The sequence below is a fragment of the Callorhinus ursinus genome, unplaced genomic scaffold, assembly GCF_003265705.2.
Source record: "Callorhinus ursinus isolate GAN/ISIS: 27379988/994484 unplaced genomic scaffold, GSC_fseal_2.0 scaffold2, whole genome shotgun sequence".
Taxonomy (NCBI): domain Eukaryota; kingdom Metazoa; phylum Chordata; class Mammalia; order Carnivora; family Otariidae; genus Callorhinus; species Callorhinus ursinus.
This window is the reverse complement of record NW_027397064.1, coordinates 55,304,741-55,376,829: the sequence shown is the minus strand read 5'-3', so window position 1 is coordinate 55,376,829 and position 72,089 is coordinate 55,304,741.

Below are 72,089 nucleotides of genomic sequence, written 5' to 3'. Positions count from 1 at the left end.
GGCTTTCTAGTACATTAACACCAGTAGTTAAATAGGAAAGAATTTAGTACCCAATGGTAAACACCCCTCCCACTTTCCCTGACCACCCCAAGAGTGTCCCTGACCTCCTCTGGAGACACATGGATCTCCCTGTGGCGTGGCATCTAAGGGGTTACCCATCCCTGTTCTGATGGTGGGGTGAGGGCCCTTGCCATGCTATTTAAATACTGTGAATACACCCTTACTCTCTGCCCTTCCTTGACATTGTCCTTTTCCAACTACTGTCTCTCCTTTCTCTTCCCTTTCTAATATAACTTTATTAAAGATGTATCAATCAAAAAAATAGAGTAAAAAAGAAAAATAAACCAAAAAATCCCAAACAAAACAAAAAATTATCAGAGCAGACAACAGAAAGTACTCTGGCTAACACAGGAAAAGAGGGTTTTAACACAGGGAATTATCAGAAGGGGTAGAGAGAGGACTCAGGGAGATAAGATGGCACCCAACATTCTGGTGGTGATCCAGAGGCAGGGAGTTCTGCCTGATCGAAGAACATAAGGTTGGAAAAGGGAGCGTTATTGATACTGATCTGCCACCTTGGCAAGAACTCCAGGAGATGGTGCAACCTCACTTCTAGGATGGCTCCTGAGCATGGAAGTAGCAATGGCCTACACTAAGTAAGATGCAGTATCAGAATTGCCATGCAAAGGATGGAGAAAGGGGTTTAAGGGCTCAGAGGAGTCAGGATGCTGGAATGGATATACTGTGAAAGGTTAGAAAACTCACCCTGTGATTATGTAAAGGCTCAAAGGACGCAGTATTTAGCAAGACCATGCAGAATTCACTGGTGGGAGGGGTGTAAGCATCACCAAGAAGTCTGGTGATGGCTCTCCTCTGGAGGCCAGTGTTGATGGTAGGAGACGCTGCTACAGAACCAGACACCTTGGTAGCAAAATCTTAGACCATAAAACAATAGAGTCCAGGTGGCAGTGATTAACCTCTAGGAGCCAGGTGGACACAATTATTATAATGAATAGCAAGTACGGAAGGGAGAGGGGTTGCTAATCCATAGAGTTCTGGATAGTTAATAGAATACAGCATTTCTAGGGACAAAATAGATGAGCAGTGACAAGAGTACTAAATCTGTACTATCAAAATAAATCAAGGATGGATGGTGTATTAGTTTCTTAGGGCTGCTGTAATAAAACCACAAACTGGGTGCATTAAAACAACGGAAATTTATTTTCTCAAAAGTTCTGGAGGCTAAAAGTCTGAAATCAAGGTGTTCTCAAGGTTGATTCTTTCTGGAAGCTTTGAGGGACAATCTCTTTCATTCTTTTCTCTTAGCAACTGGTGCTTTCCAGGAATCTTTGGTGTTCCTTGGCTTATTGATGTATCACTTCAGTATCTACCTCTGTTGTCACATGGCATCCTCTCTGTATGTCTCCACTTTCACATGGTGTTCTCTCTGTGTGTCTGAGTCCAAATTTCCCTCCTCAGGACACCAGTCATTGGATTAAGGCCTCACACTGGTACAGTATGATTTCATCTTCACTTGATTACATCTATAAAGACCCTATTTGTAAATTAGGTCACTTTCTGAGGTTCCAGGTGGGCATAAATTTTGGGGGTATAGTATTCAATCCAGTAAGGACGGTCAGAAGGCTGAGGGAAGTTTTCATAACAGAAGTCACAATCCTTTTCCCATTTTTTAGACCTCAGCTAGTTTTGCGGTCTGGAGCATATTGGCTGAAGGGATGATCCTGCAACACCTCAGAAGGTGTATGCTATAATGATCCTCCTAGTCCTTCCTTAAAGGGGTCTACTATCATTTATCTGGGTAACCAAGCACGGAGCACCTAAACATTTCAAGAATTATTGGACACAGAATCTTAGTTGACATATATACCTGGAGCCCCTGAGCATTGTCATGGGCCTCCTGTTAGAGTGTGGGCATACTGGAGCCAGGTAAAAAATGAATGGAGTTCTCACCACAGTGGGTAGGTTGGGTCTGGTTGCAAATTGGGTCTGCAGATCCATCTGGTGGTCATTTTCCTGGTCCCTGAATGTATAATTGGGAAAGACATACTTGGTTGTGACCCTGTATGGAATCTTTGGCTAACTGAGTCTCCACATGGTGCCATTTGGAGACCAATAAGCCATTTGCTGGAAAGTTGACTGCGTTGGATCCCTTCCATACTTAAAGGGATAGTGATTCATTCAGACAGGAATAGACACATATTCTGGGTGTGGATTTGCTTTCCTGCCTCCAGGACCTCTTCTATCACCACTATTTGGGAGGCTTATTAAGAGTTTGATTCACTGGTATGAGGTCATACATACTAAGACATCAAGGGACCCACTTTTCAGCAAAGGCGTGGAAGAAGATCCATGACCATAAGATTCACTCATCTTATTACGTATTGCACTACTCTGGTGGCCTGATAGAACGTTGGAACAGACTGCTAAAGGCACAGCAAAAGTGCCAGCTTGGAGGTAATACTTTAGAGGGTGGTGTCATCCTCCAGGACACAGTGTATCAAAAAACACTATATGTGTTCTTTGGAATCAAAGAACTTTATATGTGGCTCCATCCTTAATAGGAAGAATACATTGGCCTGAGAACTGTAGTATGGCAGCAGACCTCACCTTCATTTTCAATGAACTACTTAGGGAATTTGTGCTTCTCATCTCCACAAGTCTGGACTCTGCAGGGTTAGAGATTGTGGTCCCCAAAGGGGGAACAATTCTACTAGGAAGGGCCTACAAGGAAGAGTCTCATTGAACTACAAACTATGGCTACTACCTGAGCCCTTTGGCCTTCTGTTGTCCAAGAAAAGGGGGGTCATTGGCCCTAACCATCAGGTGGTGGCAGGCTGCAGTTACACAATGGGGGTGAGAGTAATATGTTGGCCTCAGGTGATCCATTTGAGTGCCTCCTGGTGTTAACTAGATCAGAATTGATAGTAAGTGGACAAGTGCAGCAACCTTGGCCTGAGAAGGGCATAGTGATCATTGCTGAGATATTTCAGGGATGAGTTCTAGGTCACATCACTAGGGAAGCCACAGAGACTAGCAAAGGTGGTAGCTGAGAGTGGGGAAGCAAATTTAGAATGGGTAATGAAGGAGAGAAATGATGATCAGCAGTGGCCCCAAGACCAGCTGCAAGAATGAGGTGTAGCTCATTCTACTACTTCCTCTCAGATTTTGCTCAGAAGAGAGGTCCACTGGAATATATTTTTTAAAAGATTTATTTATTTTAGGGGGGAGGGGCAAAGGGAGAGGGAGAGAGAATCTCAAGCAGACTCCCTGCATGGAGCCCCACGTGGGGCTTGATCTCACGACCCTGAGATCATGACCTGAGCCAAAATCAGGAGCTGGCCCCTTAAATGACTGAGCCACCCAGGCGCCCCTCCACTGGAATCTTAAAAGTCATTGTTTTTCTTTTAATTTTATCAGGATGATAAATGAATTCTTTATTTGTTGTCTAGCAATAACTAGAAATATTAAATTTTATATTCTAATTTTCCTCCCTGCCACTAACCCCCCTCACATCACATTCCTCTTGAAGTTGGGAATATCTGCAATAAGCAGCAAGGAGTAGTGATGGTGTAAGTCTTGTGTTTTCTTCTCCAGAGGGATTTGTTGTTGAATATCAGCTCATATAGACATTTCTGTTGCCAAATGGGACAAGGGAGAGATGGCAGGGCATCAAAGATTGGCCTCCCCCAGCCTGGAGCTCTAAAAGTCAGTTGACTCAGGAGGGCTAGTGATAGCTGGGTCCAGGCCTTTTGAAAGACAACAACTCAAGGAGAGGCAACATAGAAATGACAGCTTGTGCAGTGGGAGGGAGATCTGTTTATACTGATTTTGGAATGTTGGGGGACTTCTCTGTAAACAAAGGAGCTGTCAGTTGCCATTTTCCTCCCCTGCTCCCCAGCATCAACACAGAGCCACCTGCGGGAGGCTGTCCCACACAGATACTTGCTACCTAACCTGCTAGCAGTGTGTCCCACCCACAAGTTCTCCTGAGGACTTGCCTACTCCAAGCCTGCTGACCTCCACCCCCGGCTCAGCGCAAATTTTGTTAATACTGTGCGTGCCGCACCCATCCACTGCCTCTGCAAGCATTGCCTCAGCGGCCACTGCTCTTCAGAAGATCTGGTCTAGGACTAATGGCTCAGCACAAATTTTGCTACCACCACCGCCTGGCCCCTGAGCTCTTCTGCAGTCACCCCTCCTCAGAGCCAGCCTGCCTGGGTCTCAATAACATCACAGAGAGCAAGCACAGCCCACAACAGGCAAAGAGTCAGTGCAGACATCTATACTGAAAGGAAAAGTGACTCAAACACAATAGCAGGGTACAAGCAACACCCATAGGAGATTCCCTTGAAGTCCCAGGTTCTGGGGAACAGGGGACACTGCACTGCAGGGCACTACAGCACGTCTTCTTCATAAAGCCATTACTTTTAAGAGCAGTAGATGTAGCTGACTTTCCTAACATACAGAAACAAACACAGAGAGGTGTGCAAAATGAGGAGACCCAGAAATATGTCTCAAATGAAAGAACAAGACAAAATTACAGCAGGAGATGGAGATTTAAGCAAAAGAGAAATAAGCAATATACCTGATACAGAATTTAAAGTAATTACCATAAAGATACTCACTGGACTTCCACCAAAGGGTGGAAGACATCAATGAGACCCTCAACAAAGAGATAAAAAATAACATATCAGAGATGAGAACCCAATAAATGAAATTAAAAATACAATAGATGGAATAAACAGTAGGATACAGGAAGCAGAGGCACGTATCAGTGACCTCCCCCCCAGGTCACTGGGGGAGTCATGGAAAGCAATCAAGCTGAACAGGTGAGAGACAAACAAATACTACATAATCAGAAGAGACTTAGAGAACTCAGTGACTCCATCAAGCATAGTAACATTTGCATTGTAGGGATCCCGGAAGGAGAAGAAAGAGAAAGGGGGGCAGAAAATGTGTTTGAAGAAGTAATAACTGAAATCTTCCCAAATCTGGGGAGGGAAACAGAGATCCAGATTCAGGAGGCACAGAGATTCTCCAACAAATTCAACCCAAGGAGGTCCACACCAAGACACATAGTAATTAAAATGGCAAAAAATAGATATAAAGAAAGAATTTTAAATTTTAAAGGTTGCAAAAGAAAAGAAGACAGTTACATACAAAGGAAACCACATTAGGCTATCAGCTGATTTTTTAGTGGAAACTTTGCAGGCCAGATGGGAGTGGCATGATGTATTCAAAGTGCTGAAAGGGAAAAAAATCTATAGCCAAGAATACTCTATCCAGCAAGGCAATCACTCAGAATAGAGGGAGAGCTAAAGAGCTTCCCAGACAAACAAAAGTTGAAAGTCACAGCCCTACCGGAAATGTTAAGGGGGACTCTGTGAGTGGAAAACAAAAACCATAAGTAAGAGTAAGAAAAATAGGAAGCACAAAAGCAAAACAACAATAACAACAAAAACAAAAACTATATCTGTAAGATATAGTCAAGAAAAGAGCAAAATGAAAGCATGTAAAATATGATACCAAATATCTGAAATGTGGAAGGGAGAGGAGTAAAGAATGAGTTCAAAATTAAGTGACCATCAGTTTAATACAGATTGCTTTATGCAGAAGATGTTCTATATAAACATAATGGTAACCACAAATCAAAACATGGTAATAGATATGCAAAAAATAAAGAGTAAGTAATCTAAGTATATTACTAAAGAAAACCAGCAAACAATGAAAAAGAGAAAGAAAGGATCAGAAAAAAACTACAAAAGCAAGTACAAAACAAGTAACAAAATGGCTATAAATACATATCTATACTTACTTTGAACATTTATGGACTAAATGCTCCAATCAAAAGCCATAGGGTGTCAAAGTGGATAAGAAAACAACACTCATTTATATGCTGCCTATAAGAGACTCATTTCAGACCAAAAGACACTTGCAGATTAAAAGTGAGGGGATGGAGAAACATTTACCATGCAAACGGATGTCAAAAGAAAGCCAGAGTAGCAATACTTTTATGGGACAAAATAGACTTTAAAACAAAGTCTGTAGAGACAAAGAAGGACATATATAAAATGGGGACAATTCCACAAGAAGATGTAGCAATTATAAATATATATGCACCCAGCATGGGAGCACCCAAATACAAAAAACAGTTAATAACAAACATAAAGAACTAATCGATAGCCATACAATAATAGTAGGGGACTTTAACACCTCACTTACATAGATGGACAGATCATCCAAACAGAAAATAAACAAGAAAACAGTGACCTTGAGGGAGACATTAGACCAGATGGATTTAACAGATATATTCAGAACATTCCATCATAATACAACAGGATACATATTCTTTTCAAGTGCACATAGGACATTGTCTAGAATAGAATACATATTAGGCCACAAAACAAGCCTCAATAAATTAAAAAAGACTGAAGTCATACCATGCATCTTTTCTGACCACAACATTATGAAATAGAAATCAACCATAAGAAGAAACCTGGAAAGTCCACAAATACATGGAGGTTAAATCACATGCTACTAAACAATGCATGGGTCAACCAAGCAATCAAAGAAGAAATAAAAAAGCACATGGAACAAACAAAAATGAAAACACAATGGTCCAAAATCTTTGGGATGAGGCAAAAGCAGTTCTAAAGGGAAATTTATAGCAATACTGCAAGAAGCAAGAAAAATCTTGGGGTGCCTGGGTGGTGCAGTCAGTTAAGTGTCCAACTCTTGGTTTCAGCTCAGGTCATGATCTCAGGGTCGTAAGATCAAGCCCTGTGTGGGGCTCTGCACTCAGTGAGGAGTCTGCTAAATTTCTCTCTCCCTTTCCCTGTGCCCCTCCCCCAGCTCGCTCTCTCTCTAAAATAAATAAGTCTTAAAAAAAGAAGAAGAAAAATCTCAAACAACCTAACCTTAGGAGCTAAGAAAAGAAGAACAAACAAAACCCAAACCCAGCAGAAGGAAGGAAATAAAGATTAGAACAGAAATAAATGATATAGAAACTAAAAAAAAAAAAAAAAAATCACCAAAAAAAAAAAAAACCCAATAGAAGAGATCAATGAAACCAGGAGCTGGTTCTTTGAAAAGATCAACACAATTGATAAACCTCTAGCCTCTAGCCAGACTCATTCAAAAAGAGAGAGAGAGAGAGAAAGGATTCAAATAAGCATGGGAAAGAATGAAACTGCACCACTTTCTTACACCATACACAAAAATAAATTAAAAATGGATTAAAGACCTAAATGTGAGACCTGAAACTGTAAAAGTCCTAGAAGAGAGCACAGGCAGTAGTTTCTTTGACATCAGCCACAGCAACATCGTTCTAGATATGTCTCCTGAGGCAGGGGAAACAAAAGCAAAAGCAAACTATTGGGACCACATCAAAATAAAAAGCTTCTGCCCAGCAAAGGGAACTATCAACAAAACTAAAAGACAAGCCACAGACTGGGAGAAGATATTTGTAAATCGCATATCTGATAAAGGCTTAGTATCCAAAATATATAAAGAACTTATACAACTCAACAACCCCAAAACAAATAATCCAATTAAAAATGGACAGAAGAAATGAACAGACATTTTTCCAAAGAAGACATCCAGATGGCTAACAGACACATGAAAAGATGCTTGACATCACTTGGCTTCAGGGAAATGCAAATCAAAACCATGATGAGATATCATCTCACATCTGTCAGAATGACTAAAATCCAAAACACAAGAAACAAGTGTTGGTGAGGATGTGGAGAAAAAGGAACCCTTCTGCACTGTTAATGGGAATGCAAACTGGTGCAGCCACTGTGGAAAAGAGTATGGAGTTTCCTCAGAAAGTTAAAAATAGAACTACCCTACAATCCAGTAATTGCACTACTAGGTATTTATCCAAAAATTATAAAAATACTAATTCAAAGGGATACGTGTACCCTTACATTTATAGTAGCATTATTTATAGCCAAATTATGGAAGCAGCTCAAGTGGCTATCGATAGATAAATGGATAAAGAAGTGGTATGTATATACAACAGAATATTATTGAGCCATAAAAAAGAATGAACTCTTGCCATTTGCAGTGACATGGATGGAGCTAGAGAGTATTATGCTAAGTGAAATGACTCAGAGAAAGACAAATACCACATGATTCCACTCATATGTGGAATTTAAGAGACAACAACAACAACAAAAATGAGCAAAGGAAAAAAAGAGAGTGAGAGAGAGACAAACCAAAAAAACAGACTCTTAACTATAGAGAACACACTGATGGTGACCAGGGGTGAGGTGGATGGGGGGATGGGTGAAACAGGTGATGGGCATTAAGGAGGGCACTTGTGATGAGCACTGGGTGTTGTATGGAAGTGTTGAATCTCTATATTGTACACCTGAAAATAAGATAACACTGTATGTTAACTATACTGGAATTTAAAATTAAATTAAATTAAAAAGAAAAGCTGGTCTCCCCCTCCCAGTTTTTGGAGGGTATTCTGCCTTGTTTGGTACTGTGAGCCCAGTGTGTATTGAGTCTTGTACTTAGGAGCCTATGCTGATGTGACTGTCCCTGAGGCTGCCTGGCAAAGCCAAAAGATGGCATTCAAAATATACATAAGGACTTTTTACCAGAGTTAGGAAGGAAAACCGCCTGCATCTCTGGGATTATGTGCACCACAAAAGCTGGGCTGGAAGCCAGAAGATTCCAGTGGACCAGCCAACTGGCCACAGTCAGAGCAAATATCAGATATTATCCTGCAGGGACCAGCCCTGGGGATGGAGCTCAGTGGCTGTCCAGTGACACCATTGGGTAAGAGATCTTTCAGTTCTCTCCACCACCTATCAACTCTCCTCACTGCCGTCGTCTGGTGACCAGAGGAAAGGTGGGGAGGAGAGACTGACTGGAGATGAGGTTTCCTGAAACTGGGCTGATAACATCATTTTTAGCCGAAAAATCATTTTATTGCACCACCTGTATCTGAAATTAGTGGGGTTAAGTTTTCCACAATTAGCAGATATAGAGACTTGGAATCCAGATTATACAGTTATGAAACAAAGAATGTTTCATCCTTTTCCCTAGTTATACTAACTTCTACTATCTATTTGTAATGTTTGCTTATGAAATACAACCTGCACAATTCAGGTAGGTCACTTGTAGTCCCACTAACTGAAGATAATGGCATTAACAATAACATGAAAATGCAGTCTATTTCCCCAAAACAATCTTGAGAAAGAAAGACAAAGTCGAAGTCCTCATACTTCCTGGTTTCCAAACATATTACAAAACTGAAGGAATCAAAACAGTATGGTACTGACATAGAGCCAGACATATAGATTAATGGAACAGAACAGAGAGCTCAGAAATAAACCCTGATGTATATGGTCAAATGACCTTCAAATGATTATGTGCCAGAGCTACAAACGGGGAATGGATAGTCTTCATCAGGTGGTGCTGGGAAACTGGATATCCACATGCAAAAGAATGAAGGTGGACCCTTACCTTACCCCATATATAAAAATTAATTCCAAATGGGTTAAAAACCTAAAGACAAGACCCTGAACATATTATAAAACTGCTAGGAGAAAATATAGGGGAATAGCTTCATGACATTGGTCTTACCAGTGATTTCTTGGATATGACACCAAGAGTACAGGCAAGAAAATAAAAAATAGGCAAATGGAACTACATCAAACTTAAAAAACTTTTTTGAAGCAAAGGAAACAATCAACAGATTGAAAAAGCAACCATTGGAATGGGAGAAAATATTTGCCAACCATATATCTGATAAGGGGTTAATATCCAGATATATATAAAGAACTTCTACAACTCACCAACAAAACCCAAATAATCCAATTAAAAATGAACAAAGGACTTAAATAGACATTTCTCCAAAAAGAACATCCAAATGGTCAACAAGCTCAGGAAAAGATTCCTAGCATCACTAATCATCGAGAAAGTGCACATCAAAACAACAATGAAATATCACCTCAGTATAAAAAACCCAGAAAAATAACAAGTATCTTCAAGAAGTGTGGTATATACACAAAATGGAATATTATTCAGCCTTTCAAAAGAAGGAAATTCTGTCATATGCTACAACATTCACTGATACCTAGTTTTTAAAATAAGAAATGAGCCAGAGCGCCTGGGTGGCTCAGATGGTTAAGTGTCTGCCTTTGGCTCAGGTCATGATCCCAGGGTCCTGGGATGGAGTCCTGCATCGGGCTCCCTGCTCCTTGGGAGCCTGCTTCTCCCTCTGCCGCTCTCTCTCTCTCTGTCTCTCTCTCTCTGTCTCTCATGAATAAATAAATAAAATCTTTAAAAAAATAAGAAATGATCCAGGGAGGAAGTATTATTAAATACTTTGGCTTAATAGCTTAATGGGAATAATCAAAGGATTAAACTTCTAAGAAGACACGGAGTGTGGCTAATTTTATCGACCCGTTTGAGAGCCTTTGATGTTTGCCTCTTTCCTCAGAATATGTATCAGTATCAGAAAGTGATTATCATTTCATTCTCTTTGCACAGACCCGCTTACAGTCTGGGGAGACAGCATGGGACTTCCACAGACTTGTGTGTACATGACCATTTCATCTATATGGTAAGCTATCAGTACAACTGTTCTAGTTTCTAACTTAACAAAGAGTCAGACATAAGCCGAAGAACCATTTCCCACGACTTTGGTCATCTGGGTATCACAGGGAACTGGTGGGAGGGATGGCAGAACAAAGTATGAGGATCTTAGCTACATCACAGCATTGGGTGAGAGAGTGTAGGGCTCGTTTCCTGCCCCCGGTAGACCAGGAAGCCAAAGAGTTGCTGTATTTTAAAAACTTCTCCTTGGTACCCCTCTACATCCAGCAGTATGGGATCCTCCTCTGGCTGCCACTCAGCTTGGGGTGGGACCTGGGGGGCGAGCAACTCCATGGACAAGAAGACGGGTAAAAGGGAAACCCAAGGAAAGAAGAGAAGCCATTGTTTTTGGATTGGGCCACCCCACTCAGGAGCACCTAAACTTCTTCGATCTGGATGAATAAGGGCTTTTAGAGTTCATAATAAATGGATTGTGACTCTTTATTCCTTTCTATAATTATGTAAGTTGCCTTAACAGGGCTTAAAATAGATAATTCAGTTCAGTCTGGCATCTTGGTCTTGGCACTGTGTGATGCTATAGAAGAGCAAATCACCTTTCCTCTCCCAAGCTCCAACGTTTCCATGAAAGAAAAACCGCATGAATTTCCAGCCCCTCCCATGAGACTGAAATGCCCCCAGCCAGGAAGGTTAATCATTTTCTGAGAGGAAATTTGATTAGAGGGTGAAAATATTTCATGGTCTTATCATGTTACACCCATTCTACCCCCTTTCTGGAAGTATTAGGGATGGGAGCAAAGTCAAAAGGACTTAATGCTTTTATGCCCTATTACCATTCCAGGTGAAGTCCGGGGGGGGAGTGCAGGATGAACCAGTCGAAATGGATCCATACACTCAGGGCTCATCTTTCTGGGGGCCATGTGAGAACTGCTGCCCTTGGTTGTTTTTACAGCGGTGCTTCTCTCTGACTCAGCCTTACTCTGTGCCAATAAGAATAGCCTGGAAATATAATTAAAGTCTTTGTGTTTAAGACATTTCATTTCAAAATGACTGGGTATACCAACAGTTATGGCACTGAAATCATTAAAATCATGCAAATGCTTAAAGTGTATAGGCCTGGGAGATTATAGTTTCATTAGAGAAAAGGCTATAAAGTTAGACCTAGGTAATTACCTTTCCCATTAATGCTAGGAAATTCTGTGCTCCACTGAGAAGTGATCGTGGTGCATCGTGCCTTCTGTGCTTTCACATTCAAACTGCGGGGGCCTTTAGTTCCTCAGCACAAACTGCAAAGAAGCCGCAGCAGCTTTCCAGGTGTACTTTGCAAATTGGGGTTTAAGTGTGGAACACATCAAATTAAAATTCAATATTAATTATTTTGTCTTGCTAGGAGTCTGAGTGGTTTAAAGCAGCAAGGGTAATTGTCTAATTCATTGTGTGTGTCTACAGCGAACTTAATCATTATGTCAGCTTCCTAATAAAAGGTTATTATAGAAACAAAGATCCCAATTTTACATATGGTAGGCAAGGGAGGATTCGAAGAGCGGGTCTCTAAGGTAGACTTGAGGATCTTGACAAATGATGCCCATGCTGTGATCAGATACTTAACAAGAAATCTCGTTATTAACTAGGCCTGTACAGATAATTAGCACTTGAGCTTCAAATTTTAAATCTGGCTTGAGATGTATAATTTATCAAAAGCCTTAGCTTGCTGTCAAAGTCCGATAATAAGGTAGTGTTATTGATGAATTGAGATTAGGAGCAGATTGAAGAGAAAATTAGGCCACTGGTTAGCCTGAAAGGTCTGATTTCAATATTTACAGTACTAATTTGGTATTATTTTGGTAAATGGATGTGGTCCCCAAGTGCTGCATGGTATAAAAGAGTAAACTATGCATCATTATTCTAACAGAAAAAGTATTGTTTACTGTGTACTGGATTTTGCAGCACTAGCAGTCTGGTTAATAGGCTGCTTTATAAGATGAGTGTACCTGCTTTTTTATTGCATGCATTTATTATAACCCATTCAGCACCTAGGGCTTTTAGTGAAAATTAGAAAATGTAGCTTCTTTACATTAAAAATGATATTACATTAGACTAATTGCCACAGAGCCTGTCTTCCTGATTTAACTCACTTTCATTTATCTCTTGGCATTGTCTTCCCATTCTTGCCACTGGAATTTAGATAAGTATCATTTTATATATTCAAGCTACATAAAATGAGCAATCTTTTTTTAATGATCTCGGGTAGCACTTCATTGCAAACGATCTTGGCGGGGGGTGGGGGAAAGAATGAGATGTACAATAAACCATCTATCTGTAGTGTCTCTTGGCTTTGAAGCATATTCCGAGGACACTTATGTGACCCTTTGCAAGTTAAGTCTTCTTGATGCATGTAATAAAATGTTTTTTGGGGCAATAGCTGATTTCCAAAATTATATTAGGCATAACATAAGGCTGTGGCAAATTGTCTCCCTATGTTTTCCTTCCTCGAGCTCACAAATAGGATTGGAAAATGTTGGAGTGTTTTATTGTACATCATATCAGGTATAAATAGACAGTATACTGTACCATAATAGATCTAGATGTAGCTCATAGCAATATCTGCCCATGAAATAATAAAGCACAGGACTGCTGGTTTTCAGAAAATGCCTCGAAAATCCCTTGTAACATGTTATTGGCAGTCTCCAGCTCTCCGGCGGGGTGTGCCAAGTCACAGCAGGACCTGCGGACTGTTTGCATTGAATGGTGGTAGAGAGCTTTCTGGTGATTTTCCTTGTATACTGTGCACTTGCAGACAAGCAGGCTTTCTGAAACTCAGCAGGAGCGTTTCAGTGTTTATGCTGAGGTGGTTAGCTAGTTGGCAAATTGCTATTATTCAGAAATGTGTGGCAGAGGAAAATGTATTGCATTACGTTTTCTATCAATATCATCTTAATGCTGACCAATAACAGGCATCCACTCAAGCTGACTTTTATCTTAGGTGTGATTAGATTGAGTGGAATTTAGTGGAGATGTTTTCTTGGGACGGGGAAGAGGGTTTTTTTTGCCCCGTGCCAGCAGCATCTCCCCTAAGCTACCCCCATCTCGACTCAGCAATGTCTCCCCGCCGGCCCCCCACAACTCCTGAAATAACATTAGTTTCGCCTTCTGCTTTTAGAAGAAAAAGATTTGGTGTTTCAGCTGTTCCAATATATGTTGACTACTGACTAATGGATATTTATTCCACTTTATTGCTTTCTACAGGCAAAACTCAAACAAAAGGAATTCGATTTTGCTAATAGCAATGAGCGGCATTGGCATTTTTTTTGACAGTAGTAAGGATGATAATGACTCCACCCACAGAGAGAGGACTTACAGCTTTTCAAACCCCTTTTACACACATCATTCCCCTTGATTCTACCGTCTGACACAGGCAGAGGAGGGATTATAATGCCCTCTGCTAGGCGGGGGAAAAAGAAAACAAGGAAAGAGGTTACAGAACTAGCTTATGGCAGAGCTGGGAACGTTTTATTCTTTGAACTTTCTGACTTTCACGCTCGGTTCTTTTCTCTGAATAAAGAAGTGGCATTCTTTATAATCATATTTCTTTTTTATTATTAAAGTTTGCAGAAGTACAGCCTCCACAGGGCATTCATCCCACATCTCTCAGAGTTTGATAAAACAGCTGTCAAGAGCCCAGAGAGTGGGTAGAAGTGTTTGACTTCAAGTCTGTTCTTTGTGGGGTCATTATCTAACTGCAGGTGTGCATTCTAGAACTGTGCTTGGTGGGGCGTTGCCCAATAGCCCATGGAGGTGCCGCAGAGTGTAGCCTCACCTACTCTGTATTAAAAACCATCGATCAGTTATTAACTTCAGATCAGGAAGTGCATTTGTTTCAAGAAAATCACCTTTTTTTTTTTTTAACCCATTCAGGGAAGGTGGTGACAGAGACAACAGGGCTGGAATTAGAACTCAGGGGTTTCCCTTCTCTGATGTCTACATTACCGGGCCCCGTAGCTTCCTGACCTTTTAAAAATTCCAGCCTGCCACCCCACTACAGTCCCACACTCAGAACTCATGATGCCAGGGATGCTTTCTTCAGTGCTGGTGCCCTGAGGCCACATTCACTTGGGAACTTTGGGGTGGGGGAGGAGATAAGTGTGTTTCTTAAAAAGAGAGCTCTCTCCTCAAACATCCCCCCCCTCCCAAGCTTCAGTCTGGGGGGCTCTGTCTGAGCTTGTAAATAAGCCATCCTGAGCAGTTGCATGCAGCAGAGTACAAATATTTTCTTCCATTTCAAATAGGATTAGGAACTCATCACGAATAAATTACACACGCATGTGGGACAGGTTGTTATACTGGCAAAAGAATAAATGATCATCAATGATTACAAGGTGTGAACAGGAATTTGTGTTTTACATTGAGCTCACAGATACCAGATTTTTGTGCTCCACAGCCAGGCTCTCTCCTGTGCTAGGTGCATCAGCTAAAGGTGAGGAGAGGACTAGGTTCTGAAGAGGAGGGTCTGTGCGCACGCGCGCGCGTGTTTTGAGGGGGGAGAGAAGGGGAGGAAGGACGGTGGGAGAATTAGCAATTTAGTTTGCAAAGAAAAATAATGGAGAAGAAGACAAGTATGAAAATGTTAATAAAACAAATAACAAAGTAGTCAAGAACTTACTGTGTAAATTTTTGAAGTATTTTGTCCTATTAGCAGTATTTTTGTTTAATGAGATGTCTTATGTTAATATGCCGGTTAGAGGATATGGATGGTTCAAGTCTCAGCTCAAAGACATTTTTCATCTGGCAAGTGATGAGTTTGCTTTTTCAGAACAGTGTGGACAGGGTAGAAGTTTTGAATATTTTTAGAGCAAATATTTAAAATAGTTACCACATTCATGTTGCCATGATTCTTTAAAAAATTTGTTTTAAAAGTAGATAGAAAATAAAGAGGAGCGCTGTGAATTGTGCAAGACTGCTGAATCACAGACCTGTACCTCTGAAACAAATAATACATTATATGTTAAAAAAAAAAAAGAAGATAGTAGGAAGGGAAAAATGAAGGGGGAGGAAATTGGAGGGGAACACCAAACCATGAGAGACTATGGACTCTGAGAAACAAACTGAGTGGAGGGGGGTGGGGGGATGGGTTAGCCCGGCGATGGGTATTAAAGAGGGCACGTTCTGCATGGAGCACTGGGTGTTATACGCAAACAACGAATCATGGAACACTACATCAAAAACTAATGATGTAATGTATGGTGATTAACATAATAAAATAAAATTTAAAAAAAAGAAAAAAAAAGGAAAAATGCCGGCCAACGTTTACAAAACAGCATTCTCAGATAATCCCCCCATCCCAAATGAATGAAGATTTATGGTACCTTTAGCATCCTATGACACCTTTTGTATTACAGTTATAATAGAAACTCTAACTATTTCATCTTTTAATCTGTCAAGCTAATTACAATATACACATTGAAAAATTCATCTCAGATGTTTGAGAGGTAATCATTTTTTTTTCATTATAAAGTTGTCCTTTATAATTTGAAACAAAATTTTTACTTTAAGCATTCAGAGATTTCAAACTAGTACCTCTTAATTTAAATTAAGCAAGTTACCTTTTGAGGGTCCTGCAAAAACCTATTAAATTCTATCACAGAAATATTTAAAAGCAATACAATATTGTTTTTAAAGTTGGACATATGAACTGTATAATTTACTACCTAACTCTCAGAGAGATTGGGACATTGTGGCTGCTTCGCTGTATTTGATCAAATGGTACTTCTTTAACAGCAATGCTGCATTTATCCCTGGTGTCTATCTATTCTCTACTGAAAATGAATTGCCCTAAAGTTATAGGAGGTCGCATAGTGTTTTTCTTGTCATCTGTACTGCCTTCTTATTTAGGGATGTCGTCATACAAACAGAAAGTACAGTAGACACACACGTTTGCTTTCACAAACTGATTACTCAGTATGCAAAAATTGTCAATGTTGTCGCTTTTGGCTCTGCTGGAACCCAAAGGAGCACAGCAGAAGCCAACCGTTTCTATTCGTTCACTGCTCACGTCTGACCAATAGGGGTCTCCAGTGTACCACAGAACTATTTACAACCGCTCCATTATGATTATTTACAGTGTGCTGTACAGGAAGACAGAAGCAAAGGGGCAGAACAGATTTATCCGGGCTGGGGCGAATACTGGATTTATTCAAGGAGTGAAAGGGTGACGTCACAAGTTATAAGTGATGAGGAGAAGCACCGACATGTTTAGGTTTGGTGTGAGAACACCTTTAACCTAACTGTGTAGACCCAGTCTGACTGTTCCTCAGATAGAGAAAAGAATATTCAGGCAGCTACATTGGTGTTTCCAAATATTTAAATATGGGTCTTTGTTCAGATGAAGCACCCAAAAGAGCGAGTAATTTCTCAATTCTCACTGGAACCTTTTGGAAATGAGCTGACACTGTCTAAATACCAACCCTGAAACTGGTTCATAACAATATTTTACAAAGTTATTTGTATTTAGTGAGATTGTAGGTGTTTAAACTTGTCTTGCCTCACTTTTAAAAAATATACAATTAGGGTAAGGAAACCCAGGAAGCACAATTACAATTTAACCATAATTGAATATAAAGTTTAGGCCATGTTTAGAAGTAGCAATACAGGTTCATGACATATAAAGCATGTCATAACATACTTTCTTTTTATGCATCGCAGAATTCCATTGTGCCATCCATTCTGTGAAAAATTAGTTTTTAAAACCCTTGGCTAACAAATTAAGACATTTCTGGAGTTTGGGGGTTGGCTCCATTTGTGTAGAAGGCAACAGAGTGTCAAAATGCCTTTCTGATCAATCATTTATTCATTCAACAAACTTTTACCCAGGTCATGCTTTGTGAAGTTACTGAGTACCTAAAGGAAAATGTCTCTCTTCAGGGAGTGCCCTCTAGTAAATGATAAAGAAGAAACAATTTTAATAGAAAAGGAAGGAGCTAGCATTGAGGCAAAAGTATGGTATTATGAGAGGGAAGAAGACTAAGCAATTAATTCTGAGGGAATCGTTGAGTGTGCTCAAAAGATGAGCAGGCCTTTGAGATGAATTTGAATGAAGTTTAGGATTGTGATGGTCAGTGTTGGGGAAAAGAACATTCCATGTGCAAAGACTTGGAGGTTATTCATGGAATGACAAGTCATGTGCAGAAATGGAGTAAACTTTATGAGATATGTAGGCTTGTTCTTCCCGAGGAGGGAGAAGGGGTGAAGCGCTAAAGGATAAAGACAACCTAGGTGAAGGTGAATTGAATTTAGAGTTCAAGGTTGTGATGGAGAGGAAAAGAACCCAGGTATACATAGAATATCAAGTTCCAGGAACCAGAGGCAGGAAGCTTAGATGGATTGTCAAAAATGACCCCATTGGAATGAGGCACACAGCTGTGTGAAGGCTGATTCAGTAGAACCCCATGTCACCAGCACCATTGTGATCTGTTTCATTTTCCCACCTTTAGGTGTGGCCACTTTGCTTCATTCGGGTTTGGAAACAGGACACTGACTATAATCCGTTTGTGTCACCTTAACTAGCTGATGAGTTAGTTAGGAGTTAGTCTCTTCAGTCTTCCCCAGATTAATCTCTTATCTATAAAATGAGAGATTGTATCAGGTTATAGCTGAGGTCCCCACCAACTCTTAAGGATCTGTGTATCAAAATAAGTCTGAACACATAGTTAGGCGTATCCTACAAGACAAAGGAGTTCAGAAGAGCTGCATATTTTAAAGGAAATACCACTAAGGATATTTAAGAAATGCTCTCATTGCTCATGAAAAGCCACTGAGGAATAACATGACCAAAGAGTCCCAGTTCAGAAAGCAATACTGCAAGATGTGAAAACTAGACGCAGACATTAGAGATCAACATTGTGGAAAATTCTAAGCTTCCTGAGATCATCTGAGTAACTGTAGCAAAACTGCATTTGGGCAAAACTGGTTGCTTATAGAACTTCTGTCAGTGAGCCTTTTGATTCAGTCAAAATTAAGTTGCTAATATAGGGAAATGAATGAGGGTGGAGTGACAATTTCTAACCAGAGGGATCACAGTTTTCCCAGAAGAGATAACACTTGGGCCCTCCCAACAATGAACTGTGATTCTATAGGTGGAAAGTGGACAGAAGGGCACCTTGAGTGAAAGGACCAGCATGACCAGAAAATAATCAGAACCACGGAGACTTCTTGGGGTTGACAAGTTACATTCAGAAGTAGAGGAAATCTACTTGGTTGGATAGATAACAAAGGAGTTAAGATTTTTCTAACTCAGTATTGGCCAGGCAAATGGTCTTCCTTATGAGCCAGTTATCATTCTGTAACATCTTTGAAATCCTTGGGGTCTTAAATGATAGAATGGCACCAAGATGGTGAGACAAAACAAGAAACAGAATTTGCAATCTAATAACCTTTTGAGTTGAAGAATGCCTAGGAATATTTGCGACAACCCTTAACACGAATATATATATAGGTAATGTGGTTGGCAAAAGAAAAGGAACCTCAAATGAAATTTAGAAAATGATTTGTTGTGTACATCAGACAGGAAATGATCTGGGGTTATAAAGTTGAACATAAATCAATAGTATAGTTATATACATTCTGGGGGCCATGCTTTGGGGCCTCCTAAAAGGTGAGGGAGCTTTGAAAGAAGATTCTTTTGCTACGCCATCCCAAATTCTTGAGTTCGAGGTATAAGGTAGATAACAGCACTTACCAATTTCTACTCTTTGGCAAACATTGTTGTGGAGAAATATGGATATAAAGCTGTTATAAGTTTGCAATTCAATTTGTTTAAGCCAACATTGATTGTAAATTCAACACAGTGTTTAGTCTGGAATGGGGGTGAGGTTAAGGAATGGTATAAGACAAGAAAGAAATAGATAACATGCATTAGGTTATCTTTCAGTTTATGCAAAGTAGGAAGATATAAATAAATGAAAGTATCAAAAATGATTAAGGGCATAGAAAATAGGTCCCCTGAAAGAATATTATACTCATTGTGATTAGATTAGCTCAGAGAGAGGAGAACAAAATTCTGACTCAGTTACACTCTATAGAAGGGATTTTAATAAAACTAGTGATCGATTTTAGCTCTTCACCTGATTAGATTTAACTTGCAACATCCTCAAATTACAGAATTACAGACATTGAAGTTAGTTGAAAGAATGCTGAGTTTGTTAGTGGAAATGATTATTAAGTACAGCAACTGGCCCAGGACAATTCTTGGATGTCAGACTGACTCACTGAATGTTAGCTCTTCCACTCAGGAGCTGTGTACTTAACTTCTCTGAGCAAAATGACCTAACTTCTCAGGGCCTCCGTATTCTTATCAGTGAGATAGAGATAAAGAACGGTTTTCAGCTCAGGAGAAGTTGTAAGGATTAAATGTATTGACAAAATGGCAGGACTCAACAATTCTGAAACATAATAAATGCTCAATAACAATTATCTCCTATTACTATTACTTGAGCATACTTGGTGTGTTCACTGCATATCTACTGATTGATTATCCACAGCTAGTGCTGCCAGATTTTTATCAGAGTATTTTAAAAAATTAAGGCAATCATTTTTTTTGGCATGGCTTAGAGCCTTGCTGGAATTATATACCATCTTGGTAACAGTTGTCATTTCCTAAACAGTTGTGCAGTAGATGTGCACCAAATACTTCTAGATGTTATAAGGCAAAATTAAATAACAAAATGCATTTGACAACGCAGCGTGGAAACAGGTTCTGATAATTAATGCATTTGATGGGCAGCTGTACGTTTCCAATTGCCAAACAAGCAGAGAGACAACTGTCCCAAAAGCTGAGGACGTTTTGAAACTGGAGCCCAGCCCCATAGTCAGTGACAATGTACAGTGGTTGATGAGTTAGTTCTAGAGGCTTCTGAATTTTAATGATGCTGGAGATGATATTGTGTGTCCTTCAGCTTGTTAGAGTGACACCAGCACTCCATAAATCATAATACCTGTGTATTGTAAAATCAATAGCAAAGTGCTATCTCAGCGCTAACCCTTAATAAGTTTTTCAGCGCTCTAACAGCTTAAACTTTGCCGTAATGCTATTGGACCTGTAGGTTGGGATCAGAGCATGCTTAATTTGTTTTGTAATAGAGACTTTTCACTAATGAAGGACCGATTAGTTAAGCTTTGGTTGCCACTCTGGTGATCAGTTGGCAGAACAGCCTCTGCAATTAAACTCGTGTATCTCTGTCCTGAAGCAAAAAAGCAGGCTTAAACAGTCAATAAATGTTAATCCAGTCACAACCTGTCTCTGCCTTTGAAGGCTGCCCATGAGGGTTTTTTTTTTTTTTTCCCACATCACATTTTTTTTTTCATCTTGTTTTAAATGTGGTGGTCCCCATGGAGTCGGGATGTGGCGTACATGACCTCCCACGGTTCTGTAATAAGATCTGGCATGCTAACAACATTGTCTACAGATCTGTCATCTATAGGTCTGTCTTCCCCCGCACCCCTATCTCCCAGTCTCTTTATCCAAGGTTGAAGAATAAATGAGCAACTGAAACACATGAGACCCCCAAAAGAAATTGGCTAAATATGTATGCAAAAAGGAGGGTGTGCTTTGTGTTGTTGCTAAGACATATATTATGGTCTCTCTCTCCCAGGTTGGCATGGTGTAGGAAAGCCTTTTCCTTATTTGCTTTTATTGCAGTGAATGTGGGTTGTAATCATCACATCAGTGCTAGGAAGTGAGAGCTCAAGGCAGAGCCAGCAAGCAAAATGAAACTTCAAAATAATTTCCAGGGTGGGAGGGGTGGGAAAAACGGGAGGTGGGGGAGGAAGAAGACGACCCTGGGAAATAAAAAAACCCCTCAAAACTATATAATACTCCCCATCTTATCTGTGTTCTCAAGCAAAATTCCAGGTATTTTCCCATTGTTTTTTATTATTCTTTCACACAAGACAGAGGAGTGAAGGCTGACAGCCGGAGAGGAAAGTAGCTAATACAGACTTGTGGGTGAATGAAAGAGTCTGGTCTGAAAATGTAAATGTCTTCTCTTGGATCCAGGACCACATGCTTGGGGAATTAGTGACATTTGTTTATTTCTTTCCTCTAAGTAGAAGCTTGCATTCCGCGGGGCATGCATGGAGTCCATTTTACTTTATGTAATTTAGCCTGTACTCCTGATTGGAGGATTCAAAGTTGTGGAGAAAGGTGATGCAGAGGAGAGTGAGTGGGTGAGAACACAGAAAGTTAGTTTTCTAGGAGCCACTGGTCTAGCACGGCAGTACTGAAAAATGATACAGCGAACGAATCAAAATAGTGCAAATCCCAACAGGGAGGTATCGAATTCAACTTGCCCTTAACCTGGGCTTTGCAGATCTGTTTGGTTGGCACTTAATTCAGCATACTAGCATTCATGATAAAATGTGATCTTTTAAAATAAGGTGAATTAGTACTCACCAGAGTCTCAATCTAATTATGCTTTTCAAACTTTCTAAAGCTGAAGGGCTCTTTTATGTAGGTCTTCTTCCTGGAATGCAAACACCTGGATAAGATCTGATAAGCTTAGGAGCAGGCAGGAATGACTCATGTCCCTATGACTCATTTGTTTTAGAAGAACCCCCAGTGATTCCTCCGCGATTCACTGGTTTTTCAGAGAAGAGTTTCAAAGCAATGCTATAGAATATACACAAATACATTAACCCTGCCTTAGTAAAGGCAGGCCCTTTCAATTATTCAATTACTCAGTCAACAAATATTTATTGAGTGTTTACTATGCACTCCTTACCACGCCAGGTACAGAAGAAACAATGAAAAATAAGACAAGCTTGGTCTCTGCTCTTGGTCCTATGCTCATTGTTGGGAAATCTAACATATACAAAGAAATACATTTAAAGTAAAAAAAAAACCAAAACAAAACGACAAAATCCAACACAAATATATTGATCAGAAGCACTGAAGGCAGAGAATAATTAGCATTTCTCAAGTAATTTATGACCCTAATCGACATTGAGCCACATGCTGCAAGCCTAAGTTAATGGCGTCTTTCTGAGCTCTCATTCTGGAAAAAGCACCATGTCAGATACTGTGGATAATTGTCAAGAGTGTTAAAGATATTCAGCTCTCAAACTTTATAATTTTATCTTGCTCTCTCAAGAATGTAAGATGGAACATATATGTCAGAAAATTTGTAATCAGTTAGAACGATGTAATATACATAATCTATACACAGACCTCATTTCCTCATTTTTACATTATAAATGTTTTGCTGAACTGTTGGTTGTTAGGTAGAATCATTTGAAATGCACGATTTAAAGGCATCCTGCTGTGATTCCTTTTACCAAGAAGAGGAGGATCTTTTTAGTGTGGACAAATTACTGCAAATTTCCTGCCCTCTAAGTCTGAATTTTGGTCAGTTGGGTTTCCTAAACAGGGCTGAACGGACAGATGTGTCTACACGCATGTACAGAGTCTCTTAGTGAGTCTGAGTACCCAAAGAGGCAGGAAATGCAAATTGACCCTTCCAGGGAATTTTTAGGCAGAATTGACTCTGCAGCCAGTGGTCAGTGAGGGTCACTTTCTTCTGGAGGTTGCTCATTCCCCATGCTACCAAGCAGCCATAAGCCAAGGACAGTCATTCTGAGTTAGTGGCAGGGAGTAAGCAGGAATGGAGAGAAGAAAATCAATTATCATCATCAATGTTGTTTAACATTTCTTTGTTAAGTTTTGCAGCCTAACAAATATTTTTACAACTCTTTTGTTCCCTAGTCTGGTTAACCAAGAAACAAATCCGGAAGGAAAGGGGTTCTGTTCTCAAGCTTCTGGGAGGGAACTTGCTGTTCCCTTTGACCAATTAAAGGCCATTAAAAGCATGTGGCTTTTCCCTCAAGGCTCTAATTTAAATAGATAGAAGCAAGGATGTCCCTGATGGAGGTGCTCCTTACTTCTTTCATTTATGTATGGATGGCACAAATTTCATCCCTGTGGTGAGAGATGCAACTGGATAGAGGACAGGTGATGTTGAAATGGAAAGGAAGGTGGGTTCAAGGCAGGAGCCTCCTCGGCCCCTTGGCCCTTCCCCACTGCCTCTTGCCACCCAGGGCAGCACTCAACAGGACCAAGAGTCAGTCCTTGGGTGGGTTGGTGGCTACCCAGTCATTCTTCCCAGTATATGTAATATGAACGGACAGAAGGATTTCTCATGGGACATGGTCTTCAAAGAAGCAAACACAGCTTGTGAAATAGATAGGTATAGCTTAGTGGTAAATTGAGAAGAAGCATAAAATGAATCTTTCTCAAGGCCAAGCCCCTGAAGCTAAACAGCCAGCACAGCCAGAGTGTATCTCAGTAAACTGAGACCCAGTTTCAGATCTCTGTAAAAGTGCCCACATGACTTTCCGCATGAACCTCTTCTGCAGACGATTCAGAAACTTGCGTTTAATTCTCAATTGCGTACATCTGTCTTAGCAGTTCCCTTGGAAAGGCCCTTTGCATTTCTCTGCCGAAGGCTGTCCGACCCTTCACCAGTTGGGGTTCTCATGAGAGGAGTGCATACGGGGAATCTGGTGCTTTGGAAACCAAACCCTATTCTCCCCATTTTCTTTGGGATTAGACACTTCTGCTGACAATAAGCCAGGCTAATTGGAGAATTCTTCGGGTAGAAATGGAAGAAATGACCAAAGCCATAGTTGCCCCAGTGGAATGAGTTAATGGAAGGAAAGAAAGTCAACTGTTCAGTAAATTACAGCAAGTAAAGTATAGCCTTTTGAGGCCTGACAACACTGTGTTTGAGTATCTGCTTTGCCATTTAACTTTGTGACTCTGGTTAAACCTATTTAACCTCCTGGAGCCTTATTTTCATGAGATTGCTGTGAAATTTTATTGAAAACACATATAAAAAGCACCTAAAACGGGGCGGGCACAGAATCGCTGCACATTTCTCCCATCCTTTTACTTTCTTTTTGGTCTTCTGCAAAACTCAGATACTCATGCTGCTTTAACCTTTTAAGACGAAATGTCTACAAACAAGACAAAACCATAATTAGCAAGGGTAAAATGAAACCAAAGGGAAAGTGAGGAGGTTTAATTTCATCTGTACGTAGGGCGTGCTACAGTCAGTCTGGGGCGTTTGTGCGTTCCCCATTTCTTCTTGCCAAGATGCAGAAAATGAAATTGTCATTTGTAAGCATTAACGAGTAATGGAAAACACGGTTATCGTTGCAAAGCTTCGCTCTCAGTGAGCCCTGCTCATGTTTAGGTTTTACTCCATAATACGATGGTGGTTAACGTGTGCTAATCATGAAAAACCCTTAATACCCCTATGATTGAAAGCATTGTACACTCTTTATTTCCAAATTGATTTGAGCCATGCTAAGTCCTAGACCCACACTGTGAAACAAAAGTAATGTGTGGCAAGCAATAGTTTTTCCTAAGCTCCAATAACTCAAATATTTTCATTAAAATACACAGCACCCTGGACTTATTTGCTGCCTGGAAAGTGCATTTATTTCTTCCTTTTTATTTTTAAACAAAGCAAGGAGCTCAAAACATCAGAAATAATGAAAGCGGCATATTTTTATTGCTCTGTTCTTACAAGAACTGATTTTTAATGAAATTTAGTTTAGAACAAAAAATCTTGTTCCTGTGTTGAACCTTTTTTTGCGTGGTGCATTCCAGCCTGGGGCTATCTTTTATTGGCCAAGTTATAAACCCCAGAAAAGGAGTTTTATAGTGGAAACGCTGACAGAACCCGCATAGTGCTACTGGGTGCCTCCGTAATTAGTCTGAAATCCTGAGAGCTGAATTCCATAATATGTGGCCTGGATTGTAGCGAGATTACAGTGTGGGCCAAACCCCCAAGCTTAACTGGGCATTTCATGCGCAATCAGGGTTTCATATAGACTATGGTGGAGCCTTTTACAGTTGTAAAATGCTAGTACTTGTAAGCAAGAGAAATCTTTATTGGTCCTCTTACTTATTTAAATGTTAAATAGGGCTGTTTGGATATTTTTTGATAATCGAGGCGTCCCTGGCATACATACACTACTTTGCAGATAGTGAGCTCCTACCCACGTCTGGACAGTTGGATCTCTAGGGATTCGTTTTAGCACTTCTTTTAACACCTTCCATAAAGCCAACTTTTATTTGTGCTCAAGCATTTGGTGCTAATGTTGACAGAGAAACATCCTGCCGGGGCACCGAGGTACGTGAACAACAGGACACATCGAGCTTTATGTGCGCCCGCGCGCGCGCGCGCGCACACACACACACACACACACACACACACACACACACACACACACAGGTTCCCCATTTTGCCTTGTCACCCTCTGTCCCCTGCCCCCACCCTGACTGGCCTTGTCGAGGCCCTCTGTTGGCCTGGAATGATTACATGTGCTCCTACTTTCAGGGTATAGGTCTAATAACACCTATTTCTCTTGCAGCTGCAGAACCTCGCGAAAAGATCCCTCAGCCAGGGTGCTTGGGTCTGGACTTTAGCCAGGCAAACTCTCCCTGCCTCAGAAAAAATAAAGTACCAGCTTCAGTAAACAAGGGATTGTACATTAGCTAGGCCCACGGCTTGTGAAAGAGCCTTCCCCCTTCCTCTACTGTGACCTTGACTTCCCTCTTCTTTCTCCTTCATCTTTTGGTTGGTTGGGTTCCTCCCACCATGGGTTTCAGTCTCCTGACATGTTCTGCCATGTTCAAGAGGTTAGGGAACACACACTGAACAAGGCTCCTACAGCTATCGGTTATTGTCTAAGAGGTGATGTCCCCAAAGTAAAAGACTATGATAACCCAATGTCTGAAAGACTAGAGGTTCTCACGAGTATTATCCTGAACTGCAACATCCTGAACTGCCTTTTGGCTGAAGGCTCTGTAGGCACAGCGTTGGTCACACGGAAAACTTCGAGAACATTTATTGAAACTGTGACAACCACACCGTCTTTCTCCTGGTATTCCATCCCTTGGCATAGCATTTTGGATCCAGAAATTACTCCTTAGCCATTTTCAGGGCATATAGTATAAGATGACAGCATATCTGTGATTGAAATTACCTCCTTAAAATAATCCTAAAAGCAATGGCAACCACACCTTTTTTTTTCCCCCTTTTTTGTTTAAGTGAGGTGCATGGTGAAGGAGTTAGTATGCTTACACTCAGCTAACAGGAGTTCCAATACAATTTTAAAAATAAATTATGTATTAATTATAAATCTATAATGAAAATAAATTATGTAATAATGTACATTTATAAATTGGACATTTCATAGGAGAAAAATCTTGCAGAGAAAAGTCATAAATTTGATCAGCAAAAAATGAAGTTGGCTTTTCCTCTTTCTTTTCTTCTGTGAGAGAGCTACTTCTAGTACGACCCAATGATTAGTCTTATTAAGATTTTGGAGAACATAATTTGGCAAACTCTTCATCTTGGACTTCTCCGAGTCCATTTTGATTACAAATATTTTGCTAAGTGTTAGACCATGGGTTAGGCCATGTACACTGCTTTGGGGTTTGGAAAATATAGGATCATTCTGCCCATAGTCCAACAAGCTTTTCAAAAGGTAGATGATCACCTCCTGGGGTGTGGGGGTGTTGGAACGTTGGAGAGAGAGAAACTCAAAGCAAGCCCTTGCAATTCTTTATGCAACTGTATTTGCCTGATTGAAAAAGCATTCTAAGGAAGAAATCCTTGAGTGAAATAAATTATAACAAGACTAGTCAACTGTCTAGGACTTAGCTGATTGGACATGCAACGAAGTACTGAGACCCTAGGAAAGGCACACTCGTGGACCCATTCAACTGCAGACGGAAATAGTTTACTCACAAAGAGGGCAGACAGAACTTGAACAGGCTGATTTTCTTACAGTTTGCCAGAAGATAAAGAATCAAAAATAGTCATGGCACATTTGAAGAAGATCAGAAGGGCGAATTCATCCTAGAAGATATCAAAGCTTCTTATAAAGTTATAGTCATTAAGACATTGGGGGTATTGTTTAAAAGACAGATAAATGGACCAATGAAACAGAACAGAAAGCCCCAAAATAGACATATGGGCATTTAGCAGTTGGCAGAGATGGTATGAGATTTCAGTGGCATAACAACTTAAAAAATGTTGCTTGGACCAATAGATATACAAGTAGAAATGTAGATTTCTTATCTTATACCATATACAAAAATACATGTAAAATGTGTGATAAGGAAAAAATTAAACTTTTAGGATTAAATATGGAAAATATCTACATAAAATGGGATAGAGAAGGATTTGTGAAATACAAAGTGCAAACCATGATGGAAGAGACTGATGAATTAGACTAAATTAAATATGTAAATTTAGAAATGAGCTGTGGACTAGATATTTGCAATACATCTAACTGAAAAAAGATTAGACTGTGTGTGTGTGTGTGTGTGTGTGTGTGTGTGTGTGTGTGTGTTTACAAACATTTATTTTAAGTGCTGGCCGTGTACATCTCTCCCTCTGGAGAGAATCTGGCAATATCTACCACAGTTCAAGTCAAGCATATTCCATAACCCAGAAATCCCTAGTCTAACTATATACAGGAAAGAACTTTTGTTTGTGTATATAAGGAGTCACGTGGACTATTCGGTGCAGAATGAAATGGTAAAGAATCAGAAACCCCAGAAATGTCTATCAATGATGAAAGAGAAAAATAAATTGTAAAATCATAAAATGGAATAACAGTATACAGTGGTTAAAGTGAATGAATTAGATCTACATGTATCTCCGTGGCTACATCTCAGAAACATATAGTTAACTGAAAAAAGCAGTTTGCAAAGAATATATACTATATATACACTTTAAAACTATTAATAACAATTTTTAAAATTCACTAGGTACTTCTGTTTTGTTATGGATATATAGCTATGGTGCAAAGTATAATGATAAAATTATGAAGGCTACATTACATCTTCCAGATAGTGGGTTCCTCTGGGGAGCAAACAGGGAGAATAGTTAAGTCTATATAGTTTTATGAGTTTTATAAGAATTTCTATTTGTATTTTCAATCACATCCTCTTAATATTTTCATTTTATGTATAATTTACAATGTACATAGGTTATTAGTGTAGTAAAACACAAGTAGTATTAATATTTAGGCAATCATATTTTACAATGATATACAATCATATTACACAAAATGTTTTCGAGATGCCTTTTCTCACTTACATGTAAACAACTTTTTAGATTACCAAATCATTTTCCTCAATATCATTTAACTACTACCCTTTTTTGTTAGACTTCTTGTAATATTTTAAGTAACATATTTCTTTCTGATTAAAAAAATAATATTCATTGCAGAAAATATAAAAACTAGAAAGGAAATTTTAAATCGCTCATAATCCCACCACTCAAAGAAAATCAAGACTAATATATTTGTGTGTGTATCTTCCATTCTTGTGTGTTTGTACATTTAGAGTATACAGACTATAAGTCTAATTTTGGAAAGACTGTTAAAAACTAGCGTGCACAGTTTTGCCTTTTTTTAACTTAATATTTTCTCATAAGCATTTCTCCATATCAATAAATATTCTTTAAAACTTAAATTTTAATGGTTGTTCAGTTTCCATCAAATAGACCATAAGTTGTTTAACCAGGCCTATATTGTTGGACACTGATGATATTTCCAATTTGTCACTATCATAAATAGCACTGCAATAAACACTCTCATATAGAAATTGTGGTACGCCTCAGTGATTATGTCCTCATAATAGACTTTGGGTCCAAGGATAAGAATTTTTTAAGCTCTTAATGCATATTGCCAAATTGCTTTCCAGAAAGAATCAGACAGTATTTTACCCTTACACATAAAAGATATGGGGATATATAAAAGACATTAAAAGTTTTATTTTCATATAATCTAAGTGTGCATATTAATTCATGGAATGAGTCTGTTCCTGAATTTGATAGAAGAATCTATGCTTGTGATTTAATTTGCTTTGAAATCCATGAATAGAAGTAGTTCTTCTAAGAATAAAATGTTTTAATTGATACATTGGTTATCTAACTTGATAAATGTCCTTTTAAGGCACACTGTAAACTAGAAGGGAAAAAATTGACTATTACTTTTGTGAAAAAAATGAATAAATCTGGAAATACTGTAAATTTACATGTAAATTATTAAGGGTGCCTCAAAAAATAGAGAAAAAATATACTTGGAAGAGGAAAAGATTCAATGCTTTTTAAATAATATGTAACATAATTGGAGCTTATTTATAAAACATTTTCATTATTAAAACCAAAACATATGGTTGTTTTTCATGAGAGCTGGCAAGTGTTTTTATTGCTTTATAAAAAATTATTGAATTATGCTCTATAAATCTAATCGGCATATAGATTTTTAATGGTATATATTCTCTTTCATTAACTTAGAGCTGTTTTCCATAAATACCAAATAGTGGTTAAAGCTCAAAATGAGGGACTACAAGGTTAAATCTAGGTGTTTAAAATTTAGATAAATCCAATTTTGAAATATAATTTTAGAACATGTTCTAGGTCCTTTAGGATTTTTATGGCAGGCTAATTTGAGTGATTTCTAAAGGAATGCTTTATTCCAACTTCCACTTTGAATAGAAATACTAACCCACAGAGAAACAAAGACAGGGATGTTAAGTAGTTTTTAATTTCAGAAGTCAATAAAGGTCAGAACTCTCTGGCCACAAAAATGGGTTATTTACTGTGTTCATGCTTTTTACCATCCAAACAGATATGAAATTTCACAGATACGTTCTGCCAGTCTCAATCCAAGAAGGAAGAATCTCACGGACATAACGACAAAAGCTGTCACAACTGCGCTGTGGAATGTGAAAACAAACTAAAGGTAAATGGTATTTTGTTGAAGTTTGGAATTTGGTTCCAAATAGCTCAACTCTAAAGGTTCAGTCTATTAAAATAGTTTTTGTCTGTGTCATTTCCTGCCTTCCAGGAATGGGCTCTGAGCTCCTCCAGAGATCAATGGCAGCTGTGCCCCAGGCCTCTTTGGGGTGACTGAGGTATGAAGGCTCATATGCTAGGGGGATAGACAGTGGATGGGACACTCTTCTTGGAGCTCCTAGTCCCAGCTGCTAGGTTCTAGAAGATCAGTGGGTACCACATCTGTTCCAGGGGTAAAATAAGAATATGGTAGTTACTGAGTTTAACTCATGATGACTTTTATTGTTGAAAGAGAAGAGAGAAAGAAGTTAAAAGAGCAAGTTTTAGGCAGACCCAAAGAGGAATTCTTTCTTTTTTAAATTATTTATTTGTCAGAGAGAGAGAGAGAGAGAGAGAGAGAGAGAGGGCACACAAGCAGGCAGAGAGGCAGAGGGAGAAGCAGACTACCTGCTGAGCAAAGAGCCTGATGCGGGACTTGATCCCAGGACACTGGGATCATGACCTGAGCTGAGGGTAGACCCTTAACTGACTGAGCCGCCCAGGTCATCCCCCAAAGATGAATTCTTAAATGATGAATCCAAACCCCCAATATACTGAATAGTGAGAGTAGGTGATTAAGCCCAGATTTCTTTGTGTGTTTTTTTTTTTTGAGAAACAAATTATAATTTGGTTTCTTTAGGGTGCTGATTAATTCATTAATTAGTATATACTGATTGCTTATTATGTGCTCAGTATATGCAAGTGAGGGTAAAGGGGTACGAGCCATAGTTTTCTGCATGAAAGGAGTCTTAAATCTATTTGGGGGCCTTACGGCACAGGGAAAAATAAGACCAAAAGATGGCAGCCTTCTTTTAAAGCTGGTAGTGCCATAGGAACTCATTCAGCTAATGATGTCTATGGGTTGTTAGGTCACTCGGGCCCATTCTATTGATCATCAAGCCAACTAGCTCAGACAGTTGGACAGTCGGAAGACACAACTGACACACCCTCAACACAGTCACTGTGATTTTAGTGCTAGGAAGGACTGAGGAGGCACATAGCCTGATGGTCAAGGACTTTGGCCCTGGAGTTAGACTAGAAACAAGCTCAAGTACGTCACTACTGTCCTAGCTATAGACTTTGGGCAAGTGACCTAAACACCCTGAGCCACAGTTTTCCCATCTGTAGGATGAGGCATCGAGTTCATAGTGTTGTCCTAAGGATGAAAGGAACGGTACGTGAGAATGCCTAGGACATACATATCAGATTTCCTTGAGTCTAAGATGTTAGCAGTTGGACAATTTACCTTTGGTCGATTAACAGTTTTGGAGACAAGAGAAGAAACATTCAATTAAATACAAACATTGAAACGAAACCTGCTAACGGCATGTATTTATGTACTTCCTTCTTATACTCTAAGTTTGCAACTTAGCTTTCTCCATATTGAGATAAAGAGCCTTTTAAATCAATTTGGTAATCAGTAGTTCTGTGTATGAGGCAAGACAGTGACATGTGGCTTTCCATAGCTGATACTTGTGACCTGGATCTTCTTAGCACCTTAGGACTAATAATCTAATTTTTGAGGGTTATAGAAGAAAACTATATTTTCATCTGCATGTCCTGTTTGGTTAAACCTGCAGCATTTTCTGCTTAGCTGAAAGAAATTTTAAGTAGCTTTTCTTGAAAGTCAGATGGAATCTCCTGACAGACAGGTATCTGGTTCTTGAGACACCCTTATGATGCTTGAATCAGTCACACCACCCTAAGTTTTGGTCATTCTTAAATGTCACTGCTAGACTTGGCGAGTTTTATTGCCTTTAGTCATACTGCCGAGCACAAGACAAGCATCTTCTGTGTTCCTGATAACTTTTCCTTTCAGTGCTGCTTCACAATGTAATCTTGTTAAAAGATATTTTCAGGACAGTTCAAGATACACATTTGAATAAAATTCATCCGCTTGTGGTGCTATCAATGTAAACCACTTAATTGAGATGATAATCAGATACATGAATACTTCCTAAGCAAGCCTGATTTCACATATACCCCTGGAATAAAACTACTTGCCTAGAAGCCAGCAGGTTTCTTAAGACTCCCTCCTTCCTCAGAAACGTGAAAATGTTCCTCTTCAAGGGAAGGAAGTGGTAGAGATCAGGTGGAGATCAGGCAGAGGAGGCAGCATATCCAACAGCACAGACACGGGGACGTTGGAACCATTGAACGTGGGGGTAGCACAGGGTGTTGCTGGGCAATCACAATGGATTCAGAGGTTTGAACACATTTGTTAAGACACGGGCTTGCCACTCCTAGTAATTTGGGATGCAACAGTTTGAGAATCTACAAAAAGTTCCCTGGCAAACCTTGTCAAAGTTGTGGATACAGAGGAGAGGGGCCTCTGGGCCAGAGAGCCTCAGACAGCTTGTCCACATGGCCAAGAAGCCACCAAGGCTATTGTGGACAAGTCTCTGTCTTCTCCCATCCATCTGTGATTAAATTTGGCAGGGAAGCTTTAGAAACAGGACAAGCAACTCAGAGTTAGAGAACTAAAAGTAAGTAGGCTTAGGTGAGGGATAAACATATTTACAGATGTGGAATTGCAGCTTTTAAGATAATATTAAAGGGTTTAGGAATTAAACTTTCTCTTACTCCTTCTCACTGTTAGGTGGTATAAATGCAGCTACCTAAAAAAAATCTTGCACTGTAAAAAAGCACCTAGATGAAGAGCCCATGGAGCATAGACATGCCTTTCCTAAGATCTCACCCTTGCTGTAAGCGTAATGGTGGCACGGCTGCTACCCTAGTCCAGCCACGCAGCATGGCTCACTGGATGTAGCCACAGAACCTGGCCGGAAGGAGAAGGAGAGGCCGTCGCTGCATTTGCCTTGCAATTTTAACCTTGTTTCAATGGTAGAAATGTTTTACCTTCTGCCATTCCCATACTCCAATTCCAATTCTCATCAGAGAAGAGAATTTGTTGTCTGAAATGTGGAGATCCCTGCAATGTGAGGAGTTAAGCTACAGAATCTGGGCAGGTCTCAACAGTGAGTGGAGTTTTATTCTACCAAGATGGGAAAGAAAAGAACATTAACGCAACTGGTTTGACCCTGGGTTTGCTCACTTACCCAAGGAACCCTGGATACCATGTTGGGAACATTTTCTGTTCCCCTCCAGAGACAATGACTTTGGAATTAAGATGCATTTTGTATATATGAGTTTAAAAGGTCACCCAGAATACCAATAAGAACAAGTAAATTTGCAGCACGCTAGGATTTCCCCTGAATTTTACAACCTTGGGATACAGCGGAGCTCTACTTTAGTGTAGTGTTGGGTTGGAAAACATATGTTTAATATTTAAGCAAATACATAAGTGTAATGAAGCATTGATGTACATATCTTCTGAAATTTATTCATAACATGAAACCATGATGAGTTCTATTTTCACTCTTCGCTAAACCATTTGTTCTTTATTTAAGAAATATAAACCACTGACACAATGGTAAATACAGAGGCTTTATGGATATGTAGACCTCAAAGCCAAGAAACAAAAGGAGTAACACCTGAACAAGCAGTGATGAAGCTGTGATTTTCTATCTGAAGGGGAGACAATAGGATGACAAACAAAATGGGTTCAAGACTAAAACGACAGGCTGTAGAACATCAGAATTTTTTATGAAAAACACGTTCAGTGCCTACAGATACAGCCATATAGTTCTTAAAAGCATCAGTAGAGAATGTTTATGGAAGTGCTCATAAACTATAAAGCGTTCTACAAATATGTGATTATTTATATTACTATGACATTTCAAAATAAGAAAGAAAATACTTTGTAACTAATATGCTGTGTATGAGGTGTGTTCCCCTCACATGTCACTTGGGATTTAACTTAGACTGATCCTTCAGTGCTCTGTGGGAACTTTTCAATCTTATCATGGTTTTGATGGTTTATGCATTTCTAATTATTACTACTTCTATCATCTATCCCTGAGAAAGATAAAGGCATACAATTATGACAGGAAGGTGACACAAGGCACGCTTTCAAGATGAAAAGGGAAAAAAGAAGTTGGAATATAGGCTAGAAAAACAGAATTGGGAACAGAAAACTAAAATTTAAAATAATTTATCATTCAATGAAGTCAATCAACAAATTTTTTATTGGGTTAAATGCCAGACATTGTTAGGGCCTGGGCATCCAGAAACGAAAAGACAGGAAATTAAATGTTCACTGTTGTTTTGAGTTCCTTGAAGGAAAATGATACTTATCTGAAGCAGACAGAATTGACTATGACCAGCGTTGAGTATCTTGACTAATATGTTTTCTTGTAGAAGGGATTCTTTCAGCTTCATGTGTGACCTTGAGATAGCCAGAGGTAATGTTTTCACATGAGATGTGACATGTTGGGTCACTGGTCAAATGGTTGATCATGTGTCAGTAGCAATACTTAGGTGTAATTTTATAGGCTTTTTTCCCCATCATGTCAAAAAATATACAGTACTGAGAAATACACAGCATCATTTATTTTGAAAAATGGACAACCCTATCCTAGTCAATGAACTGAAGGAGTGGCATCAGGAATTTAATGGTGGCTTACTGGAGGACAAGGAGCTATGACAGAAGTCATTCATTTAGGAGAGTCACAGAACAAATGGGGAGTGGAAAGCTGTTGTCACTGGTCTAGGGTTGTGAAACATGCTTACTACAGCCAAGCTGCACTGACAATAGTCGAGGAACACTCACCTGGCCATTGATCTATAAATTCGGGAAAGAAGATTTTATTCAGCCGAGTTGTGAATGTCAACTGTTGTCAAGTACCTGTCTGGGTAGCCGAGTTTCAGAAAAGCAACTAGAAGGGGTGAAGAGCCTAGTACAGAAAAAGCAACTAGAAGGCGCAGAGAGCCTAGTACAGAGGGAGTATGTGTCTGCCTAGGAGATGGTTGATGTGTTGGCATCCACAATGGCATGGAATGACATTTGTTACTTCGGTGGATTCACAGGGCCCAGAGACTGATTCTGTTTTACAAGTACAAAAACCTGATTTTTGTTGGCACACCAAGAATGGATTCATCTCTCAGGACTAAGCTCGTGGTAATCAAGCTCACGAGACTGATGTATAAAACCATAACTTCTAATTTTCTACTTAATTAGTAGTGGAAATATATTTGTTCCGGGAATGAATCTATTCCGAGTCTGGAAGATAGACTTAATTTTACCCTCTAGACAATCAAATTGTGGTCAGAAGGTGACTTGGTAAATGTCGAAACCAAACAAAGACAGTCCAAAGAATTGAAAGTTTAATTATGTCAGATTGACATAACTTGGTGCATAAACTTACCATAGAAATGGTCTTGCCCAGAGTTCTGAAAATCCAAAGTCCTTGGCCTGAAGCTCTCCTGCCACGGACAGAGCCATTTAATTATCTCTGAGATATTTCATTTTCTTTGCTTCCACTGTTAACCAAACCCCTCTGATTTATAAACGGTCAGGTGGTGGAGAGTTGCAAGAGGATCAGATATTATGTTTTAGAGGAAAAACTTAGTGCCCTGGAAAACACCCAAGGAACTATTATGTCACTTGGAAATGATTTTGTTAGCATTCCCCAATGCCCTTGAGTCACTCTGACCACATAGGTCAGGCAGCAACCGGTGAATGGATTAGACAGTGGTGCTCTAGAATGGATATCGAGACTGGGATTGGTATTGACGAAGGGTCCTGACGCGTGTGCCCCATGTGATCATGCCTTCAGTCAGGGAGACACCGAAGGCTCAAGTTAAGAAAGAAGAAAACAAAAGAAAATTTAAAGCTTAAGTTATGATGGGAAAAGATTATGGAATAAAGAGAGAGTCTGTAACCATTAATAAAAAGACGCTCTAACCAGGAGTCTCAGTAGAAAAAATGTCTTCCAAAGGGATATTCTTTGGTTTTTGGCCAAGCCTCTCTTCAACTCTTTCCTTAGCCTGTTCCATCTCTGCCCTGCAGTCCGGAACCCTCCCCGCAGTGGTCAATATCGGGCTTTCTCCTTGTACCTCACTGTACCAACTGAGAGAAGCTGATTTGTAAAAATGGCTTTTTGAAACTAGAACAATGAACCTCGAGGAAGAATGTTAGGGGAAGATGCTGTCTTTTTGAAAAGCTTTTAGGCCAAACCACTAAGAGCTCCAGGGAGGAAGTTTTCCTTTTGAAAAATCTTCCTTAAAAAAAAGGCTTCCTTTCTGCGTGTTCACCCTTAAACCCTTAAGTAGATCTTCCAGCCACCTTGAAGATGTTAGCCAGCAGATTATATCTAATGAATGCTGGCAGAGCCCAGCAGCCTAGGAGGAACTGACTTCAGGAATCAGAGACGGAGCTAAATTAGCCCAAATGCTAAGCGGGCCCTATTGTTATTATGCATACGAAGCACTGGGGTTTGGAATTTCCCTTCCAGAAGCATATTTTATTGTATTATCTCTCTAAAAGAGCTCAAGTTTATTCTTTCCTGCTCCGTCTTTCTTCTAAACCATGAATACAGGGGACTGCAGCCCCACAGAATGACAGGGACAGGGGAGCAAACAGAGTTGACAGAATTAAAGCTGGAGGGCAGGATGGATTACAGGATGAATATATATAGTCAGGCAGTGATTTACTCTTACTTAATTGTGTATCATCTCATTAGGATAGGAAGTGGGAGAGGGAGGAAGATATTCTTAGGCATTTATTACTAATTAATCTTCTTCCCTTCCTTCCTCCCTCCCTTCCTTCTTCCTTCCTTCCCCTCTTCCTTACTTTGGTACTGGACAGGATCTTATGGAAGTATTAAATTCAATTTTAAGTCCTTAGTAAGAGAAAAAAAGGATGTGGAAAATTCAAAGAAAGTTCATAAGAGACTTGTTGAAAAAGTGTCTTACTAAGCATAGAGAAGGCCTCTCTGCTTTTTACATTCTCTACTGACACCAACAGAGCTGCCATTCTCTATGAGCTAGTTTTTAGTCATTTTCATCTCTGTTTTCTCTATATTTCAGTTCCAATTCCTCCAGTTCCTACTGAAACTTCCATTTCTTTAATTTGGCCCTACCTGTTCACTTTCCCCATCCTATTATCCTGTCTAGAAATTACTACAATGGTAAGTGAGCTTGTCAGTGGTAAATGCTTCTGGTCTGTAGGTCTCTGTTTGCCCCAACCTCAACCTCAAACATCATTTTTATTACACCACTTTTTTGAGAGAGCTCCTTTTTGTGCCTGGGGGTAAATTAAGTATTTAAGCATGTCACCATCTTCAAAATTAATTCATAGGTATTATTTCTAGTCACCATAGATGTTCTGTGGTCCCCAAAGAAGATGCACTTCCAGAACTGGGGGGTAAGATCATGAGGAATCATGGTAACTAGAATAAAGAAGTCACACAACAGAACGTGTTTAGTGGCCTTTAGAAATTGTCCTGAAACAACTCACCTTGTAAGAAGAATTGCAAACATATTACTGATAAGATTGGAGTAGCTCCCCCAAATACCTCAGTCTAAAATGGAATAAAGGCAAAATAAGATGCAGTCTTAGAGTATAACATGAAAAAACACAGTGACAGATGGGTAACTTGGAACAGAAACATTAAATGAAAAGATGGTCGGCGAATCTGTCCCAGATGCCCCATGTGGCTGGTATGTGTGCATGGTCTGATACATTCTCATCTAGAGCCTGGGATAGGGTATGTGTTTTAGTACGGGGTAGAAAGATCCCTCAAGGACATACAGTTCCCTTTGCTTTCATTCTGAGTAGGCCACATGACTTTAAGCCTAATAAAATCCTAAGAGACTCATTATGAAGTGGGAACCAATCTATTGATTTTTTTGGTTGGAGCTACATGGTCATTGACCTAGGCGTGGGGGAAACACCTACGTTGTGCACGCCCCACTCACTCTGAGTGAGCACGTGCACTCAAAGGGCTAGGGTGAAGGTTAGCACCAGCAGGAATTGAGCACTTGCAGACGGATCAACCTTAGATGAAGTAAGAAAATTACATATAAGAAACTGAAACTGAAAATGCCGACCTCAAGGCAAACTCTGCTCAGGAAGCCCACATACCTTGAAGTCAAACAATCCTTAAGGACCCCCATGCTGGTTCTCAACCTTTCTGTTCAGGGCACCTGGGTGGCGCAGTCGGGGTTAAGCAACTGGTTGTTGATTTTTGCTCAGGTCGTGATCTCGGAGTCGCGAGATCAAGCCTGGGAGGGGCTCCACAGTCAGCGGGGAATCTGCTGGAGATTCTCTCTCTCCCCCCTCCCTCTGCCCCTCCCCCTGCTCATGCTCTTGTTCTCTCTCTCTCTCTCAAAATAAATAAATAAATCTTTTTAAAAAATAAACCTTTATAAATATGACCTGGGGAGCTAATTAAAAATGCAGACTTTTGGCCCCACCCCCAAGGATTCTGAGGCTGCTGGTTCATCATCTTTACTTTGGGAAACACTGCTTGATATAAATCCTTAAGTCTAGCTACAACTGTTTGGTATTTTTCTGTCTACAGAGCACTCGTTTCTGAGGATGAAGCTTTGCGTGGGCCTGAATGTGAACATGCCCTAGCTCAGGAATGGCAGACGTGAGACAGCAGTGTTGCAGCTTTCCACCTGGCTCCATGGCAGACACCCATAGTTTATGCCAATACTTTTGCCTACCGAGTCCTGCTACGGTCTCGAATCCTTCTCAGTACCTTTTCCCAGAAACTACAACCAATGGATAGGATGTGGCATGGAGTCTAACCAATTTGCTTTCCTTGTTCTCCATCGGTGAATCGCAAACCTGCTGTGAGAAAAAGCGCTCAGGCTCTACCTTTGGCACACGATAGGTGCTTGGCCTATTGCCTGGCACAGAGGAGGGGACCAGCATTTCTTCTCTTTCTCTTCACTTGCTAGGGAATACTCAAGATCTCCTAATCCTTGGCCTGCAACTGAGTAAATATCTTAATGAAGCACTGTGAAGTCCTTCTGGTGTTCGTCTCTCTGTGTGATTCTGGCCATCCCCAGGGTGACTGAGAAGAGGGCCCTTCAATCACGCGTTCTGTTTGGGGGGATGATTTCCACGCCAGCGAATTACCTTTGTTCGACAGAACATAATCACTTCAGAATTTAAATCTATAATAGGATATACAAGATAACATCAGAACTGGCCCCTGAGGGTGGGCTCTGAAAAAACCCCACAGTCCTCAGCTGTGGATTTTCTACCTAGCTTTCTTTTTGAACTCTGGGAAAGTTCCTTTGTGGGTCTATGTTCTTCCTTTTATACTGATAATCATGTAGAACCATTAGTACAGAGGATGATTTGGTTTTTGAGTAGCGAGACTTTCTGTGATTGGAAACGTTAGAATTTAATAAATAATTTAAATCCCAAGCTTATTATTATTTTAGAAAAGCACAACTTCATGGAGGCCGGTGAGATAAAACTATTCGTATCATAGGAAGTTGGAATTTGCTAAATAAACCACACACCTCTCTTCATGTGTCAGACAACATTTGCCAACGTGGCAGAAGACCTATGGTGCCTGATGTACTTCGGGATTCTGATGAATTGTGGTGAATTGCACTGTGGGGGAAACTCTCTAAACGTGACCCTCAGAAGATCCTGCCACCGAGGTGCTGGACCTGCCCTCCACCCTGTGCCTCTCCTTCCCCTTTGTCTGCAGTTAGTCTGTTCCACTCTGTATTTCCACCATCTGCTGTATCTCGGTCTTAATGGATCAAGCAATTTGTCTTACTTTGGGATGTCCTGCCAGTCACGCAAGTGCCTGACACAGTGCTGGGACACAAAAGGTAAATGTGGCAAATATTTCATGAATTATTCATTGATTTTTAGAGCCTTTCATGGTCCAAGAGCTAGAAAGTGACCTCATACATCCAAGGCAGGGTGACAGAGATTTCTTTCATGATGACTTAGGATAAAAAGGCAACATTTTCTATCCATTGATACCAAATACCTTCATATACCTAGCACACACACATGCCCTGACATTATTTTCATTTAGCAAAGTAAAAATAAAATTTCCTCTCAAAAGATCTGGTAGAGGATATGTTCTCAGTAGTTTTGTTCACCATCTACAATTACTTTTTATGCACAATGGACATAATTCCACTCGGGAATAGGAGTACTCTTTCCCATCTCAGTTCAGCCTGATTGAATGCATTTATTTTGGAAGGTCACATGGCCAATCTTTTCTTAAAAAACAAAAACATCAAACAATCCAACAAAATAATTCATTAGAATCTCGTTATTAATTCTTAGTCATTCTGATACCAGGTCTCGTTTGTTCTCAGCCTCATCATGAATTTAAGAGAAATAAAAAATGGGGTGCCTGGGTGGCTCAGTCAGTTAAGTGTCTGCCTTTGGCTCAGGTCATGATCCCAGGGTCCTGAGATCGAGTCCCACAGGGAGCCTGCTTCTACCTCTCCCTCTGCCCTACCTGCCCCTCATGCTCGCTCTCTCTCTCTCTCTCTCGTGCTATCTCTCTCTCTCATATAAATAAATAAAATCTTTTAAAAAATAAGAGCAATAAAAAACGAGAGGAATAAGTGTGTAGTTCAAAAGCTTTTTGAAATGAAATTTGATTTGTAGGAGCAATGAATCTTGATGTTCTAGAACTGCTCGTGGCCCCAGCAGTCAGCAAATCCAACTTCAACATTTTGTAAATGTAGAAACTGAAAAATCAGATTAAGAAAATTATTGGATGCTCCAAAGTTTGTTGCTATCATGCTCTGAACATGGTCTCTTCACCCTCATTCCCTTAACATAAATGGAAATAAATACTAGAATTTATACTTTTTCATCATTATTGGTTAAGTGTTTCTACATCCTTAGGAAGAAGAGGGGGAAGCCTAAGTGTCTCTCCTAATCCTAACAGATCCAAACTAGGAATTCCTTTATCAGAATTTTTTTAAACCTCAATTAAATGAGATCACATATGAAAAGCATCCAGGACAACAGTTGGCAAATAGTAGATGCTCAATAAAGGTTTTTTTTTTTTTTTTTTTAACTCTTTGGATCGCCTGACTCTGTAGAGTATCTGATTCCTGATCTCAGGGTCATGCATTCAAGCCCCTCTTTCTGCCTCAGTTCCAGTTCAGACATTTGGCATTTATTATTATTTTTTTCATTTTATTTATTTTTGAGAGAGAATGACAGATAGAGAATGAGAGGGGGGAGGGTCAGAGGGAGAAGCAGACTCCCTGCCGAGCAGGGAGCCCGATGCGGGACTCGATCCCGGGACTCCAGGATCATGACCTGAGCCGAAGGCAGTCACTTAACCAGCTGAGCCACCCAGGCGCCCGGCATTTATTCTTTTCAGTAGTTGTACATTTAAAACAATGTTATTGGAACCGCAGATATATCCTTTCGTCCCCTATGACATTGTTTTGAAGGCCATTTATATCAGACAAAACCAGGTAGGGGGTAGAGGATGAGGTCTGGGACTCACAAGGTTTTGAGCAAGATTCTCTGAGACCCAGCGGCACCGGGTGTGAGGGACTCTTGTAGTTGCGAGACTGGGTTATAATTTGTGTGGAAGCTACATGGGTTTTCAGCAGCAGGGTTTGTACATAACAGGGAGTTTCTGGATCTTGTTAGCTCAGGGCAAAAAGTCATGCTTTGGAGCAGTTACCCCAGCAGGAGGAGAAAAGATGATGGTCGGTAATTACATCAGTTTTGCACTGTTGAGCAGATGTTCTTGCAGATAGATTTTGGCTGGCATTTTCAAACTATCACTGGTGATTCTCAGGATAGTGTCAGAGCTGCTGCAAGTGGAGGGGACTGCAGGTGTGTAGAACATTGTGGGGAGGAGGGCGAAGGAACCAGACAGCAGTCTGGAAGTTAAAAAGCACCTCCTAAAGAGGGCTTTAGTGAGATTTGCTTGGAGATGATAGTTTTGTTGGATTGGATAGTTAGATTGAATATGCATCTGGTAATGTATTTCACTGTTTAACTTTGAGAGCAATTTAGTAGTCCCTCGGTGTTTTTTAAAAAAAGTAGTTTATTTCTTTTTAAAGTTAGGGATAATTCAGAAAACAGTTGAGGGAGCTAGCTGAACTTTGATTAGAACACAAAATTAATGAGCAAGATCAAAACCCATAGTGGGTAATGGAAAAGAATGACCCAAGCATGTTCACAAGAAATGCTATCATTTGGCTAGAAATTCTGTCCAACTTGAAATCAGCTGAAATCAGCTAGTCAACAATGAGACACCACTGGAGAGCCTCTTTCTCCCTTGGCTTAAAAATCTTCCCAAATTTATCCTGTTTATTTTTTCATACTGATTTAAGTTCCTTCTCTCTATGCTTTGGGACTTGTAAGTACACTCTTAGCAGTAGATCTTAGAACCTTTGTTTGTTGGTGTCATAAGTAACTGTAAAGTCTTCTCTATAGGCAGTGATGAGAATATTTTTTAGCTTACTGACAGCCAGGCAACATTAAGTGAAAGATATACTCTAATACATGGGTAATTGCATTGGAATCTCTACCATTTCATTTTCCTGGGCCACAGAAACATTTTAAACACTGCCAGTTTATTGTCATGGGCTCTTCTGGGCAAATGATTCCAAAAGGAAGCAAGGAAGCAAGGCAGAAGGCAGGGGACTCTATCTAGGGTGGCAGCATTGGAGGTTGGGAGAGTAGGTGAATGGGAGGGCCTGGTACAGCATTTCATGGGGACTAGTGCTTCATAGCTACTAGAATGGGTAAATCAACGGGTAAATGAAATGACATGAGGTTCTAGAAAAGTCATTCCCGAGCACTTGTTACTGGTTACAGCGCTGTCGAAAGAATCCTCTTACACAGAGGTCCTATGTGCTTCGGTGTGTGCCTTTGGGGAAACAGATGCTCTATTGTTTTGTGAAGCAAACATTGAGTCTCAGAATCGATCGGTAGGAGCAGAAAGAGAGCCACTTTGCCCACTTCTGTGGCTCTCAACAGAAGACCCAGTGCCTCTTCCTCTCATTCTTGGTTTACCACCAGCTTACATTTGGCTTTTGTGAGTAGCTCACTACTTCCATCTTGCTAATCATTCTGTGATGTTTATTTTTCTTCCTTTACGGTATCTCTATTCTACTTCTCTTACAAAATGGGATCACAGGTAGTTACTCTAATGTAACTGGATTTTTTTTCAATTAACAAAATATCAGAGGCATATTTTCACATATCAGATGTTCTGCTGCAGTGATATTTTAGTGGCTACATAGAGCATTCCATTGTAGAGATAAACCATATTTGCTGGGCCTTCAGGTTTTTTTTCAGTATTTTGTTATAGAATATGCTGCCATGAGCATTTCTTTTGGGCTATATCTTTGCCACATCCATAATTCTTTCCTTAAAATAATTTATACAAACATGAGTCAAAGGGTGGGATGAGCCTTAAGTGGCAAACTTCAAGCACAAAGGCAAATGATGGGAGAGACGTTTGGGAAATGTCAGGATTTTCTGGTGTTTCCTCCCCACCCCTGCCAAACTGCCATCTAGGCCTGGGATAATTCTGGGCAAAACAGTGAAGTGGGAGGTAAAGATTTTTTTCTCCGATTGCTTTCACGCTCCTTTTTTGTTCTTTTTCCTCTCTTCAAAAACCCACTTTCTCCTTTTCCAAAGCAGTGTATTTTAAGTCATAACGTTATGAAACTTATTCTAGGAAAGGATCCAGTAAGTCCATTAGTTAAGATCTAAATGACTGATATGCCATTATTCACAATTACCTTAGGGATGAAAACTCTGTTTTGGTAAATCAGAAGAATGAACATCCAAGTATGGGGTTGGGACATCTGCTGGAGAGGTTAACAAAAAACCCTTCTGAATGTCCTGACATTAAACCTCATAGGCAGATATTCACTCGTAGGGAGGAGGCCATGAGTCATACATGCGATTATGGATCTGTTAGGTGCTTGGCCTTAATGATTATCTCCATGTTATCTCCCAAGACCTATACTCCACTCATACAGTAAAGGGATCTTATTTAATTGTAGTTCTTAGGAGTTTACAGAAGAATTATTCTCGTGAATGAATAATCATGACCCCTGAAAATGAACTTTAACACCAACCAAGGGTAGTTGTTAAGGGGAAAAGTTTACCTGAGGTAAATTTATATAAAATGAAGACTCAAATTTCATAGTATTTTTTTTTGTCAAATATAGGAAATTCTAGCTTAAAAATGAAACCAAAATTGGAAAAAACAAACGTATTTTCTCTTATGTCTGACCACCTTCAGATCATACTGGCAAACTTTGTGCCAATTCTAAAAACGAAGGACCAAGCGAGAGTTGATTTTTGGTATAATTTTTCTGATGACCCTGTGACAACATGACTCGGTCTTTTATGGCATGTTTGACCTTTTCAGTGTAAATGTGAAGTCAGTTCATTTACAAAAAAATAGTCTAGGGTATCATCCAATTTTCCAAAGGCTTCTTTTTATTCTTGGATACTTAAATCATTGTCTTTTGAAATGCCTATTGCACTGTCAGTTCTTAACTGGTCCAACTTGGCCAAATCGTCCCTTGTCAATGGCTTTGCTTTGTGACTTGAGCAGTTCCAGGCTAATGTGGAGAGGGCACTTATTTTTGAAGAAGTCAATTCATTAGTGAATACGTTCGTGTTCTGGTGACTTTTGCTTTCCTACTCAACCTTATAACTGTAGGGATTCAAGCAATTAATGCTTGGTTAATGAGCAACACCCTGTTCTCAATTTCTTGGCAGACATTAAGTGTCGGGATATTTGTGTTAAGGAGCAAAGGGTCATTCATGCCATTCCACAGATATGTAAACCGAGGTAAAGATGACACTAATTTACAGTCAGAAAGGCAAAATGTGGAATGGTATAGGTTCTCTCTGAATTTTGTACCTACCCACAACCCCACTCCATTCCCTACATTGTGAAGGCTTATTTTAAAGTGATGTTGCGGGCAAGCGGGAATTTGACCATTAAGAAAAATACTATCTTTGCCCTGGCCTATCCCATAATAAACTGAATGACAGAAAAACAAATGTCACTTATTAGAACATTGAGGTTTACTGTTCAAGTGATTAACTAAGAATCATTTGTATGATTAAATGCTGGAAAATAATTTGCTTTCCCTATGAACCTATAGCTTAGATCTCATTACACAGAAGTGCTGCATATTAGTTGAAGCAAATTAACATTCAAACACTTTCTGGAGTGGCTGCTAATCACAGGCTGTTAATTACTGTCATTACATTAGGCTGTAGCAGAGACTACCCAAAGAATCATTCTCATGATCTTGGTATTTGAAAGTGATCTTCACCAATAAAAACACATGTCAGACATACAGAAATTGCAAATTGCAGAAATTGCTGACGGGGTTGAAAATTCCGCTGACTCTAAGTACCCATGCAGTGATGGATGCATTCTTGACACAGTTTCAGTGTTTGGACTTAGGAAATAATGAGTATCAATGTCCTAGCAAGGGAATATGCAAAGATGAAGGAGCCCTTTTGTATCCTTAATTAAGGAAAGTAGTAGCAGAACTCGTTCACAGATAAGTGACTGTACATAATAATCATGTATTTATGTAAGGGACTGCTATGCTATATTAGTGTAGTGGCAATTAGATTTTCACAAAGTCGTTTTAATAAAAGGCATACTTACATAATAAATAAACAAAACTGCTCATTTTCATAATAAATAAACAAAACCTCCCTAATTATGCACTGGCTTAAAATAAAATGTTCTGCAATGCTAAGTTAAACATATAGACTCTAGCTGCCTGCTGCAGTGTGCCCCAAATCTTTTTCCACCCCACCGTCTCGGTCGCCCCGGGAACTCTGCTAAGCAGGGAAAGAGAAGTTATACATTTTGCTTGATCTGCATAAGGGAGGAATCATTTGAGAATTTAGAGGTCAAAGCTTCTGGTATCTGCTGACCTGACTTCCTTCATTGCCCAGAAAGTTTGCTGTCCACCCTGTGGCTGCCAATAATTGGGATCACCACAGTGCCCGGATGGTGAGAACTCAGGTGACCTGCACATGCATGGGCTTGGCAGGCAATCCTCTTCATTAGCAACACTACGTGAGGAAGGCCCAGGCTGCGGGCCTTCGAGGAGCCATGCGTAGGGCCCTGAGTTCTGGCTTCTCGTTCAACAAATATGTATTAAATACCTTTCTTGTAGAAAACATTGTACCGGGTGTTGTGGGAACACAAAGATGAATTAGAGATGGATCTTGCCATCAAAGAACTCACAGCTTGGTACGAAATGATCATCTTATCAATGTAAGCCTCTGGTCCCAGGGGGCAGAATGGGAGATTCTGGATGGATCTAGGCAATCCTCCTCTGATCCTGTAACTGGATCACCCCAGAGGACTTGCTCTACCACCTCTGAGTGTGGTTACATCAGTACCAGTGGAATCCCTCTCCCGAAGTTCACAGGTAGGACACTCTCTCCTAAGGACTAGGATGCATCCATGGCTACACATTCCTTCTGTCCTTCTATATTTATTCAGTGTTTGCTATGTGCCAGCTCCTGGTGATTTGAAAATGAACATGATGTATGTGATTCTGCACAGAACTTGCAATCTGGTGGGGAATACAGATAAGTAGACAGGCACTACCACTTTCTGGTAGAAATACCTCTGGCATGCCATGAGAGCACAAGAGAAGGACCCGCAGACTTGAAACAACACATTGACTGGGATTTAAGGGAAACTAGCAGTGAATGGTGGGAGTTTGGGCAGGGGGGGTGGTATTGCGGTATGGTGAGTTGTGAGAACCCAGCAAAGTTCGGTATGAGTAATTTATAGAAGGCAAGGATATGGAAGCAATGAAGTCTGATACTGGAGAAGTAAGGCTTGTAAACAATAGGACTGAATTTAAGAATTTAAGCTTTATCCCGAGTATTTCCTAAGGTCAGCTATTGATTTTTTTTATTTTTAACTTTTTATAAAGATTTTATTGATTTATTTGTCAGAGAGAGAGAGAGAGCACAAGCAGGGAGAGCAGCAGAGGGAGAAGCAGGCTCCCCACTGAGCAGGGAGCAGATATGGGACTGGATCCCAGGACCCAGGGATCATGACCTGAGCTGAAGTCAGGCGCTTAACTGACTGAGCCACCCCGGTGTCCCACTATTGATATTTTAAAACAGGGAAGAGCATGATCAAGTTTGTGTTAAAAACAAAAACAAAAACAAAACACTTTAGATTTGTCCAGAGAATGAGTTGGAAAGGGGCAAAACTGAAGGCAGAGAGAGCAGGTAGGATGCTATTGCAGCATCTACACGGCTTGGGGGATGAGCTAGCCGTGGACGTGGAGCTTGATTAGATAGTAAGTGCGTGCGCGTGAGTGCGTGTGTGCTTGTGACTGGCTGTGTTGAAGAAGAGAAAAAAGTGAAGGATGACTCCCAGGTTACTGGGGTGATGGTGTTCCCGTTCCTAATATAAGGAACACAGTAGGCTGGGGTGGGGGAAGGTTAGTGATGAGTTTGTCTTGAATGTTGATTGTGTAGTCTACTTGAAGGACTTCCGAGTGGAAATGTCTAGTAAATAGTTGGAGATGGAAGTCTGGGGCTCAGGAAAAAGGGTCAGTGTGAAGCCTAGTCCTTGCCAGTGTCCTTTGTGTTTATTTGCTTTTTGTTGCTTAGTTTCACTCCATTTCATCAACAGAGGCAGAGATTAAAGTTGGTGTTTTCTCAACAGTATTTCTCTCCCAGCATGTGTACGTACCTTTTAATTATCTTGCTTTATGTATTATTAAATATAGGAAATTGTGCTCAGATATCATGAGCCTAATTTAAACTGACAGAAGCAAAAGACATTACAAATTAAAGTTGCTATGTTTCCCTTTAATGCCTTCATAGTTTCCATTTATTAAAAGAAAATTTAAAATGAGAATTTTAAAGAGAATGAAAATTAAAATGTGTTCTTTTCTGGAAGATATTTCTGGGATCTATCCAACCTTGAGGCAAGTTCTTGACATGGTGTCAAAAAGGGGTACTATCATACAGACACAAATCAGCTTTGGGTGGGTTTATGATACGCACTGCCCTCTGACAGAATTGGGAAGATGTTTAGCCATAAGAAAACACTGAGAGGGGCTCAGAAACCTGGGTTTGTTTTTGGGTTTCAGTCTACAGCTGGTCCGCTGGTGCTCTTGCCATTTCTTTCTCCATTAAGGTGCTTTTAGTATTCAACTCCCTGCCAAACCAGTGATGGGAATTTTTAGCAAGGCTAGCTTTCTTGGGGAAGCTGGGAGAGTTAAGTGAGTGGGGGTGAGGGGGTCAGCAATATCTGCCTGCCGGCAAATAAGAGGAAGGGGTTACTCCCCTCAGAGCAGTCTTATGAACACGTCAGACTCTACAAACCACACGGCACAAATTCGCCCATTAACACAGGTGCTATTTCACGGTTGGAAGCATCGTCTCCCTATCACCAGCACAAGAAGAAGAAGCCATGAGGCATTTGTCTGCTCAATCAAGAGATAGGTTTCCCTTGGCAGAACTCTACTTTGCAGAAGCTCCCAGACTTACAGGCAGCAATAGCATATTACTCTCATTTTACAGGAGAATCTCAGCCTGCTTTGTAGGATCATAGTAGCTGCCTCCTCAGTCTTTCCCTTCCCATGAACTCCTATTAATACATCTGGGGGCCACTGGCCAGAGCTAAGCTAACAGCTTGCTGAAGGATCACCCTGATTAACACAGAGTCACGAGGCATCTCCCTGCCAAGACACTTCGGCCACTCTGTGTGCGAGCCTCTCCCTAGCTCCCAGCATTTTTCCAAACAGGGGTGAAATCTGGCTTCAGTGAATCTGAAAATCAGCAGTATTCCCCTGGACTCAGATGATGGCTGACTGAAGTCTCTAGGGGTTATTGGAGGGAGACAGAGCTCAGTGGTGGGGTCTGTGGAGGTTTGGAAAATGAGGGCGTATGGAAGGGTGCCATCCCCAGCATGTGGCATGTCTTTCCTAAGAACGAGGACTTTCTTTACATTGCCAATAGCAGCAATTAATAACCATTAATAACATTAATTATCTAATTTATAGTCCTGTGGAAATTTTCACCATCTCCCTCTTGCCCTGCCCTGGGTTCCAAGCCAGGGTCACCGGTGCATTTAGTTGCCACCTTCTAACCTTAGGTTCTTTTCATTTGCAACAGTGCCTCAGCCTTCTTCGTCTTCCACAGCCTTGGAGTTTTGAAGCGAACAGGCCGGCTGTTTTTCAGAATGTCCCTAAATTTGGATTTATCCAATGTGCCCTCATAATTAGATTCAGATTATGTGTTTTTGGCAGGGATACCACTCAAGTCATGTTGTGCCCTTCTTAGCAAATCATACCAAGAATCGCAAGATGCCAATTTCTCCCAGTGTCAGTGATGTAAACTTCAATACTTTTGTTCAGGTGGTGCCCACCAGGTTTCCCCTTAAAAAATTGCTAATTTTCCCTTTATTATTTATACACAGTTTGTAGAGGGATACTTAGAGACTAAATATCTTATGCTTCATCATAATTTTACTCATTACTTCTAGCATTTATTGATAATTCTTGCTCAAACCTATTATTACTATGATGGTTACAAATGGTGATTTTTAACTCAATTTTTCTACATTTATAAGTTTGCATTCCACTGTAAAGATGAGCTTTTCCTTCTGCCTCATTTACTTTTTATTCATTCATTTGTTCAAATCAATATGAACTCTAGACTCTCATAGATTTCATTAATTATTATTCATTATTATTTTGATGCTCAAATTGTCCTAGATTTGGCCATTTGGAACCCATTCAAGCTGGCTTCTCTATCTTTTGTGACATGTCTGCACTGTATTTCAATCACTTCCTTACCCTCTGACCCCCAAATTATTCTAGATTTGTATGTCTTGTATTTTCTTTACCCCATTTTGCCAAGGAGATCCAGTTTCTTTTAGTGTAAACTGTTACTTAGTAAGCAAACCTGAGCATACATAATATTTTAAATAAATAGAATAAGAAGAATATAACCATGTGTTTTTCTTACCTAAAAGTGATTTACTTGTGGAAAGAATTATGGGGAATTATGGCAACAGCCATAAAAACATGCCTCCAAGATAGAGTCAGCCAGGCAGTTAACTCTGTGTTGAGGAGGCTTGATGTAGATGGAGGGTGAAAACCTGAAAGTCTAAGTGACTTGTTGCCTCTTTATCTTTTGAAGATGTCAAGAAGGAAGAAACAATTCGATAATTTCCACATCAACTCTCTTTTCTTCTTTCCTAGCTAGTGTAGTTGCTAAACTTACCCAAAGCTAAACTTAGCTGCACAATGGCATAGAAAAATGTGTTCCATATAAATGAGCAACACATAGAAGAAACTTTGCATAAAGGCATGACAAGTAAGGCAAACCTCTGTATTTATTAATTCATTTTATATGTGGAGAAACTGAGGCTCATGGAGATTATATAATTTGCTCAAGATCAGATAGCTAGTGTCAGAAAGCGGAGTTGTGCCTTGTTTTGCCAATTTCTAAGTTCCCGTATTATGTAACTTTGCCCAGTTTGTCTTCAACATTTAATTAAGTATCATTATTTTTAAGATACATTCCCAAGAGCCCTCCAGATTGGACTTGGTTTGGGCGGGGGCTTTATTTTTTAGCTGTTTAGCTCTCTAGTCCTTGAAATAATAGCAAGAGCTAATATCTCTAGAAAATTTCCTATGTGTTTATATGTTATCTTATTAAACCTCCAACAACTCTGTGAAATAACTATCATCATCAACATCATCATCACCGTCATCACCACCACCATCATCGTCATCATCCCATTTATAACTGAGAGAACCAAGGCTTAGAGCAAGTTAAATAACTTGTTCACAGAAAAAGCCTGTCAGTGAGGAACTCAGATTAGAACCTGGGTAGTGTGGCTCTAAGCCTACATTTTTTAACCACTGTGCTCTATCAGAACCCATTAAGGGTGTGGGAATATTCCCAGTGGTCCAGTTGTTCTGCAACACATGCCAATTGGCTATGCCTAGGCTTCCTTGTACCAACATGCTTCCAGTGCTGGAACCAGCCTTTTCCCCTTCATGTATTAATTAACTCTCAACTAACCAGATAAATTAAGAAAGCAACAGCGAGATAGCTCACAAGTCATGGATACCGCTTTGGAGTGTACAGTGATAGTCTCCCCAGTAGATGCTGCCTTTTAAATCTGTCCCTGACAATAATATTCACTTTTATTGAGGGGAAATAGCTGTAGAGTTGTTGGTTGAATGTGACATAGCAAATTTGTATTAGGATATTATTCCAGAGAAACTACCAAGTAGAAAATATACTTATAGACAATTCAGAGGTCACTACATTACAGAAATCCAGCAAAGACCAAGTCCTCTGACCATGAAAAGCTGGACTCAGGAAAGAGGCTAACACGGTGGTTACAAATGTGGGCTCCGGAGTTAGACCAGTCACGTCTGAATCCTGGCTTTGCCGGTTCCTAGCTGTGTGATTTTGAACAACTTACTTAAGCTTTCCTTGTCTCAGGTTCTTTGACATAATATTCTCCTATAACACTTTTCCTTCATCTATTTTCTTCTCTCCACCCTCTGCCTGGGTAGAAAACTACTGATCCAAAGAATTGTTTGGAAAAACTATATATTCATTGTAATGTTTGCTGCTATAATCAACACATCCAATGATGTATAATGGCTCAAACATTATACATGTTTGCTTTTGGTCCCTGTAAAGCTCAAATGGGTATTCTTAACTAGTGGTTATTCAGAGACTTAAGCTCCTTCCAGCCTGTGGCTTTACCATCTCAGTCTTGACTTCCAAGGTTACCGTGTTTGCGTGCATCAAGCTGGTAGGAGGGGACAGAGCATGGAGAATGCATCTGAGAAGTTTTTACGAGCTAGGCTTGGAAGTGGTTTGTGCCACTTCTGTTCACATTCCATGGGCTGGATCTGAGCCACATGGCTGTACTAAAGTGTAAGTAAGATTGGAAAATGCAGTCCCGCTGTGTGACCAGGAAGACGAGAAAATGGGTCTGGTGAAGAGCTAGTCCATCTCTGATAAACATTGGTAGCAAAAACTAAGAAGTTTAGGGCAGAGCTTCAGGCTTGCAATTTGTATTGTTTTAACAAAGTCATTAACACAGTTCTGCACCTCTTTTGTTCTGATTCTAGCCCTTCAGGTTGTACCTGCTGATCAGTCGACCTGTTCTGAGTCTTGAATTGCTAAAATGAAATTTCACTATGGACATTTTCATCAAGCAAATGTGACACTGTGTAAACTCTGCAAAAATTTGATCTAATACCAGTGATGGTATAGATGGTAAAGATTAGCACATTAACATAATATTACCATTACCAGAGTGTACAGAGGCCATTGTGAAAATTCTACTGCACAAACAGCCCATTGAGAGAAGTTAAATTTTGTATACTCCAGTGAGCATAAAATACATGGTTGCATTTGACTCTAATATGTGTTAATTATGAAAATCAGCTCCAAGCAAAGAAAGCCATAATAATTAAAAACCATCTTTTCATCTTAAAAAAAGCCTCCCTCCCTAAAGTATTTATATATTCTAATGAAACAAAAATAGTTATGGCAAAGCCTAAATAATAACCTCCATAAAGTAGTACATACACACACTCCATAATACGTAATTATGTTGCATTTAAATAGCAACCAACATAGAACAAATCCATTTAGTGAACAGCAACAAAATAGATAATAGATTATGAATGCTGCTGCTTCCTTTATTGTTTCTTTCTAGTTTCTGGTATATATAAGTTATGAAAAAAGTGCTGCTTTGGCATGATTCTCACCCTGCCTTATGTATTTAAAATTTCAAAAGCTGAGATACTGGCCCTAGGACATCAAATAGGATTGATTTCACATGTTAATTCCTGTGGCTGCTTGGAACATTGCAGTGGGGAGAGTGCCATGATCAATTAGTGATGTCTGCCCAGGCATAGCAAACATTGTCAAATGTTTCCAAGCATGGTTACATAGTCATTAAATAGACCAGAGATAAAAGAAAAAGAGTATAAGAAAAGGTCAATTTGGGTCCTTCAATTGGATCTAAAGTATATCCTTTCAATTTTAGGAACCAATAGGGTAAGGCAGACAATCTTGGAGCCAAAAGCAACAAGTAGTACATAAAGTCACTTAAGCTGCTTTTTTTTGCTTGGTTGGTTTTTGTCTATTAGTTTTGTTTCCCCAGGCTATCACAAATGTAGCTGAGTCACCATAATGTAGCAATTTTTAATAACTTTGAGTCACATATCTTAAATCTCTGGGTTCTATAAACAAACACACACAAAAACCCTATGTGGGGAATGACTATTCAATATCAAGGGAAAAAAACTAAGATATTCCCCTCTTTCCAGATTGAGAAACAAAAAGGAATTTGCATATAAAAACCTAAGACAAACTTATGATTTAGAGAAAATGTTAACAACTGCAAGTTTTCTCTCCTACTTACATGGAAATTCATAATGGAACTTCCTTTAGAATCAAGGCATTTCTGGGGCAGAGCCAGACATGATTTCAGTCTTTCAGGGATTCAGAGCAGATGACCCTTCCTTATCACTTAGAAGAAGAAGGCATGCATTTGTTTACTTGTTTGTTTCTTATTGTTTGTTTGCTGTATTTGTTTGGGGGCAACTTGAATTTCATCCTAAATGACTCACTCCTTCGTGCACCTCTAACCTCCTACCTCTTTCCCCGAATGAATCATCTTTGCCTTGAAGTAAGCTCTTTGCTGCATGCAGTTTGACAAATTGCATTTATCTGGATGATCTCATGTTTCTAATATGTCTGCACATCCACTGGCTCCAAGACCTCCCTTTCTAAAACAGAAGGTTTCCCTGGCACACAGCCCTGCCTACTTGCTCTAATACCGATCTCCTGCTGACCTTAAAGCTTAAGCTGTAGAAAGCTAATTTTCATTAATTTGTTTAGTATTTTCACTGTCCCATGTAAACATATCCCCAGCTGCTTTATTTCTCAAAGGAGAAATTACTCCCTCCTTCCCTCCCACTTGAACCTACATTTTAAATTATATGTAAATGAACTAGAACAGATTTAGAACACAGATATGGAATGGTTTCTACACAATTTACTGAAAAAGAGGGATTTTACTGTCACATATTCTTAAGTCCTGCTATTCTTTATTTTTACAACTTCATAGTGATCTACAAAACTCAGGTTCTGATTTTTCTCTGTCACACAGCAGCTGAGTTCTTTTCCTATTGTGAAGGGGAAGACTTGTGCTAGATCTCTTTTACTCAACCTTAAGAAGTGGTGTAAATGAGTTTTAAACTTTATCTTCTCCACATGGATAAGTATAAATGATGATGCTATGAGGACAAGTTACTGGTGATAATTATAAACTTGTTGGTAGATTTCAAATGTTCTGTAACATTTTAATTTCCTCTACCACAATCCCAGCCTTTTCCCCACAGCACGACTACAACGGGCTATTCTTCTGTCATTGTCAGTCACTCAGAGACCAAAAGATAACTAAAATTCTCAGACCCCTACTGAAAATTTGAGAGCCTATACCTAGACAACGTGGAGGAGATAGGACTTGTCATAGATCAACAGAGAAGGGCTATTATTACACAGTGCCCTGCCCTGGTTAAGCACTGGGCAGAAATTTCTCCCTGATTGTCCTGTTTCGATTTTAGTCTGTGTGTGTGTGTGTGTGTGTGTGTATTAGAATATATAATATATAATATTGAGTAAGTATATTAATATTATGCATCATATGAGTATTATATACATTATTATTAGTATCTTAGTATATTAATGTTATCTATATTAGAATATTATATTGTTTTAATATTTAATGCTTTAAATATACATATATTTTAAATTTCTCTTCACTACTGAACAAAGCTCCAATTGCCTTCCCAAATTAAATCTGCTTTTGAATAATTGATTTTATTTAATTGCCTATTATTTACCAGTTTGTTTTTTATTGAGAATTTGATTTGCTGCAGGAATAGGGACCTCTGTGGGGCAGGAGGTGTAACCATCTGCAGAAGTGCTAAAGAGAGCCCAATTGAAGAGCCAAGGATGAGCTAGAGATCAACCAGCAAATGGTCAGCAGCAAAACAGATGGGAGGACTTTATCATCTCCGGGCACTTTCCAAACATACAAATCAATAATAATTAAAGCAGATTATGAAAAGGCAATACTGGGTAGTTAAATCTTTGGACTTGATTTAAACGGAGCTAAATGCTTTCACATGGAAATTTACTCCATGGAGAGGGTTCAAAGTTTGCCAGAGAGAATAATTTAAGGCTGTAGATTGGGTTAAGGCTTGGAAGCACAGCTAATACTTTCTCATAGTCATAAATTATATATACATATATACACACATCTATGTGTACATACATGCATGTTTATGTGTGTATATATTTCTGGCATATATGGATTGTGAAATGTGTGTGTGTGTGTGTGTGTGTGTGTGTGTGTGTGTGTGTGTGTGTATACATTCCAGAAATCAACACAAGATCAACTTTGGATTGTTTTGGGGGGTATTGGTAAGCCCTTTCCTGTCCACCTCTAATGTGATAGCTATTGCTGGATCCTTGGAGAACTCTGGAGCTAGAACTCAAAGCTAATTGCTGACCTCACAGAAAGTCTCAGGGAAACTAAAAAACAAAAACATGAAACTAAACAAAAATAAATTACTTATCTGGGCTGATGCCCTGCAACAGGGTTTAAGCAGCATAATAAAGATGCATTACTGTCCTAATATCTTGGCAAGATGTAAGGAATTTTCCCCAAAGATTATGCAAATTCTAATTTCATGACACTATGTAACTTCCATGTTTGTGGGAAAACCAGTCTTTCAGTGAAGGTCATCAAGGGGGAAAGAACGAAAAGGCCTGGCGAATCAGTGACTGGGCTGATGGGGTTTGGAAAGCCTTGTGACAGATGTTGCTTGTAGAGAGGCTGAGCAGTTGGAGGAGTCTGCAGCAGTTAGAAAGGCGAGAAAGGTCCATCAGATTCCATGTAGCCGTTCTGCCTCTTAGCAGCAGGGACTCTGAAGGCCACACAGGGAAGGGCAGGATGACCACCACTTCCGGGAGAGGCAGCGCGTCTACACATAACTGGGGCCTGGGGCAAAGCAATGGCGCTGGTAGGGAGAGTCTGGAAGAAGGGAAAGCCTCACTCAACAGCTGGGTAACAAGCAGGGCTTGCCCAAGGCACCATCGGGTTTTGGTTCACGTGGCCCCACCCCGCCTTCTGAGACTTCTCTTCTCCATCCCTGCTTGCTGGCCGGTGGCCTCCAGCCCATTCTCTCCTCCCCCCCCCCCCCGTTTTCTGTCTTCTCAGGTTATCCCACGCACTGCTGATCACATGATCTTTCTGCAAAGTCTGCCCAAGCAAGAGTTAGTCTCTTGTGTCCCGGTGCATCCCTGGCTCCTAGAGCCTTTATCACTCTGCCCTGCCATGATCTGTGAACACATCTGCTGTCCCCACCCCCAAGTGACTTCCAGAAAGCCAGGGGTGGCCTCATATACAACTCTCTATGCCCAGGGCTTCACTGCTGAGTCTGTGCTCCCATGGTCATTCCCATTTCAGGAAATGGCTGATCCCAGGAATCATTCTAGATTCCCTCCTTTTCCTCGGGAGCTCTTTTGTGCTCTGGCACAGAGTTCAAGATATAGACCTGCATCATCTAAACCGTTGGTTCTCAACTCCTCCTGTGCATTAGAAACACTTGAGAAATTAAGAACATTAAAAAAAATACTGATGCTCTGTCCCCACACCAGACTACTTCAGTATGGGGCAGGGGGTGAGGTACTAAAAAACAAAACAAACAAATGAAAGCTTCTTAAACCCGATTCTAATGTGCAGGCAGCATTGAGGAACCTGGACTCAGGTGCTATATTAGAGATGTGAAACTCTCCAGCCCTCAACCTGTGCCTGGCTGCTGGCTTCCCTCTGGCCCACTTCTCACCTGAAGACCATCCGCTGCCCCACTTATGCTCCTCTAGTACTTGTGGCTGTCTTCATCTGCTGCTGTGCTTCTAGATGCCATCTAGGGAGTGCTTACTCTGAACAAGACACAGTGCAAAGCACTATGTTATCTCATCCAGTCTCCTCAGGAATTCAATGGGGAAGGGCTAATATCATACCCATTAGTCAGATGAAGAAACTGAGGCTTAGGGAGGTTAAATAATTGACCCAAGATGAAAAATCTGGGATAAGAACTCAGGTTTTCCCTTTTTTTGCAGTTCTCTCTTTTTAACCGCTCTACTAACTCATCTCAATTTTACCCATTTGGGGCTTCTCCCTCCCCCCCCAGCCTTCCAAATGGTTTGTCTTCCTCATTCAGTTAGCCTCAGCTATTGCCCCTGACTCCCAAGGACCCCTTCATGTACTTCTCCGTGTGCATTAAAACAATGTAATACCAGCATCTATGATTTGTAGCGAATATTGCACAAAATGAGTAAGTCATTTCGGCAGAACCCACTATGGCTTTTTAAATACAGGGAAACTTCAAGTCAGTTACTTTTGATTTGATGTCCTTTTAGAGACTACTCATGGGCTTCCCCCCGCCCCCGCCAAAATAAAAGCTCTTGGGATAACCTGTTTGCTGTGGATTTAGAAAGGCTGAAAGGCTATCTTGTACCCTTGCTCTTGGGATGCCATCCTCGGAGGTTAGTGAGAGAGGCGCTCCTCAGAGCTGCTGCAGCCTTGGCTTTCAGAAGCAGCATGGTCTGCATGACCCCAATTCCTTTCCTAGACGGAGTTGTTTTAGTTTTAAAAATTGCTGCTGGCATTGAAAAAAGGTGAAGTGAGAACGTGGAACTGATCTACAAATAACTATAGCTTTGTTCCGAGGTTCCCAAGGACACATGAATATCAACACAAAGCCAATACTGGAGGGTTCAACCCAAGTTCATCCCTTTAAAAGGACATGGGTGGCTTATTGTTCCACCTTCTGCTCTACCTAGTCCCTCAGCTCTCACCAGGTGGCCTCATACTTGCACTTCCCAGGCTACTGAAGCCTTATTCCTTCCAGCCCAGGCCCAGCTCTGTTCCTTCCCTTTTCTCTCTGGGAGGCTTGTTTGCTCTGGAGCCTGTAATCTGTGAATAATCTGTGTTGTGTGAACTATGGAAGCTGAACATAAAGTATGTGCTTAGAAGTTCTGAGACGTGTGAGCTTAGTCTCTGCCACTATGGTTCACTTTGGGCCCCAGCTGTAAAAAACCAACCAAACAAACAAACAAAACCCCCCCAAACTGGGGGAGTAGGGAATGGTGATTGACAGGGAACGAACATGCTAGCAGGCCCTCATGGCTCATCTTCTTCAGGGCAGCACAAGCAGTATCTTATTTAGATGCCCCCTTAAGACCTACTATGGCTTCCTATGCCTAAGCCTGCCACAGCATGCATTCAGGACTGGGGACCGCTAGTTTACCAGTTTAAATCAGGTGTTCAGGTGAAGGTGAGTTGTTTGGAGCTATAAAGGGGATTCCTACAGTTTGCCACAGTTGCCACAGTGCCCTATTGTCTCCTGACGTCAATGTGAACCCCAGCTGCCCTTGAAGCACTGCATGTGCCCAAGATTGCTTCCTCCTGGCCCACTTCACTCATGGGCCGTCCCCCACTAGACATCTGCTCCTTGAGCGCATAAGAGCATGACCAGGGACTTCTTGTAGAGAACTCAATCCAGTGTGTAATGTCTGATCATTGAAAACCCGGACTATAAGTGAGCAGGATGACATAAACAGAAGAATTATCAACCCATTGAAACTGACCCAGAATTGATCTACATGTTAGAATTAGCATAAGGAGACATTAAAACAGTCATAACTGTATTTCCTATGTTCAAAAAGTAAGTAGAGACAAGATAAATAGAAAAAAGATGCAAATTGAACTTCCAGAGATGAAAACTACAATGTCTGAAATGGAAAATAATGCTGGGAGCAATTAACAGCAGATTAGACACTGTTGAAGAAAAGATGAGTGAACTTGAAGGCATAGCTAACAAAAACTCTCCCAAATGAAACATGAGGAGCAAAGAGGATCCAGAAAAATTAAAAGAGCATCAGTGAGCTGTGGGACTACTTCAAGCAGCATAATACATATAACAGTGGAATACCCAAGAGAGAGAAGAAAGGGGGAGAGGAAGAAAAAGAAAAATATTTGAAGAAAAAAATGGCTGAAAAATTTCCAAATTTGATGAAAGAGACTCACATACCTAGGAAGCTCAATGAATAAGAAGCACAAGAAACATGAAGAAAACGACACCAAGGCATACTAAAATAAAACTGCCCAAAATTAGTGACAAAGAGAAAATCTTAAAAGCAGCCAGAGAGAAAAGACACTTTATGGATAGAGGAACAACTAAAAAACTTAGAGTAGATTTCTTGTGAGAAACAATGCAAACAGGAAGACAGCAGGGCAACATCTTTAAAGTTCTGGAAAAAAACCCAAACCTGCCAGCTAAAACTAAACCAGTGAAAAATCTTTTAAAAATGAAAGTGAAGTAAAGAACTTTTAGACATACAAAAGCTGAAACAGTTCATCACCCACAGTTCAGCACCCAACTCTTGATTTTGACTCAGGTCCCCCCTCAGGGTTGTGAGACTAAGCCCCATGTTGGGCTCTGTGCTCAGCGCAGTCTGCTTGTTCCTCTCCTTCTGCCCCTCTCCCCACTCGTGCACTCTCTCTTGCATGCTCTCTCTCTCTCAAATAAATAAATAAATAAATAAAATCTTAAAAAAAAATCTGGCCAGAGGATACAGTGTGGAATCCAATGGCAAAATATTCTTACCAGCCAATAGCAAAATATTCTCACTTCAAATGAGTGACTTGTATGATATGTGAATTATATCTCAATGAAGCTGTTTTAAAGATATTTAAGGAAGAAATAATACTAATTCTGTATGAGAAATGAAAACCACATGAGACCATTATCCTTCATAAGTATAGATGCAAAAATTCTGAACAAAATGTTAGCAAATCAATTCAATAACATATAAAAGGATAATATTCCATGATCAGTTGGGTTTATCCCAGGAATGCAGGGTTAGTTTAACATTAGAAAACCAATCACCATATAAGAAATTTAAAAAGAACCCCACATGATCATCTTAATAGACATAAAAAATCCTTTGACCAAATCCAACATTCATATCCCATAAAAACTTCAAGCAAACTAGGAAGAGAAGGGAACTTCCTTAACCTGATAAAAGGCATCTCCAAAATCCCTACAGCTAATATCATATTTATTGATAAAGACTTAAACCTCTCCCCTTATGGTCAAGAACAAGACTGGAATGTCTGCATTTGCCACTTGTATTCAACACTGAAGTGAAAGTTTTAGTCAGGGCAATCAGTCAAGAAAAAGTCAAGAAAAAGATATAAAAGGCATCCCAATTGAAAAAAGAAGAAATAAAATTATCCTCACTTACAAGCCATGTAATTGTTTAAGACAATCTAATGGAATCTACAAAATTATTGGTTAGAACCAATAATTGAATTTAGCAATATTGTAAGATATAAGATCAATATATAAAAATCAGTTGTATTTTTATATACTAACAATAAAGATTCAGAAGTCTCAAGTGATAACAATAATTTAATTCATTGATGTTAAAAAATAATAATATTTATAATGGACAAAATTTATAATTGGTATCTTTAGGATATATTTTGGATAAATACAAAAAGGTATATTTAGGATAAACATGAAAAGATGCAATATCTGTACCCTGAAAACTACAAAAATATTACTGAGAGGAAATAAGGAAGACCTAAATAAGTGAAGAAAGTTACCTTGTTTATGGGTTAGAAGACTCAATATTGTTAAAATGTTACTTTTTCCAAATTGGTCCATAGATTCAATACAATCCCAATAAAAATATCAGCTTGCTTTCTTATTGATAGTGACAAAAAGTGTCTAACATTTGTATGGAAATGGAAATGACCTAGAATAGGCAAAGTAAGTTAGAAAAAGAAAACAGAGTCGGAGGACTAACGGTGCCACTTATCAAGACCTGCAGTTACAGAGCTACAGGAATCCAAACAGTGTAGTGTTGATGTAAAATAGACAAATAGATCAATGGAACAGAACAGAGAGTCCAGAAAACAGGTTTTTGACAAGTGAACAGAGTATTTGAACAGACACCTCACTGAAGATATATAGATGGCAAATAAGCACATGAAAAAATGCTTAATATCATTAGTCATTAGGGAAATGAAAATTAAAACCACAGTGAGATATTACTATACTTCTATTAAAATGGCTAGAATTAAAACAACTGACCATGGCAAGTGTTGGCCAGGATGTGGAGGAACTGGAACTCTCATACACTGCTGGCGAGAGTATAAAAAGATATGACCACTTTGGAAAACAATTTGGCAGTGTGCTGCAGCCATTGTATTCCTAGGTATTTAACCAGTCGAAAGAAAACCTATGTCCATTCCAAGACATCTATGGATGTTTGTAAGCAGTTTTATTTGTAACTGCCAAAACCTGAAAACAAGCCAAATGTCCATCAGCAGGTGAACTGGATAAATAAACTGTGGTGTATACATATAATGGAATGTTACTTGATAATAAAAAGGAATGAGTTACTGATAAATGCAAAAGCATGGATGAGTCTTAAAATCATACTTAGGGAAAGAAGCCAGATACACACACAAAAAGAGTACATACTGAATGCATCTATTCTTGTAAGACTCTAGAAAATGCAAACGTGACAGAAAATGTTTTAGGGGTTGCCTGGGAAGGAGGAACAGGGAAGTGTGGGAAGGAGTGCTGACAAATGGGCACAGGGAAATTTGGGGGTGATGGATATGCTCACTACCTTGATGGTTAAGATGGCTTCACAGGTTAAGATGGTTAAGATGTACATATGTCAAACTTATCACAGTGTATACTTTAAATAGTGTACTTTTCTGTATCTCAATTATACCTCAATAGAGCTGCTTTTAAAAAGTTGGTAGAATAAGGAAAGCCTGGAAACAAATGCACCTTTGACCCTGATGTCCACGGTAGATGTCTGAGTTTCCTTGGATGCCAACTGTGCAGCATCCCAGGAGGCCCCGGTCCCTGCTCTACTGCAGCTCCCACCGGAGCTGCTCCATTCCAGCTCACTCTGTACTTACTTGTCTGACATTTAAAGGATTTATAAGGAACTGTGAATGAATAGCCCATTAAGTGACTCATAAAAGTGATTTGTATAAGGATAGCTTCTCAAGTCGCAGGAAGGTGGGCAGTGGCAAACTGACAAAGTTTCTTGCTCCTGGTCTCAGCCTGGAAGGTTTTGGCAGGTTGCGGGTAGCCTGAGAAAGCTAGGAAGTATCACATCAAACCTAACCAAGACTAGGTCATATTTATACCCTTTTGTGGTCAATTCACGATCAAGTGGTCAACTGTCGTTTGTAATGAAAAGTTCTAGCTGCCATGTGTACATGCCAGACATTCATTCTCATAGTGGCAGTCTTTTTAAAAAGTAAATTGTAAGCATTTACACTGCATCTAATTCAAACTGGAATGTTGTGTCACTGTTCTCTTTTTAGAGAGTTTTCAATGCCATGCCATTACCTGGTAGCCAAGTCTGTTGGTCTTAAGAGAAGGTCATCCCACTGTGCCCCACAAACAGCCAGCCACCTCTGCTGAGCAGCCTTGAATGTGAAAGACATAAAAGCAATGTTAACTTGTAGAATAGTAACTTAACAGCATGGAACTTGGGGCCATAAAAAAGTCTGGACCGATTTGAAAATAGAGTTTATTACATAAAACCAATCATGACCAATATACCCCAAACTATTTCTTGAGTGGACACTTTATTTTTAGCTGGGAGAAAAAAAAAATGAGTGTTCTCATAATAGGCACACTATTTCTCCTGTTTGATTTACATTTTCTTTCTTTACTTTTCTTTCTTTCTCTTTCTTTCGTTCTTTCATCCTTCCTTCCTTCCTTCCTTCTTTTTTTAATAACTAACATGAAAATATCACAAATGTTCCTATTCTGCGCAGGGCTCTGCCTTTGCAGCAGAAACAGGTTTTCTGCAAGAGCGAGTATCGCTGTCTGGGATAGCAGGCTGCCTGCTGCAGTGTTTACCTTCTCGGGGGCTGCCTGGCTATTGTCGAGCCAGTTGAAATGATTCATGGGTCTGACAGATGTCTGGTACAGCTGGATGTGTCCTTGATTATCCCAAAAGTCTGGACAGCACTGTCATTCACCATTGCCCAAATTATCTTTGTATTGACTGTGGAACCCTCTGTGACAGTACCGTAATGGCTAATTACCCAGGATACCTTTGGTACTCACTTCATAATGGTTTAGTGGAAAAAGAAAAAGACTATAGGAAAATGAGAAAAAAAAAAACATACTGATAAAATAACATCCCGTTCTTTGCAAAGAATGCGGACTCTGGTGTGAAACAGAATATATATTTATTTGATATGGTGCAGCTTATGCTAATGAAATCCAGGGCCACAATAGTGGAAGCAGAGATTTCTCATCAAACACATAAGGAGGAAATAAAATGTAAAGAACCTTGACAGTGATAAATTATGGACAATAGAAGGAGCTATTAGCTGTGAGAGAATTGTATGTATAACACACTTGAAAAAGGAATGACGAGTGGCCATTTGCCTGCCTCATATGTTGCAGGAGGAGAAAAAAACATGTTCTGTTTAGCAAATAACCTCCCCAGAAATAGAGAAGAGGGAGGGAGAAAGGAGGGGATCCTTAGTAAAGCTGCCGGAAAGAACAAGAACTGAAAGCTGAGGTTTCATTTTTTTCCCCGTAATGCCATAAATTAGCACATTTTGACAAACATCGCTCCCACAAAGCAGATATATATTAGGGGGAAAAAGATAAGGGAATAGAGGGTACAAAATCCCATTTTGACTTTTAGTGGAGATGATGAGATCCCAGGAGGGCAGACAAAGCAGATCGGGAACAGCTTTTCACACAAAGAATACAGTAATTTGCCATGTCCTGTCCAGGCTGTGTTTGAATGTCACTCCTGTCTTAATTACCAGACTAACAAAGCTATTCTGTTATTCTGGAATCTCCGCCACATTTCCTGCAATGCAAGACGGCAACCGGGAAGCATTGCTCATGCATCGTTACTAAGAGAGTAGGTGAGGCAGGAGGCTTCCGAGGGAGTGGGAGCCGGGTGCCTTCTGGAGAACTAGCCTCTCACTGGGGTTCGGGTTTTGGAGCGTGTGGATTGGCAGAGCAGGGTGTTTCAGCTCGTAGTGAGGTCTGGGACCATGGTGCTTCTGCTCCACATGCCCTTTGGGTGAGATGAAATGAAGATTGTCCCACCTTTCCACTCCTTGTCAACCTCATGCCAAGTAACCTGTAACACATCAGACATAGCCCATCTGACCACAAAGCTTTGGTTACTGAAACTCTAACTCATTGAAAATTCCTTTTCACTGAAGATAAAACAAGAAAGCGCGTCTCATTTCAATCCATTGCTGAAATCAGTTCAAAAACCTGTCATGCCACTCTTCTGGGTATTTCTCGGGTCATTCTTCAATGTTTTGGAGACACCCTGATAATTCTCACCCAGGAGCATGGTGGTGGTTTAGGGGAGGAAGGTGCAGGAGTTTGTGCTGCATGTACCCTGAGCTCTGGCTGATGACCAGCCTGGAGGGTGACTGTTTAGATACAGACTAGCAAGTCTATATCCTCTTGTACCCATCATATCGCCCTTCTTCAAAAGAACTTGTATTGAGCAGTTTAGTTCATCCTGGGCTCTGGTTAGCTGACCTGTTTTTGTGTTTAAAAAGAAGCCCGCTCCGTTTCAAAAACATTCAGATGATATTTTTATGTTTCCTTTTTCATTAGGATTTTGGAGTGATACCGTGATGATACAGTATAGGAAACAGAGGAAAATGAAACATAAATCTTTAGTTCTCTGCCCATTTCCATTGAACAGCAGTTATCTGTCTTTTATATTCATATCAGTAAAATGATTAAACAAAGACCATTTTCTGATCACATTTAATCTACAATAATTAGGATTTTATTTGGAGAAGATGGACAATGACATCAGAGAATTCTACAAAGTATCAGAATGATTATTTTGTTAAATCATTTGGTTAAATCAAAAGTATAGAAAAGTAATAAGAATGATTTATCAAAAATAATCTAAGAAAGGGAAGATTTCAAGACTTATAAAGCCTGGCTTGTCTTTCAGACAGAGGTGCCATTTGTCCTAAGACAAAGCATGACCAAAGTAGCTAGAATGTCAAATTCTAGGTATAATGTGAAGTGTGTGTTAGAATTTCTTCTCAAAAGGTAATAATGGTTTCAGGCTCCAAAACCCCTGCTTACGTGAATAGGATTTAGTTAAGAAATGAAAGGAGGGTCTGGAAATAAAGCAGGTAGGCAAAGCTTGAAGAGAGGCGTATCTATTATAAGCTGATAATAGAAATTATCTGTTAAGCTGGGTTTTGAATTATTTAATAACTATATTAAAAATATGTCATGTCGTCACACAATTGTTTCTGTTTCTCCTTACAAATGTGATGCATAATTTAAAGTTAAAAGTATAACCTTTTAAAATGCCTTCAATTATAATGACTGCTCTGAAAGGTTGAAAACTCAAAATTGAAACCAGAAAAAAGCAGAGAAAACATTCTGATGTACTGTTATGAAATAAAAGTACTGTCTTATAACTAAAATCATAAACATGTGTATTTATAATGGCCGGCCTAAAACTAATTACTGTGGATGTAAGGCACACATGTTTTATTCACTAACTAACTCAGTGACAATGACGGGCCAAAATTCTAGAAGGTGAGGAAAATCATCATAAAAGGAAGAAGAAAAGAAAAAGGCAGTTCTGTATGCTGACTTAACAATTCGCCATGAAAGATCTGACAGCATTTCCTGGGTGCGATTACTAGTCAGTTAAGTTGCAAATAAAAACCTACAGCACAGAAAAAGCCAGGAGGAGCTGCAAACTCAGATACACACATGGGCCAGGCCCCAGGCAGGAATGTAATGGGCTGGTGGGGATGTGGCAAACTGGAGCGCGTCCAAACTAAAGAGAGTACTTCCGCGAATTATTGCCATGTGGGAATGAAAGCCTAATTTTGCCAGATCTCTTACCTTTTTGGGAAAACCCGAAAATCCAGATGTTTAGAGATTATGAGTCCCTCTGGCTTCACAAGCTCCTAGCCTGCACGAGTTTGCCGAGCAGAGGGGAGAGAGCTGGGTTGAGGAACCTACTGCATTCTGGCTATTCAATAGATAGAAAGAAATGGAGAGAGTAGAACACTGTTTGACATTAGGTAATACACGGTTGATGACAACATGGTGCTTACGTGTGTATAGTTTAGTTCAGTTAATAGCGCTTCTCATATCTTATACCATCTAATTCACATGGTCGAAGAGTTGAAGGTCTCTCTACGCTGCCCATTTATAGGATCCCCATCTCACAGTGGCCGCTGCCTAGGTTTCCCTTCCCAAGCCTCTTCATCTAGAAGACCCAGCTTACTCTCCAAGGCTCTGAGAACACTTCCATCATGTTTTGAACTGGGCTGGGCCCTGTGTCTTGCCCAGGACCTCTCCTTTGCTGCACTGTCATAAACACGAATACATCATTTTTTGTTGTTGGTGTTCCCGACTAGACTCTAAGCATCACAAGGACAGAGAACTACATCTGTACTCTCAGTGTCCACTTCAATGTCCAGTGTGTATTTATAATAATATATGTTTGCAGAAAAAGAGACATTTTAAGGGGTCACATAAAAATTTACGTATGTGTCCAGAGATTACTCTTGTCATTCAAAATCCTCTCTGGAGAGTCTAAATGAGAACCATATTTTATCTACTGTCACGTAGAGTTGTTACATATTTCTGAGAGTCCTTCTGAAGTTCCTCTGTTGAGTTGGAGACTCCTTAATTTTTCTGGGGTTCCTGTTTCTCTTTTTCTGATAGATATAAATCATGGAGCCTTCCTTTAAATGGCCATTTAGAACAAATGCTCTGCTTTGTCCAGACAATAGAAAGGATGAGAAATACTAATTGTGGTAGGTTGTAAAAATAGCCACAAATTGTTTCTGTCTCTTTTATCCATGCCCTCAGATGGTCCCCTCACACAAGTCTTGGCTATGTGACTTGTTCTGGCCAATGTGACGATTCACATATGATGCAAGCAGAGACTTACGTACTAGGAAATAATTCTCTCTTGCTGCTCTTGGAAACCCTGTGACCCCCATCATGTCAACAGGCTGGGCTGTTGAGGATATGCAGACCAATTATCCCATTACTCCAGCAAGTAGCCTGCTGACAAACATGTGATTTTGGTCATCCCCGACTAACCAGTCTCCAGGTGGCCTACCATCTGACTGCAGTTGTATGAGTAAACCCAGGTGAGCCCAGCCTCTGTCGCTGGACCACAGAATTGTGAGTTAATAAGTAATTGTTGTTTTAAGCTACAAAGTTTTGGGGTGGTTTGTTAGGTAGCAAAAAGTAACCGAGACACTATTTTTCAGGGTTGTGGTGCTTTTTCAACAAGACTAGACTGAAAAATTTGAATATCAATCCTCCCCCCAGCCCCTGCCCCCACTCCACCTCTGCACTATTACTATTAGCTTCAATAAAGCAGAAGCCAAACAACATGGGAGAGCCGCCGATAGAGATACGGAATGTGACCGGAAGGGACAGAGTTCACTGCTCTTCTCCCAGTAGACCCTCTCTAGGTCTCATTAACACCAGAGTGAGCAGCAGATCTGCCCAAGTGAGGAAAGAGGAAGAGAGTGGGTGGTGGTGAGTCAAGCCGCGGGTGAATCCTGTACAGAGGAAATGAAAGAACCTACCGTACTGGCATTAGATCACAATATCCTTATTATATTAAAATAACCCAGTTAAAATTTCTAGCCCCAGAAGGCCAAAGAATGAAGCCAAGCAAATATGGGGACTATGCAGGGTATCACTTCAATGTAGAGAAAACATACCCATTAGATGTGTAAGCTTGCCTTTGTTTGAGGCCCTTAAGCCTTTCCTAGCATTTTTAGGAAAACACATTGAAAGTAAACATTTGTTACTTTCTAAAATGCTGCTCTGGAATTTTTATGTTTTTGTGCTGAATCTTGACATAGTAATTTAAAACCGCAAGAACCACACAAAATGCAGCTTGTCGTTGCAGAGTTGGGGTAGAATAGGGTGCATGTTTATCGAGTGCTTTCTATTTGTGGGGCTTCATCTCATTTAATCTTTGCAACCCACCCCGTGAAGATTGTTTTATCTTTATTAAAGAGGAAGAAACTGAGTTTCCAAGAGGTTAAATAACTTGGCCAATGGTACACAGTAATTAGTAAGATTATAAATGATAGACATAGACACCAAATCTGAATCCATTGGCCTTGTTGCCTCAGCCATTGTATAGTACTTTAGCCTTAGTGATAATAATGATTATTTTTATCAAGCCCCTTTTGACCTTTTCATTAGAAAATAATAGCTGGAAATTATTGAGAGTGTATATGCCAATAATGGTCTAAGCACTTTACACATAATAAAAAATTTAATCCTCACAAAACCCTATGAGGTAGGTATATTTATTGTCTCCATTTTCGAGATAATGAAACCAAGGCATAAAGAGGTTAATTTGCCCAAAGTGGCATAATAAGCGAGGGATGAAGCAGATATTAAGTTTAGATCTGTCAAAGCCCAAAGATATTACATCAGATCTGTTTGGGCTTTCTGTCAAACCACACATCTTCACTTTTATGCTTCTTCTGAAATAATGTGATATATTTTGGACTCATTACTGTAACATCTGCTAGAGCACTGGGTCTCCAAAAGGAATGGTGATTGGTCACCACTTAGAAATTCTCAAAGAAAGCCAGCCCCCCGGAATATATGTGCTGTAAGATTAGCTCCTGTCTATCTTGTTCCAAGGATTGAATCCCTCTCAGGGAGCACAGTGCTGGCCGATGGTAGGAGCTCAGTTCACACAGGCAGCCCGAATCCAGTCCTCCTCTACAAGCCGCGGAGAGGACATAACACTAGACAGCCCTTTGGGCTCCTTGGTAGATTTGGTAGATAGATACTATATTTGTTTCCTGGGACTTCTGTAACAAAGTACCACAATCTGGGTAGTTTAAAACAACAGAAGTTTGGGGCACCTGAGTGGCTCAGCTGCTTAAGTGTCTGATTCACAACTCAGGTTGTGATCTCAGGGTCGTGGGATCGAGCCCTGAGTCAGTCTCCACGCTCAGCATGGAGTCGGCTTGAGAATCTCTCCATGTCCCTCTGTCCCTCCCCCTGTCCGTGTTCTCTCTCTTTCTGCCTCTCTATATAAATAAATAGAATCTTAAAAACAAAAAAACCCAGAAATTTATCCTTTCCCAGTTCTGGAGACTTAGAAATCTTGAAATCAAGCTTTCGGCAAGGCCATGCGCTCTCTGAAAGCTTTAGGGAAGGAGCTTTACCTTCTTCTTTGCCTTTTCCACAAACCAAGCAATGCCAAGCAATGTTGCTGACATCCCTTGGCTTATGGCAGCACAATTCCAATCTCTGCCTCCCTCTGCCCACAGCTCTCTTCCTTCTGTGTACGTCTGTGTCCAAATTTCCCTTTTTATAAGCATACCAATCATACTGGGTTCAGGCCCAAACTCAAATCCAGTGTGACCTCACCTTAACTTGCTCACAACTGCAGAGACCCTATTTCCAAATAAAGTCACATTCATAGGTTCCAGATGGATGTGAACTTCGGGGAGGGAGAACTATTCAACTCAGAATAGATAGTTTAGGAATTTAAAATATGTTGATGCTTGCAGGGCCAAACATAAGAAGAGGCAGGGCCAAGCACCTCTGGTCCAGACTGGGAAGGGTCTCATCACCCCCAACAAACAACAGCCCCAAACTCCTTTTGGCATAGGCTTGATTTTTAATTTCAAACACCTAGGGAGGAAAATACGGTAGACTCTATCAGCTGTGATATCTTACTGTAAATAAATCTTTCCAAGAGCCAATGTGGATAACAGAGAAAGAAAGAAAAAGCAGAAAAACTAAGGGAAGGAAGCAGGAGGTTGTAGGGAAACACTACTGGACAGAGAAAAGGGGCAGAGCTGCCAGATGCCGTAAGTCTAGGTGGATCCATGCAAGGATCAAAGAGACAAGAACCTTAGAACAAAAAGCAGCTGGAAGAAGAGCGCTTTCTGTTAGTCATTGGCAGAGGCATCTGATTATAGGCACCAAGACTCATCACTCTCCAGGAAGTGGTGTAGAGGCAGGACCTCTGAAATGTTACAGAAAAAGCAAGGAAGCCCCTTGAAATGAGTGCAGGAGAGTTAAGGACGTAAGGCAAGAGGATACGAGTCTTTAAAAAAATTCATGAGTTTTCTTAGGCAAGATATTATGTGTTTTCCTATATCTTTCCATCTAATGCCAGGCACCCATTGGAGGTTCTGCATCACTAGCAGGTCAGACACCGTACTTACTGTGCCTGGGAAGTTGAAAAGGCATGTGAAATAATCCTGCTCTGCAGCTCTCCCAGCCAGGGTGAAGAATCCATACCTAATAAGCTTAACTGGACCAGTGCCGTGGCCCCAGGGGCTATGGGAGAAGAGAGGGGGCATGACTGGCCCTGAGGAGAGGCTGGGAGGGGCAACTTCTCTTGATTGGTGGTCTCTGCAGGTCTCTCCAGGGAGTGACAGAAAGAACATGGGTGAGGAGTTGGACCACCTGTGTGGCCTTGAGTAAGTTACTCACCCTGTCTGATTTTCCACCAAAAAAAACCAAGTGAAAATATTCACACAGCACCACCATTCTGGGCACATAGTACAAGCTCGAAAATTGCCATTCTCTTTTGCTTTCCTTGATTGTTGAATTCATTCTTCAGATAAACCTCTTCTGTGATCCAAGTTTCTTGAGCTGAATTCAGAAATGTTCACCTTCCTCATAACTTCATTTGCTTTGTAAGCACCCCCGATTCAGCTGGGGCCCAAAGTTTCATCATGATTTTACTTTCAGGACCCAAACTGGGTCCTTGGCAGAGGTGGAGTGAAGTATGCCTTCTATACCTTCGCAAGCAGAAGGCTGTGAGGGGTTAAACTGTGATAAACGCATAGCTTTCTATGCACTTCCCAGTTCAATTCTGCTGTTGTGTATTGCAGGATTTATCTTAAATGCTCCATTTTAAAGGAAAGTTTCTCTTTTGCATTTGGATATTTTTGTACAGGGGAATGGGGTAGGGCTGTGGGTGCAGACTGCGAGGCAGTCCCCCGGGTAAGTCTGGTGATACTGTTAATGAAGAGTTTTAAAAAATGCTAATTAAGCTCTTTATTTAACCACTCCAAACTCTCCTCAGAATGGTTACAATAGAAATGATTAAAAGTTGCAAAGGTATTGTAAACTTCTCTGGGGGGTATTTTTTTCAATAATGCAAATGATTCCTCCAGCTCTTGTAACATCATTTAAAAATGAATTTTGATTACTTCTGAGCTTGTAAAAAAACTGGAATCATAAATGTGCTCATTGCCCACAATGAAGGGGGACAGAGAAAGAGAAGAGCAAAAGAATACATCACATTTCTAAGTAAGCAGTCACAAAAGACCTTTAAATAACTCAACTTCCTAACATATTTTATTATCGTCTCTCAGTTTTACAGCATTATCTACCAGAGAAATGCAGGAAGATTTGTAAAACACTATAGCATTTAAGTCATTACATTTTATAGCTAATTTCTAATGTGGATTTGATTTTTTATGAGCAGAAAAAGAATCTAATTTGCATTAG